The sequence below is a fragment of the Arachis stenosperma genome, chromosome 2 (genome assembly GCF_014773155.1).
Source record: "Arachis stenosperma cultivar V10309 chromosome 2, arast.V10309.gnm1.PFL2, whole genome shotgun sequence".
NCBI classification, from domain to species: Eukaryota; Viridiplantae; Streptophyta; class Magnoliopsida; order Fabales; family Fabaceae; genus Arachis; species Arachis stenosperma.
The window spans coordinates 121,526,703-121,598,791 of NC_080378.1; the positions used below are offsets into that span (position 1 = coordinate 121,526,703).

A 72,089-nucleotide genomic window follows, 5' to 3' on the forward strand; every position below is an offset into this window, starting at 1 on the left:
TGAAGGAAAGTAGTAGTTGGAGTTTTTTTTTTTTTATTTGTGTTTAATAATGTTGAATTAGATGCGATTATAGATTGGATGTTATTGTTATTATAGATTGTATAGTTTTTTTTAAAAGAAAATTTTGTTCTTTCCGATTCAAAAAGTTAATGATTTAATTTGTTTCCTGTACTTCTGTTTGTTCCTTGAATTGGTGGATTTTTCATGTATGCTTTGCACATATTTTTTGTTTTGTAAAGGTGTTTTGGGTGTTCAATGCCAAAATTAGATTAAATTTAGATTAATTTTGGTTTAGTTTAAGTTTGGTCTTAAATATGGTGCAAAAGTTAATTTATTTTTGCATTGTTGGTTTTTAATTATCAAGAACATGAATATGAAATTAAACATATATGTGGATATTTTTAAAATCTAATGGGAATAGTTGTAATTTGTTGACTCTACCTGTACATGTTCATGCTCAACTAGGTTGTATGTTATATATATGGTTTAAAATCTAACTACACAATCACAATTGATTCAGTTATCTAAAGATGTTCGAAAATCTTTTTTGTTCTCTCTGATTTTTAGATGTTTATGTTCACATCAAAAGTGTGTTCGTTTTTCTATGTATGCGGGTGATTCTTTGCTGAGTTTGGAGATGTTGCATTTTACGACAAAATAGTTAAAATTTATTTGACTATTTTTATACATGTTCATCTAGGGTGTGTTCCGTAGGTGATTTAATTTTTCTGAATTGCTGAATCTTGTAATATTAATTAAATTTAGAAGTTTAAGTGTATGGTCTGAATATGCGCATTTAAAGTTGTAGCATGAATAGGGCTTGCACGTAATTAGATATTAGATGTTGCTGTCATTAGATAATGAATAGTTTTGTCTAAAAAATTTAAAATTCTATCCCATTCAAAAAGTGTATGTCACTTATTTTTAATACCATTGTTCCTTACCTGAATTGGTGAATTCCAGTAAATGTTTTGTGGCAACAATGTATGGTATTATATATATTTCTGTAAAATTACATTAAAATTTCTGCTTGTGTGGAGTCTTACCCAAAAATCTTTACAGATTACAAAATCACCTGATTTGTGTTGCTGAGAAGCCTCATTGCCGACCGTCGCGCGCCACCATCAAGATACACCCACATGTGGATTCGGCTATGGAACTTATCTTTCTCTTTCTTTTTTCCTTCTTCGCCATCCATTGCAGAAGACATGGAGAAAAAAATACATAGAAAATTCATGATAATGTATACATGGGATGCCGTCACCATTTGAGACACTTTTAATATATTTTCTTTTTTTTTTTAAATGTTATTCAGCATATTTCTCTGTTTAGATACTTGGTTGTTTTTACAAAGATCTAAGTGGATGTTACTTCTGTTTAGCATCTGGATGTTCCTTTTGCATACTAAATAGATGTTACTTTATACATTTTTTCAAATTTTCCCGTGTTGCAGTTGTTATATCTGTATTTCTTTAAAAATTGCATGACCTTTTTTTTAAATCCTACTCGACATATTTTTTCGTGTAGGTACTTGGTTATTTTTGTATAGATCTAAGTGGATGTTACTTCTGTTAAATATTAGGATGTTCCTTTTTCATACTAAATGAATGTTACTTTATATATTTTTCGAGTTCTCTTATGTTACAATTGTGGATAACTGTATTTCTTTAAGAATTGCATAGCTTTTTTTAAAAAAGTCTTACTCGTCATATTTCTCCGTGTAGATATCTGATTAGTTTTGCAAAGATCTAAGTAGATGTTATTTCTGTCAAGCACTAAGATGTTCCTTTTTCATATTAAATAGATGTTACTTTATATATTTTCTGAGTTTGCTTCTGATACAGTTGTGGATGTCTCTAAATTCCTTCACCACCTTTCCAAACAACATGCCATATTGATTTCACTTTTGAAGCTATCACACTAACAATGTAATATAATCAATCTTGATTTCTATTATGAAATTCTTTTTTATCAATCTTGTATTTTGAAGTTCTCATATACAAATGTCTAATAATTTAAGATACACCATTCCAAATTGCTTCTATAATCTATTTGTATTTGCTTCTTAAATATCCAATAGTTTTGAAGAAAAAATACTTATGTTTATGTACTTGTGTTCATATAAGTAATAGCCATCATTATTTGCATGATAGCTTGATAACTTCCAAAGACAATGAAAAAAAATTCTCTAAACTACTTTAACAACAACAACATAAGAAGAAAAAATTGACATAAATAACAACATAAAAATATTAATTTCATACAAGGATATAAGTTTCATTCGTTTTGCTTCTAAAATTTAAAATACCAACTTCTGAATATAATTAACAAACACAATGAAATTGTCAATTGAATTGACATTGAGACTAAGATAAATTTAATGGGATCAAGGCTATTATTTAGTTAGAAATTCATGCTTAATGATAGTGCCTCTAGCAAGATTTTTATTTTTCACATTTTCTAATACACTAAACATTTTTTATGCTGATGGATCTATCTAACACTTTACTGGCTTGATAGTCATTTGAATTTTTTTTTTTGTATATTGTGTCTCCCTTTTCAGAATCTTCACTCCAAGATCTTTTCCGTCTAGTAGGCCTCCTTTGTAAATAAGGCCAAAGCTACCTTCTTCTAATAACAACCATTCTTTTGTCATTTTCTCCTTTTGCACATAGAAAAATTATTTTGTTGTTTTACGAAAAATGGCATATTAGCGAACGAAAGAAGTAATACTGAAATCACTAAAATATAGTCCTGATTAAAAAGGGGAGGGGAAGGAGGGGAAGGATTGGGCCTTGAACGAGGGTGTTGTTTTCTCCTTTTCAATTTTTTTTATTTGAAAATTTATTTCCATTATTTATATTCTAAAAATGATTAGATTTGTAAATAATATATTATAGTTCCGTAATAATAGTATTGAAAAAAATGTTGTTCGTTTATATTAAAATATGTTGGCAATGTTTTTGGAATAAATAAAGAATTTATCTGCTTATAATTGATATTCGTATATAAGAATGAATGTAATCTTTTTAGCCTGTCACGATCATATACATGCATATATTACTAAATAAAGCATAAGAACAAAAATAAAAGATAGTGAATATTTTGAAGGATAGGTCAAGTAGGAGCGGCTGCTGGACTTATGTAGTCCGTGAGCTTTTGGCCAGCGGCTGGATAATCTACCTCTCTATATGTTAGTTTGTCATCTGTAAATAATTTACTACAAGGGTCCAAGACCAGGGGTATCTAGCTATATATAATTTTGAATAAATACTTACCTGCTCATATATATCCATTAATGTACGATATAATTATATTAGGTGATGATGAAGGAGAAATCACATTCACAGTCCAGCAGCAGCACAAGTTGGATTGTGCTCAACTCTAAGGGTCACTGTTCCATCGTCGATATGGACAAGCATCGCATCATGAATCTAGCTCAGATTCATTATCGTGATTTTCGGATTCTAGACCCCCTACTTTCATACCCATCAGCAATTCTTGGTCGAGAAAAGGCTATTCTGCTTAACTTGGAGGTAATACATCAAGATATTAGGTGATTAATTAGATTTTCACTTTCAATACGAGATTATATTAAAAAATTTATTTTCATATTAAAATTAAGGACTAAAATTAATCATAAAAATTTATTTTTATATTTATGTATAAATATATGTATAGTTTAATTAATTTTTAATATATATTTGTATTTTTATATATATTTTATTAGTGACTAATTTTAATGATTAATTTTAATATAAACTAATATGATTAAATTATATATGTTATTATTAATTTATTTTCTAGCTATCTCATTTATTTTTTTTCATTTGCAGCATATCAAAGCAATAATCACATCTGAAGAGGTCAGTTATCGATTAGTTTAAATTTGAGTTTCTTTGAAGATTTACATCATTCTTAGTTTTTTAAATTTGAATTTTTTTGGATTTATTTAAATTTTTTATAGACTTTTTTTTCTTTTTATTTACCTTATGTTATTTTTATCTCTTTTAGAAATAATAAGATTAAATTATAAATCATTCGGTCATAAAAATTTTGATACCATATTATGAAATTATTTTTTTAAAAAACTTAAACTAATAAAAAATACTTAAATAAATATATCTCTAATAAATATATAGGAAATTAGATGGATAGCTATAAAACCTAAAAAGGCATAAAATAAGAAGATACACAATTTATATATATATATCGTTTTAGTAACTTTTATATTAATTCATCAAAATTAAAATATGAAATCATGTAAGTTTTTTAAAATAATTACATAACTTAATAGTAACCTTTAATCTTAATTATATTATATGAATACACCATAAATTGTTTTTTTTTTTAGTTAAAATAAATGCCATGAAGATTTGCTAATGTTATCTCTTACGTGAAATTTTTTGATAGTTTTTTTTAAGTACTTATTAAAAATATAAAAAAATAAATTTTTAAAAATTAATATTAGTCAATATTTTTTATGATTTTTTTTATTTTTATTAAAATTTAGTTTTTAGAGTTAATATTAATCATTAACTTCTAATAAAGGGATTTTTTCCTTAAATTATATCCAAACACTTCAAAATTTAATAAAAGTAATTTTTTCTAATGAAAACCACCTTCTTAAACGAAAAAGGAGAAATTCAAACGAATAGCATTCTTTTATATAATTGATTATATCGTTTGGAAAAAAACTAGAAGATTAAACTTATGTGAAAATTCATTTATATTTTAATATTTATCTGAAAAATTATTTTATCATAATTTGTTGATTTTAATCTTTTTTTTTTGAAATATCAATACAATTTTGTGACAGAAAAGTATAGGTAGACAATGAAAATATTAAACAATGTGAATAATGGATATGACGGATGTTCAATTCACTAAGTGTTCGGATAGTTATCCTATTATTAAGATTTAGGTAAATAATTTGGAGGTATAATGTATTTTTACTCTATTGAATCAATTTTAGAGTTCATTACTCACATTATTCACAAAAACTACTGTTTTACCTAACAAAGTTGTTATTAAGTTGTGGATAGGTATTTCTCCGAGATCCACGGGATGAAAATGTAGTCCCTGTTGTTGAAGAACTCAAAAGGCGATTGGCTCGTACGTTGTAGATTATTTATCTTTTCTTTTATTTTCTTTTCTTTCTTTCTTCATTTTTCTTTAAAAGAAAAGTTAATTCTTAATGATCTGATTTAGGCCATGTAGACTACTCAACCTTGCAATTTCAAGCATTGGAGGTAGCCCTAGAAGCCATTTGTAGTTATCTCGCTGCACGTACAACGGAACTGGAAATGGTTACATATCTGTCGTTGGAAAAGCTTACGAACAAGGTGCATACATAGAGTATCTTAGCCCTGCTCATTACATTTATGTTGATTATTAGGGGTACATTAGACTGACATTTTCTGAATTGTGGTAAAGTTTCACGTTACCCTTTCTATTTTTCTAAATTACATTGATTTTCTCCGGAAATGTGTTAGTGTTATACAAGAAATTCAAAGTGGACTTCGATTGGATTTTATCAAATATTCAATAACGTGTGTAAGTTATCATTAATTAGTTGTTTTTTTTATTAGAAAAAGCATACTAAATTTCTACAATATTTGTCTAAAACAAACTTTTATTCTTAAAATTTAAAATATTTTAATTTTATTTTTAATGTTTTAAAGGTATTTTAATTTCCTTCTTCCTTTTAAACTTATAACAATTAACTACTAGTTTTTTTTTTATTTGTATTCTTTTACTAACTCCATCTTTCCTTTGGGGTGTTCATGGATCAGATTTGATCTGCATATCTTCGATATTTATTCGAATCCGATATGAAAATTACGAATATTGGTTTGATCCAAAAGCTTTCGCACACTAATGGGATCGGACTGCGGATTTTATACAGGTATCTGCATATCCGCAAATCCAAAAAAATAAATAATTAAATATTAGGTTAAGTACGATTTTGGTCCCTAAGGTATAGGTCAAAAAATTTTTCCGTCCTCAACCTTTTTTTGCCTACAAAATCATTCCTAAGGTTTAACTTAGTTTTAAAATCGTCCTTCGGACCAAAATACCCTTTTCCTTCTTCACTAAAATACTCAATTTCTATTCTTCTTTTCCTTCTTTAGCAACAACAACAATAAAGCAGAAACAATATAATAAACATAAAATAAAAAACAAAAATAAAAATAGAAGCAGCATCAGAAGCATAAGAAACAGAATAGAAACAGAATTGAAAATAAAAGTAGAAACAGAATTGAAAATAGAAATAGCAACACAAATATAAGCAGAATCTGAAGTATAAAAAACAAAAACAGAAAAAACAGAAGTAGAAGAACAATGGATTAACAAAATATAAAACAGAATTAGAATTAGAAACAATGTGATTAACAATGGATTAATAAAATTATAATCAGAATTGAAAATAATAGATTAACAAAATCAGAATAAAAAATAATGTGATTAACTCAGAAACAGAAGTAGAATTGGAACCCTAGAAAGGAGCAGCGGCGCAGAACAATTGCCGTCGAGCACCGTGAGGGAGACGAGAGAGAGCGAGCGAGAAAGGGTAGAGAGAGAGAACTAATCAAAGAAGGAGAATAGGGCCGCTGCGTCATCGCCGAGCTTCTAACGCCGTTGCCAAACCATCGCCATTGAGTTCACCAAGAAGAAGGACGACGAAAATCGTACTTAACCCTTAAATATTATTTTTATATTTTATTTTAATTAATAATTATTATATATGTTATATTATTTTATTTTTATTATTTAAGAAAAAATATTTAATAATATTTTAAGAGTAAATGTGTTTAAAAGAGTGAAAAAGGAATTTTATTAGTATTTTTTTAATAAAAATAAAATTTTAAAATATTTTTATATTTTGCGGATATATCCAAAATCCAATATGCAAATATGTGGATCGAATCCAAATTAAAAAACTGCAGATATTGAATTTGATCATTTTAATATAGATTAAATTAAAATTTTAGTCATATTCAATCCTCTATTTTTTTCCAACCCACTAGGAAGTAACATAATTTGACGGGGGAGTAGGTGGCGATAATTGTAGTGTTTGTGCTGTTGGAAGTGCCAAAGCAGTGGTGGTGGTTTTTGTCATTTGTGTTGGTGGTAGCAGCCACGGTGGGTTCATTGGGTTGTGTAAAATGAAGAGTAAAATGGTAAATTTGAGAAAAAAACTAATTACTAATTAATTGTCAAAAGGTTTTAAAGACAAATCATTTTAAAATATCGTGAAAGTTAATGTGCATTTATTTTCATATGAAATTAATAGTTGAGAATTATTAGACGATGATTCAGTCAAATTTATTAAATTATTTAAGAATAAAGTATTGCTTTTGTCCCCAACGTTTAGAATAAATCTTATTTGCGTCCCTAACGTTTAAATCGTCCTATTTGTATCCCTAACGTTTGTAAAAGTGATTCATTGTTATCCTGCAGTCAATTACACATCATGAGCGCTTTAGTTTGAGTTTTGAAAATCTCTTCTTGGAGTTAGAATACAAATGTCTATGATAGAATCGATGATTCACTCCGAAAAATAGCTCATCAAAAGTTAAAACTAATTCCTACAACATTTACATAATTCACTTTTCTAGGGATATAATTGAATCTAAACACAAATAGTGGGTATATATAATATTAAAATCAAACACATCCAAGTGAGACCTAATTGAGAATGAATACATCCAAATAAGAATAATTGAAAAATATAATCTGATTTGTTAGTATAATTGATAGTAGGATAACATTGAATCACTTTTATAAACGTTAGGGGATACAAATAGTACGATTTAAACGTTAGGGACACAAATAGAACTTACCCCAAACGTTGAGGACAAAAATGACACTTTACTCATTATTTAACAATTCTCAACTATCAACTTAATATAAAGATAATTGTATATAAATTTTCACTTTAAAATATTAACATGAAAACAAAAAGTTTTGCATTGACAAACAGTAAAAGGAATTTAGTATATATGTCTCCTTTTTTTATTGCAACCACAAAATATGGAAAGAGGCTATTGTGACACTACTTACCTTATTTAACACCCCACACCTCCCCTCCCTCCCTCTTTCTACCGATACTTATGTATCTTTCGCATTAAAAATGATCTCAAGATGTTATAGTTTTGAAAATGTATCATCTTTTCTAAAACAAATCTAAATAAACGTCTCTCTTGTTTCTCCCTTTTAGAGGATAAAATAATAAGGACATATCCTAATATAAATATGTATTTCGATTAAACTAATCACGGCACCTTCAAAATACGATTGTCCATACATGAAAGAAATACAAAGATGATAGAAAGTTTAAAAATATTATTCGTGTTCTTATTATATATTGGTGTTACATAATTAACTATTCATTTACTTCTACTTAATCATTTAAATTTTCGTTGGAATAAATGATTTTATGATATAATATTAAATTATTATGATTAAAAATATTAAATTTTAAGTGATAAAAAATAAATTAGATAGAGACTATATTATTTAACGTCAATAAATATTGATGTCTTTTTATATATTTTTAAGTTTGAGAAACTAATTAAATTGTCTAATTTTAAAATTTTTAAAAATTGATTTGGATAATTACTAAAAAAATTTTAAGTGTAAAACAAAAAAAAAGTATATATACTATTTCTATTAAGGTAGCATGTTGGATCTATAATTTTATATACCTCTCTCTAGCTATTTAAGTTTTCAAAACAATATTTGCATAACAATTAGAAAAGGGACAAACATATCCTTACTTTCTTTTATGTTATGTTAGAGAATACTTAAAATCAATTTAGATATGTTAAATAATGCTAATTGATTTAATTGATCTTAATTATATTCTAAGGAAGGAAGCACAGACGGAATTGCTAGAATGAAGCATAGATGGAACTGCCACAAGAAAGCGCAGACGAAACTGTCACAAGGAAGCGCAGACGGAACTACCACAAGGAAATCATCAGAGCGAGTCTTGATCTTGTAAATCCATCTACTACCCACAACTTCCTGATCAGAAAGAGGATCAACCAAGTCCCAAGTGTGAACTTTTTCAAGTGCCTGAATTTTCTCCTGTATTGCTTACTGCCAACTTGGATTTGTAGAGGCTTCTCTGAATGACTTAGGTTCATGGTGATGAAGAATAGTAGAAAAACAATGATAATAAAAAAGATGAGGAGGTGGATTTCTTACCCTAGAAGAACCAGTGGAAGGAGGAGGCATGACAGTAGGAGCAGGATCATCATCCGGTCTGGAATCAGGAGATGGAGAAGGCAGAAGAGCAGGAGACTATAAAGGTTGACTTGAGATAGAACCTGTAGAATCATCATTAGGAAAAAGATCAACATGGGGTTAGTGAAAAATGGTGGCTGAGTAAGAGGAATGGACTCAAATGAGGAGAACTTAGAAAACATGTGATGCTCCCAGAATACAACATGACGAGGTATACGAATACGTCTAGAGAGAGGATCCCAACAACGATAACTCTTGTGTTCAGTGTCATATCCAAGGAAACAACACATGCGAGCCCGATGTTCAAGTTTACTATGTTTATGAGGCTGAAGAAGAACAAAACAGACACAACCAAAAACTCGAAGAGAACTGTAATCTGGAGAGGTATGATAAAGACGCTCAGAGGGAGTAATGTTACCAAGGACAGAAGAAGGAAGTCTATTGATAACATGAACATCAGTGAGAACGGCTTCACCCTAAGTACGCTCAGGACACGAAGAGGAAATAAGCATTGCACGAACAGAGTCAACAATGTGACGGTGTTTGCATTCAGCTCGGCCATTTTGTTGAGACGTGCTAGGGCAAGAAAACTCAGAAAAAGTACCCTGTTCTGCAAGAAAGTTTAAAAGTTTGGAGTCACGATATTCCATAGCATTATCGCGTCGAAAAACTTTAATAACCTTGGAAAACCGAGTTTTAATCATGGTGGGAAAAGTAATATAAATCTGAGGTAGCTCATGGCGATTAGTCATCAAATAAACCCAAGTAAAACGGGAATAATCATCAATGAAAATGACAAAATACCGAGTCCCTTCCATAGAAGTGGTAGGAGCGGGGTCCCAAACATCAGAGTGCATAAGATCAAAAGGGGAGCAAGTAAGAGATGAATTATTGGAAAAAGATAAAGCAGGTTGTTTGGCAGTTTGACAAGAAATGCAATAAAAAAACTCATTATTAACCTAACCCAAAACACCCTGAGACACAAGAGGACGCAATTTTTCTAAGGAGTTGTGGGCAAGATGGTGATGCCACAAGTGAAGTGTAGATTGAGAAGAAGCAGCACGGAGATTTGTCTCAAGAGGAATATGAAGATTCTCAAGTTCAAACAACCTTCCGACCTTACGTCTAGTCCCAATAATTTGTCCCATCCGATGAACCTGTACACGACAACCAGAAATGAAAAAATTAACATCAAAACTGAGATCAACAAGTTAACCAACAGAAAGAAGATTAAAGTTCAATTTGGGAATATAATAAGTATCAAGGAGAGTGAGAGTTGACTGAGAAATAAAACCCTTGTGTGTCGCGTGCAAGAGGGAACTATTAGCAGTATTAACAGAAAGTGCATTTGTAGTGGTAGACAAAGACGAGAAAAGATGACGCAAAGGAGACACGTGATTAAAGCAACCAGAATCAGAATACCATTTAGAATTACTTGGAGGAGTCGAAAAAGTAGCAGGAGTATTACCAGTAAGGGAAAGAAGATGTTGAAGAAGAGACGCAATATCAGATAGAGAAACAGGAGACGGGTTGAGAAGAGCAGAGGTGGTAGATTCAGTAGTAGTAGAAACAACAGAAGCAGGCACAATCTTGGAGAAGTTGGGACAAGAATGATACTTGAGTTGATCAGGACGTGGTGAGCAAGTAGGATAGGTAGTAATCAAATGTCCCGAGAGCTTGCAATAATGGTAGAACAACTGTGAACAATAGTAGCTAATGTGACATTTCTGGTGGCATGTGCGACATTCAATAGAAGGACAGTCTGAGAAGAGGTTCCCGGAACGGTTACAGTTTCGACAGAATTTACCCTTTCTGTCTGTGACAACAAAAGCATTTGACTTTTCCATAATAGTAGATGCAGAGATCAAAGAAAGGAGAGAATACTGCAATTTCAGAGTAGAAAATGAGAAAATGAAGTGTAGAATCAGAAAGAGCTCACAAAAAATTCTTAGAAAGGGTCTCACTGTCTGCTACGTCAATGCCATGTCAGCGCCACGTCAACATCCACGTCAGCAAATGGATGCCACGTGGTGACCTCTGAGTGGAGGGAGAGGACACGTTGGCGAGTAAGTTCGAACGCGGGTCAACAGTCGGACTGGGTCAGGTCCAGATGCAGGCTGCCGGGTTAGTGCGGAGCAAATGGTTGGCGACCCGTGGAGAGCGTTAGGCCATTGATCACGGAGCCCAATCTGACGGCGCATATGACGAGTCTGGATGCGTTGGAATCACGACGATGAGACGAACACGGTGGTAACAGTTGTGACAAACCAAAGCATCGATAAAGGATCGAAAAACGAGGTTAAAGAGCATTGCTGGAGGAGAAGAAACAAATGGGCTATAAACAAATTTAGATAGAAAAAAAGAACCTATACTCTTGATACCATGTTAAAAATAAGAGAGTAATCTGAAAGAGTATATTATTTATGTTGTGTCGAAAAGTACAATGTACAAGAGATGTATATAGGTGCTAGAATAATTAGTGTAATAAAAATATAAAATCTTACAATTAATATATAGATATGTTATATAAATATAAATGATATTAATTGATCTAAATTGATTCTAAATATTCTCTAGCATGTTATATACAAGAAGAGAGAATAAAACATAACGTTAATGGTATTTTATTAAAACAATATTATGAAAAAAAAAATCATTGGCATTAAAAAAAAAAGAAGAGAAAAAAAAAGAGAAGGAGGAGGAAAAGGAGAAAAAAGAGGAAAAAAAAATATTCATGTTAATGTGACTAAACCTGCTACTAACAGTCCTAATTAGGCCTTAAGAAAATGTTCTCTTTTCCTCTTTTTTATTAATTTATGAATTTCTGTAATTTGCAGATCAGTAGCTTGAATTTGGATTGTGTTCGAAAACTGAAGTGCACTACTTCTACGTTAACGGCTAAGGTTCATAAGGTACGTTTTAGTCTCGTCTAAAAGAAAGAAAAATGTACGTTTCAGTCTTTTTTGATGGACAAAAATCATCATTAACGGGAGACTAAACACATTTAAAAAAAAAATGCTCACGAGAACACATAATATTAGTTAATATTGTAAAAAAAAAAAAAAAATTAAATAAGTACAAAAAAACTAATTTTTTAATTAGTTAATATTAACTCATTTTTTTATTATAAATTATTTTTTAAACCCTCACTATTTGAAGAATTATTTAGAATTTAGAATTTTAAAGTTTATAGTTTACAAGTTAAGATAAAAGGATCATTTTTAAAAAGTTGATAGACATTAGTTGAACAATAATAGTTAATTCTCTTATTAAATTTTGATTTCCAAATAACTAATAAATAAAGTACCCTATTTTTTAATAAAAACGATAAATTTAACAAGAAAATACCAAAAATAGTAATTATAGTTTTTTAATAAAGTACCCTATTCTCTTACATGATGTGTTTCACGAATACAATAAAAAAAATTTATTAGATACGAACTAATATTTCGATACAATTAATAAATCATTCTCTTAATGGAACATTATTATTAATTTTGCATTTTCGTGCGAATTACGGGCTCAGTCACTAGTTCTTGTATGTTACACATATTCATATCTTATTGTTAAGAATGAAACATCTATACGATAGGTGATTAGGTGTATCTAACCTAAATATGTTTGAGACATAGTAATATCTTATTGAGAAAGTGAGCAATCTTACATTATTAGATATAATTTCATACCATTAAAAATATTAATGATAATTAAGTAATGGCTATAAATTACAAAACTTGATGGCCAGTTAATATTCCTCGGAACAAAATAAAATGAAAATAAAAATATAACCAATAATTATCAACTGCAAGATGTATTTTGTTATTTATTAGATCTTGTCAAACAGCACAGGTGAGAGATGAGCTTGAACGTCTATTGGACGATGACCAAGATATGGCTGACCTGTGCTTGTCAAGAAAGCTGCTTTCGCCAGTTAGTATATCAGGTGCTGCTAATAAGGCTTCTATCTCCCCAACCTCAGGATCCAAGATCTCAAGTTTATCAACAATTCACGGTGAAGAAAATGATGTGAAGGAGCTTGAAATGTTATTGGAGGTTACATGCATCTTTATTAATTTGCCTTGCAATCTTAAAACTATATAAAATAGTAAATACCGTTATTATATATTAGCTAAAAATAATTTAGTGTCAAAACTACATTTTTTGTTACTTTTATTTGCAGGCTTATTTCGTGCAAATTGACCGGACACTGGAAAAATTAATCAATGTAAGCATAACATACATACACATACATAAGTCACACACTGCTACATGGGATTTGAGTTACTGTACAATTATAAAAATTAATTAAAGAAAAGAAATGTTTCAAATAAAAGAATAGAAACAGATCAAGTTAGGTTAGATTTCGTCCTTAATAGGTTAGATATATGTAGTCAATGGACTTCCTTTTTAGGTTTTTTACATTCAAAATTGGTGCAAATTATTATTCGTGTATACCTGCACAATATTATTTATCTTTACATATACGGGATGTAATATATGATACTATTAATATATGTTACCATTTAAGAATATGATTTTGTTTGTATTTTTATTTTTGTTGTACTTGATAAATTTTAAGCTGCCTTTGGAAGGCAGATAGAGATTCAAAAATTGGGATTGAGAGATAAAGATGAAAAAAAAAAGACTAAATTAAGTTTTTCTGTTATGTTTGATATAAAATACATTAGACTAAGTTATATCTTAATATTATGTTTAGTTTAAGATAAATATAGAGATTAAAGAATAAATTTAAAATTTAAAAAGTTAAATGAGAATATTTTAAAAAAAATATATTATTAAAGTTTTAATTTCTACCCAAAATTAAGTATGTTTTGGTGTCTATTAATGTATTCAGCATATCTCTTTTAATTTATACTAAAAATCAATTCCTAAATCCACCAAGAATTAGGACTTAAATTATACCAAAATTAACAAGGAAAATGAGTATATTGTTTATGGAGGTAGAAGTAGTTAGTCTAGTCAACATGGTGTTAGAAGAATTAGTTATAGTGTGTCATCTCATCAACTAAGTTGTTAGGGGGTTAATTAGACTAGTTAGCATGTGGTTGTAACAGATTCTAAAAAGTTCACTTATCTGATGCATATATGCGTGTATGTGTAACCTTGAGCATCATTAATACAATACATTAATTCTCTACTCTTCTCACATACTCTATTCTCTCTCCTTCATTCTCGAACCCTTTTAAAGCTTCGTCCTCATACTTAATTTAGTCTGGATTAATATAAATTCTATTCTTCACAAATACTCTGTTTTCTCTCTTCAGTGAAAATGGATCAATTATTATTATTTTTGAAGTTTGAATTGTCCTTATACTACAAAACTTTACAGATTTTTCTACTGATTTTTCTTTACGTTTAATTTGCAGATGAAGGAGTACATTGACGGAACAGAAGATTATATTAATATACAGGTAACATTATGCACTAGAGGGAATAATAGCTGCTGGTACGAAGTTCATAATGACAAATGCTATATGTAAAATTGTTGCATCCTGCAGATTGACAGTCGTCGAAATAAGCTGATTAAGGTAAGTCTACATATCCTTCGTATCCAATTACGTAATCTATAATAGATTAAAAGAGTAAATACCTAAATTAATCTTCAAGACATTTTAAGTCAGATATTTTAGTTTCAATAATTTTTTATTTTTTAAACGTCCTCGAAAATTATCTTTATCAAATAAATTAGTCTTTTTGTCGTTTTAAATGAAGATTAATTTGTTTTAGAATATATTTTTTTTGGCCTAATTATCTTATATTAAAAATTTGATTGCAAGTATCAGAAGAACTAATTTGTCCATCCAATAAAATCATAACTTGTGCCGTCAAGAGTGTATCTGCTCTGCTAAGGTTTCACCAAATAAAGTACCTGCGCCATAAGGTCAATGTTACATCTCAACCAAGACAATTGAACCGCAACGTAAAAACAAATAATGTAGAGTTTCAATCAGGATAGTTGACAAAGGAGGAACGATGCTAACAACAAGGAGGGAGACAGAGGAAATCTGGAAGGCATTATATAACTGGAGGAGGAGGACGTAAGACAAGGTACCGATGCTTGCCGAAATAGTTTGATGGCTAGACTCTTCGCAGAGAAACAGTTCTCAGCTGGGACCATGGAGGGCTCATTGAGAGCAATATGGGGAAGACCAGATGGATTCAAAGTAGTGGAGTTTAGGCACAACCAAATTCAATTCTACTTTGATAATGAGTGGAAGATAGTGAGGGCAGAACGAGGCTCACCGTGGTTATTTAAAGACTTCTCCTTTCAAGTACAGCGGTGGAAGGAAGACAGAAGTGTGGAATATCAATTTACAAGGTTGTCATTGTGGCTACAATTTTGGGGACTTTCTGAGAACTTTAAAACATTGGAGGTGGCTAGAAAACTAGTAAATGGTATTGGGAGCGTGCTCAAAGTGGATTTCTTCAGTGTCAAAGAAAGAGAGTCACGGATTGTGAAAGCTAGGTGGAGATGCAAGGTGAAGGTTTGGTCAGAGATACGCTAAAAATAGCAGGTCCAAACAAAATTCCCATAGAAAATTAGGGGGTTCATAGTTCCGGGTTTGATTTGCAAATCTGCGGTATTTATCCACATTCGATCTGCATTTTGTGGATCTGATCCGATTCGCATGATTATTGGATCCGCAATTAAATAGGATTCGATCCCAGATTTTGCATCTGTATCTACAATCTGCAAAATAAATTAAAAAATTATAATTAAAAATATATATAATTATTTTAACATTCAAAACTCTAATCCTCTAGCAACTCTCACCCTCTGTTGTGTTGCTGCGTTTAGGGGTGACAAATGAACTAGTTCGTCGTATTGAAAGCCCGTCATTTAACGGGCTGACCGCTCCACCTCGCCTAGTGAGGTGTTCTGAATTCCACTCCCGTTCCGCCTAACAGCGGGTTGGCGGGTTAAGTTGGCCATCTTTTTTTTTTAATTAATAAACTATTAAATATTAAACAATATATATAATTTCATAACTATTTCAATAAATTTATAATTTCTAAATTCATAAACATTGAAGTCTTTATAATTCTAAATATGTAATAAACATAATTATCAACCAAATTTTTTGAAACAAAATAATAAAATCAACATTGTTCAAAATATATAATTAAATATCTTCAAGTCTCTAATAAATCAAACATAGAATATAATCCAAATTATTACTTAAAACATTTTCAATTACAAAAAAATGCTGGGCCCGCCGGAAAAGCTGCCAAAGCCTGCGGATTAAGTGGTTTCAAATTTTCAGCCTGGCTCACTTTTTTTAGTGAGTTACACGGGCCGGATCGGCGGGTTTCAACCCGTTTGCCACCCCTAGCTATGTCCCTCTCCTCCCTCACCTCTCACTCTTCACCCCGTCCTCATCGCCATCTAGCAGTCTACCACCGCCGCCATTCTTTGCGCTGTCACACTGGAGGTCGGACGACAAACCTCATCTCACCTCACTCCTCTCCATCGCCAGTCCACAACTATTGTCCAGTCCTCTCTTCCTCACTCTATCGACGTTTGCTGCTCTTTGTGGACAATCACTGCTCTCTATTGGCGTTCGCCGCTCACCTCTGTTTTAATGTTCCTCGAGGTTTGTCACAATGGTTTTGCATCTAGTTTCTGCTTCTGGCTTCAGTTCAGTTTCTACTTTTGGCTACACTTTTGCGTTTCGCTTTTTGGTATTCTGGCTTCACTTGGCATCTGTTTTTGGTCTTTTGATCTTCAATAAATTGTTTAAGTTCTGGTCTTATAAAATTCAATTTTTTTCTATATTTTAAATTTTAAATATAGATACTATTAGGGATTAAATTTTTTAATAGTACTATTAGAAAATTCTGATTTTTCTTTGATAATTTTTGTTGTAGATCTGCTTTTTGGTACGGGAAAAAATGATTTTTTTTATTTTAGGAATATTTTTTATGTAACACCCTACCACACAAAATCTTATGCTTAAGTCATTAGACAGAGGTGGGGAGGTATTACAACCTCTAAGAGTAAAATTATATATATAATATAATGAAAAAGTTTATAACTAGGAGCCTTTAAAGAAAAGTTTAAAACAAAAGTCGTAACACTCACGTAAACGAAAATTTGCATACGAAGAAACGTAAGAGATATGTATATGAATAATAAAAAGGGAGTGTCAAAGATATAATTAACAAAGCTTCCAACTCGATTCGCGAAGATAAACCGGTCAAAACATACAAGTATATATATAAGAAGATCCCAAAATGACCCAAAGTAGAAAAACCACAACCTGTTTCTTCCAGTCAACCTCTAATAGGGACAAACATAAAATACAAGGTGGAGATCCTATATACATACATAAATATAAACAAAGAAACGACCCTGAGTCCCAAGAGTCCTTCACTTCATCAGCGTCTCTAGAATACAGAGTGGTGCTTCTCAACTTGCATTTGAAAAACCACAAATATTGTATGGGATGAGAATCGGGGTTTCTCAGTATGGTTAAGGTGCCCACATATATAATAAATAAGGTCTCGAGAAAGTCAAAGGCGATCTTAGAACCCCGACACTCAGATATGATATAATCTTAAAGGAAATAACTAAACTATAAATTTGGTTATAACGCTCTAAGATATCCAAGTCACAATATAACTCTAACCACTTGCTTCCACTTTCCCCTAACATAACATTCTAAGGCATTTTACCGCTTACTAATAAATCATTATTAACCAACCTTTACAACTGGTCCAACTAGTCACGACCTAAGACCCAAATCAAACCAGTTCAGCCTCTGTCCCAAATAAACTCAACCCGGCTTCCGGCCCATTTCAAAAGAATTCATCATTATTATCAGTCCACCACCAAAGTACCCAAAACAGAAAGACAATCACAAACACAAGAAAATACAAGGCAAACATATTTAAAGAACAGTTACAGCAAGTATCACAAGTACCAGTTATATAGAATTTATCAGATAGGCAAACCAAAACAAGTATGAATACCCAAACAAAGCAAACAAATGCAACATGATGCATGCCTGTCCTACTGGCCATGAGCTCACGTGTCGGTTCTGGTAGCTAACCCAGACATTTGTCTCTAGGTTGCGTATCTCCAGGAGGATCATAAACAAAGGAGAGTGCCTTTCCACCTTCTCCTAGAGGATATACGGAGGAGAGTGCCTTTCCACATCGAAGAAGTGTGCCTTTCCACCTTGTAAGTAGAGAAGAATGTGGGGGAAAACAATACGAAGGAGAGTGCCTTTCCACTTTCCTCACACCCTCATCACGACAAGAGAGGGAGCTTCTGTCCTCAAGTTTCCATCCGAATACATTTTCAAGTTAACAAGCAAGTGGAATCGCACCCAAATCTTGCCCTCTCGACCATTCCGGTCACACACACATCTCGACCATTCCGACCACACACACACCTAGACTATTCCAGCCACACACAGTCATCCCCAATCTCATCATTAACATCTCAATTCAGTTACTCTAGACCTTCCTTTACTTCCAAGTAACCTTGCTTTCCAGAGCCTAATCTTAGCGCTACACTTAAAACTAATCTTTAAGGGCTAAAAGAATGAAAATAGAAGTTTAGAGATTCGAATTTGAGCTTTAAAATACAAAATCCATTTTTTGCCGAAACAGGAGCCACACGTACGCGTGGGTACGCGCTTGGGACAAAATGCGTACGCATGCCCATCTCGCGTACGCATGCAAACCAGGCAGTAGCTACCATATGCGAATGGATAGTATGCATACGCGTGGGTGTACATTTTGTCAAAATTTTTACTTAAGTCTGAAAAGCTGCAGATTTATCATTTTAAACCCCAAACTTTCAACGTGCATAATTTTTTCGTTTTAAAATATTTTTCATCCATTCTTCAAACGACATAAACTTTACGGATCCAATTTTCATATGAAATAAGTTTGAAATCATTTGGGAGTCCGGAAGCCAAGTTATGATTCACCAAATTTCGGCCAAAAATTAATTTTTCACAAAGAAATGCAAACCTCATTTTTCTTGGAACCTTAACACTTATTCATAATTCTACACCTAGATTCAGCACAATATTATATCATAGTACATCAACACAACATTAAATTCTTCACATCACAACTCCTCCAACCACACTTCATAACCACACAGTTTCAAACCTCAATTCCTCATTTTGCATCAACAATATAATCAACAACTCATTCAATACACATATAATCATATCATCACATCATCCTTTACCAATTCATCAATCAACATACTAGCATCAACATAAACAACAGCCATCCAACATACACTCAATTCAGATCATCACATTTATCAAAGGTGCTAAGCATTGAACATCTTTTTCATTCTAACCTATCCTATGGTCATCTAACCTAAACTTTCACAAGACATTATATATTAAATACGAGAAACCTAAACCATACCTTGGCCGATTTTCCGATAACCCGAAACACCTCAAGTGTTTTCGAACCACAAACTCCATAACTCCAACCCCCTCACCAACGATACCCAGCCTCCAAAGCTAATCCTCTAGCTTCCAATTTCTCAAATTAACTCCAACCGATAACCAATTTCAATCTAACATCACAATTATCACTATAATCAATATAGAATTCATTAAATCAACATCTCACAAAAAGTTGGATGGTTCTTACCTGACCCACAGCTCAAACAAGCTAAACTCGACAATTCCCGCAGGTTAACTCGAACCTAAACACCGAAATCATGTAAAATTCAACATAATTTCACATTATATTTTGAAATTGGGGAAGAGAAAATTGAAAAGGAAAATATAGATTCCTTACCAAATTGACCACTGGGCTTTGTAAAGCTCGACGCGGTGGTCGCATGGTCGCAAACGGAGCAGCGATCGGAGCTCCGGATAAAAAGTTATGTGAGGTTGAATTATTGAGTGAGGGTTTGGTCTCCTTCCTCCTCCCTCATGCAAGCTTTCTGCGTTGGTTTCATTTTGGAGAAGAGAAGAAGAGCTGAAGCTCTTTTATGTCATTGAATTGGGCTGGGCTTTGGACCTAATATGGGCTCGGTTCGGCCCGTTTGGCTCAATTTTGAGCCAAATTCTTTAAAATTTGTGTCAAAATTCATATTTTAATTAATTCTACCACATTAAACCCTAAAATTTCATTTTCTAATTTTTTGAATTAATAATTATTTTATTGGATAATTATTTACTAATCTCTCAGGTTTTACATTTTACTTTTTGTTTCTTACCGGATATATCCAATCCGATCCTTAAATTTGTGGATCGGATTGAATCCAAACCTAAAAAATACAGATATGAGATCCAATATGATAATTATACTGCAAATTAGATAAAAAATTTAGCCATATTCGATCTGATATGTGAACACTCCTACGGACAATGTGCTACAATATGAGACGCTAGGTACCGTTTGTACCTATTGTGCAAAAATCATGATCACAAGGTTTGCTCAATGTTCATGGCTGATTCCAAGGAGAACAATATAAGGGGGGATAGGGTGGGTGATTGGATAAAAGAATACCAAATTGGCGTGAGAGTGGAGGTGAGAGTGGAGGTGAATGAAGCTTGTTGATCTGTTAATACTACAAAAAAAATGTTGAGTACCGTCGGATTTATTTCGATAATTATTTATCATTAGATTTTATGACAAATTCTTTGCCTAAAAATTATTTGGTTACTGGCAGAATATTTTCGCCGGTAAATCCGACAATAACTTCAATTTTTTATTTTTTTGTTTTTTTAAACATAATTAGTAGTCAAATTCTATTTTTTATTTTTTTAAATTTATTTTGTACACAATCAATAGTCAAATTCTAAATAATAGAAACCAAATAACGATTTTATTAAATATCAAGTGTACAAATAAAATAAAAAGTCAAATAAATAAAATACAATCAAATAGTCTAGAACAAAACCCTAATTACTACGGATTCTGATAGTCATGGTTGTTGTCATCTCCCTGGTCTTGTTGAGGCGGCGAACTAGATAGTGATGTCGGTACCCCTCAAGCAACACCACTGCCATTAACGTGCTTCTACTCCTAGTATACAGTCATCTGTTGCTTCATCTGCTCAAGTTGCTTCAGCTCCTACTTAAGCACCAGCCAAAGGGGATATGTGTCCGACACGTGTGCTAGGATCTCATTATCTCTCCCCTCAGACTATTGTAGCTGCTGACCTTGTTGGTGAAGGCTTTGGGTGAGATTCAACACCTGCTCCCTCAAATTGACGTTGCTGTCCTCAGGATCGACAGCGCGACTGGTGGCAGAGGCAGATGTAGCCTTCAATATGGAGGTGCAGAGGTTGTTGGCAAAGAATGATCCCATTCCGTAGACGCAATTCTTGTACAGCTTAGATGTGGTCTCGCACCAAACCGTGTCAGAATTGATGACTGCATCAGTAGAGTTGTTGTTGTCCTCTTTAGTAGGCTGGAATTGCTGGGTTATGGCCACTAGTCTCTGCGTGGAGAACTCCTGCATAATACATGTTATGATTAGGATGACAGGAGTTAATTGAAATCTTTACATCAAATGATGTTTACTCACAAAATGATCCGCAGACTGCCGATTAGCAAATCTCTCCTTCTTTTCCTTCAAAGTGTGAGTATATTTGAAGGTCTCTACCATCATTGCATCATGATCTAACGACTTAGACTACACATGTTAAAACAATATGTTAAATCAAGTAATAATGACATTAAATGTCAAAGACAAAACAAACTTAATAGCAAAATGAAATAAGTTACATACTAGTCTAATTTTTTTCTTCATAAAAATCAACTTCAGAGAGCATCATATTCTTTGCTTTCTGTAAATTGAGAATTTTTTTACTTGAAGACTTTTCCTTTCTTTTTTTCGGTGATAATGATGATAATGGCGGTGTTGTGGTTGTTGTCATGGCATTAAAATTGATTAAGGTGATGAAGATGGAAGGTTTTTAGAGAAATTGAAGAAGAGAGTGGAAGAGTTAAAATGGTAGTTTAAAATTTTTGGGAGCCACTATAATAAAGTTCCTTAAAACGTCTTTTTTAAAAGATATTTTTAGTAATTAAAATTTAATATATGTAATTAATTAAACTGTATTATTTTTATTAAAATTAGATCAAACAAATAAATTTTGGTCAAAAAATTAATAAATTAAACTTTGAACTAATTTAAATTAATATTTTCTTATAAAAAATAACTATAATAACCCTATTATAGAAAATAACTAAAATATTTCTATTTTATATATATATATATATTTGAAAATCCTAAATCCTAATTTTACAATGGCATAGATAAAAAAAGTTAGAATTTAGGATTCTTAAAATATATATATAATAAGAGTATTTTAATCATTTTTATAATAGAAATATTGTAGTTATTTTTTATAAAAAGATATTAATTTAGACCGGTTCAAAGTATAATTTATCAATTTTTTGACTAAATCAATTTATCTGATCTAATTTTAATAAAAATAACAGTTTAATTAATTATATGTATTGAATTTTAATTACTTAAAAATATCTTTAAAAAAAAAGACATTTTAAACGTCTTTATCTCACTTTTTAATTTGAATATGGAAACAAAAGTGGTATTGGATTCGGATATGGAGAATACAGGTGTTTCACAGCCATGTGGTGTTAGTGGAATAGAATTCGGACCATGTGAGTTCTCCATCAGTAGAAAAATTGAAAACAATAAACAATTTGGAGGATCCGTTTTTTAGCTTTCGAAATTCATATCTGTCCAACCACAAGTCGGACCATGCAATTTCTTAAGCAAAATTTTAAAATCAAACAACTCGCATGGTCCGATTTGTGTACTCTGAGTTTTTTCAATTTTTTAACATAAATCGGACCTTCCGATTTGTATACTCTGAATTTTTTTAACTTTTTAAATACAAATCGAAAGGTTCGATTTGTGTACTCCCACAATTTTAAAAAACACCAAAAATTACTATGTTAAAGTATATTACTCATTTTGCTTCCATATCAAAATTTTTTAGCCTCTTTATCTGAGTGGTCTCAAAATTTTTTAATGCTTTTTTAAAGGATTCAACAAAAATTTATTTTTGGATATTTTTATCAAATAATTTTTTTTATTTGATGGATGTAATTTTAATTTTATTTTTTTTACGAATAATTTTGTTAATATTTTAAATATTTATGTATAAAAATAGTCGTTTTTCCTTTATTTTACTTAATGTCCTTTACATTCCTTTCCAATCCCACGCCAGAAAGTTTTAGTTAAAAACTATTGATTGAAAAGATTTTCATCGATTTCTTTATTATAATTCGGTTCAACAAATTATATATGTGAAGTCATATTTTTGTATATCGTATGCAGTGGGAGCTCGTCCTTAGCTCAGGAAATCTTTGTTTAGCTATCTTTGCATTGATGACCAATGATATATTTGGCTTGAGTTTTCCGTACAATTGGAATAAGAACCATGGTTTCATGTTCAAATGGGTATGCACAGTTTTTATTTTATTTTTAATATTATGTACATATATGTCTGAGATTATTATAAATTTAGTGGTCAAAAAGTTATAACTCAAATAATATAATTTTTATACTCACTTAAAAACCGTAGATTTAAGTCTCTTCATCTTTAAAAAAAAAATTTGGTGGCTATGATGGTTACACATTTTGACTTAGGAACCTAAAATCGACATGCGGCCAAGTTACTGAAGGATAACCGTAGAGATGTTATCGCGTGGTCAAAATCGGTTTTTTATGAAAATCGTAGGGGTACAAGTGGTAATTTCGGTTTGCAATTAAGTGAAGGTGAATTTTATGGTGTAGAAATAAATTTTTTTTTACATATGAGGAAACTAACGTGGCATAGGTTTAGGAATGACACCTATCTCTTGCTATTATTACTTTGATCAAATGTGACAAGACAAATACATCAAAATTCAGATTTTATTTTTTTCAATTAAACATTAATACTAATGAAACTTTAATTACAGGTATATTTTTGTTGTATTGGATCAAAAAAATTGGGCCAAAGAAAAACAATAATTTTTGGACTGTAATAGATTACTATTAAAGAAATATATTTTATTATATTTATTTTATCAATAAAATTCATTAGTTTTTATTAAATATTTAAGTATGCATAAATAATATTAAATACTACAAACAATAAAGTCACCAAAAAATACTACAAACAATAAATATTAAAAAAATAAACATTCAAATTTAAAATTTAATCTCTAAATTATTATGTATAATATTAAATTTTTCTTACATTTTATATAAGAAATTAACAAGTGTTATTTTTATTTTGTGAGAGTACCTTTAAAAAAAATTTGTCAATAATACTAAATTTTTCTTACATTTTTTTTAGTCCATGAATTATTTATTTTTTAAAATTAATTTATAATATTTCGATTTATAATAAGAATGATAATTTATTTAGAATTACAAATATAACAACAAAGTTAAATTTAAAAAGATGAGAAAATATTTATATGCAAAACTTGAACCTAAGTAAATATTCATGCATATAAATAATTTTAAATATTGAACATTTTAAAAAATATTCATATGTACCAAATAATTTGGGTTATGTTTTAGACTCCAATTTTGTTCTTTAAATTTTTTTCACTCATCTTTTTAAATTTAACTTTGTTGTTACATTTGTAATTTTAAATAAATTATCATTCATACTATAAATCAAAATATTATAAATTAATTTAAAAATAAATAATTCATGGATTAAAGAATTTTTTATAGCTAATTCATAAACACTTTTAATTTTGATATTGAATTCATAATAGTATTTTTTCAATAACGTATAAAATTTGGTGTGTTTTTTTATATGGAGATCATAAATCTAACATTTTAATTTGAAAAGTTTAACTTTTTGAAATTTAAAAAACACAAAATGGACCTTCTGATTTGTAAACTTATATAAATCTGATCTTTTAATTTGTGAATTTTAATTTTTAAAATACAAAAAATTGACCCTCCAATTGATGAACTTTATTTATTTTTTAATTTTTAAAATACAAATAAAACTCTCTTAATTGTGATTACATTTATACCAAATTAAAACATATCACTCATCTTTTTAAATTTAACTTTGTTGTTATATTTGTAATTCTAAATAAATTATTATTCTTATTATAAATCGAAATATTATAAATTAATTTTAAAAAATAAAAAATTCATGGACTAAAGAAAAATGTAAGAAAAATTTAGTATTATTGACAAATTTTTTTTTAAAGGTACTCGCACAAAATAAAAATAACACTTGTTAATTTCTTATACAAAATGTAAGAAAAATTTAATATTATACACAATAAAGATTAAATTTTGAATTTGAATGTTTATTTTTTTAATATTTATTGTTTGTAGTATTTTTTGGTGACTTTATTGTTTGTAGTATTTAATATTATTTATGCATACTTAAATATTTAATAAAAACTAATGAATTTTATTGATAAAATAAATATAATAAAATATATTTTTTTAATAGTAATCCATTACAGTCCAAAAATTATTGTTTTTTTTGTCTAATTTTTTTTGATCTAATACAACAAAAATATATCTGTAATTAAAGTTTCATTAGTATTAATGTTTAACTGAAAAAGACAAAATTTAAATTTTAATGTATTTGTCTTGTCATATCTGATCAAAACAATAATAACACGAGATAGGTGTCACTCCTAAACTTATGCCACATTAATTTCCTCATGTGTAGAAAAAAATTTATTTCTACACCATAAAATTCACCGTGAACATAATTTTGTATGCACCGTATATTTTGAGATTAAGTTTTCTATTTTTTTATGTATATAATCTAATAGAAGTTTCCGTGTATCCGTATATGGCAGGTAATAATTGTCACAGCAATGTGCACTGCATCTCTGTTTTTCACAATTATTGCTTATGCTCGCAAGAAGGGGTTACTGTGAGAATTTTAAAAGGTAAAATATATATATAAACTAACATGTAATTAGAAATCTCCTTCCAAGTTTTAACAATTATCAAACAGTGGTTATAATCTCTGAAATTATATTGCGGGCCCTTGCATAGTTTTGTAACAATTAGTGATTTATTCGTAACTACTTCTTTAGGGCTGCGGGCTTTACATGGAGTATAACAACTTTATAAAAGAGCTATTCGAGCTTATATATACTGCACTTTAAGTATATGTGAGCATCTTAAGTATTAGTTGAATATTACTTATATTTTTTAATCGTTAAAAATTTTAGTACAATTATTTTTATATAAAATTTATTATTAAAAATTATCAGATAATTAATTTTATTAATATATTAAATTATATAATAATTTTTAACTATAAACTTTATACGAAAACAGTTGTATATTTTTTAATTTAGATATTATTGTTGCTGTTTAATTAATCTTTTTGTAGTATAATTCATCCGGTCTTTGTTTGAGCTTGATCTCTTTGGAATAGATGAGATATATTTTGCCTGAACACAGAATATAAGTACATGCAAAAGGTCAGGCATTTGACACTTAAATTAGTTTCTAATCTTTTTCAAATTAAATTTAAAAATGAGATTTCGGATATAATTCTTTCATAATCAATATATAACATTATAGCAGTTAAATGGTAATTAATTTACAACTGAATTATAAAGGCCAAAGTAGATATTTAAAAAAGTAAAACTAATTTTAATACTGAAATGGATTATGTTTATCTTAATTTTTATATTTTATATTTATAGTAATTCATATTTTTCATATATGAATTTTGACGATGTTTTGAAGGCTCAAGGATAAATCAATTTCAAGAGAAATTCGAATCGTGAGATGTTTTGACGGCCATGATTTCAGCATATATAACGGAGTTATACTACACATATAAGTTTTTTTAGTTTACAAGTCTTACAAGTTGGACAAAGTCTAACAAAAATTTCAGTAATAACACGTGTATTACTCAACCGTTTCTCATGCGCGCTTTCACTCGCCATTATAAAAGACACTTCTTCTTCTTCTTCACGTTCCTCCTTCTCCTCCTCCTCTTCCTTCTTATTCTCCTTCTCCTTCTTCTTTGTGTTTCTCCTCTTTTTTCTTCGCGTGTTTCATCTTCATCGTTATTTTTTTATTACTGTTGTTGTTGCTGCATTTTTTTCCTCCTTCTCTTTCTATTGATTTTGCAGCATTATGTATTTTTTCTTCTTTGTTTGATTTTTTCTCCCAAAAAGAATTATAAGAAAACAAAATAAAAAGATGAAGAAGAAGAAGTAGTAAAAGATGAAGAGGATGAAGAAAAAGAGTTTTGAATTATGCAGAATTTATCAGAATAAAAATACATCCAAAAATTCTTAAAATACACCTAAATATCTTCGTGTTACAACCAAATTTACTCCAAATATAGAAGAATATTTTTTTAATGCTGCATTTTTTTCTTCTTTTTTTTCCTTATTTCTTTCTTTCTTTTAGTTAAATGAATGTAAGTTCATTCTCTTCCAAGTAATTTTACAGCATTATATGTTTCTTCTTCTTCTTTGTTTGATCTTTTTGTTTTTATTCTTGTTAAGTAAGTAGAGTAAAAAAAAAAGAAAAGATGAATAAGAAAGAAGAAAAAGAAGATGGTGATGATGATAAAAAAAAAAAAAGGAAGAAACAGGAGAAGATCTGAAGATGAGAAGGAGGAAGAGAAAGAAGAGTTTCAAATTATGCAAAATTTATCAGAATAAAAATACATCCAAAAATTTTTAAAATACACCCAAATATCTTCGTGTTACACTCAAATATCTTCGTGTTACATCCAAATTTGCTGCAGAAAAATGTTTCTTCTAATGCTATATTTTTTCTTCTAAATATATTTTCAAAATAATAATCAATTTCGTTCTGGTTCAATTGACAATCTGAACCTGAATTATTTATTATCTTCAACAAGCAACGAGATAACTGATGATGAAGGAGAAAGAGAAAAAGAAAAGAGGAGAAGAAATTTTAATGAAAAAAGAAGGAGGAAGAGGTGGTGTTGATGACGACGATAACGAAAAAAAAAAAATTATGAAGAAGAGGCACGGAAGAAAAATATGAAAGTGCGTTAATATAAATGACTTGTATGACTTGTATGGAAAACGCTTGTATGTGAAGAATAATTCTAATTAGTGGCATTGAAAAGCAAAATAAAAAAAATATAAAAATGAATAATAGAGGGTCATAAAAAATTATTATTAGTTAATTATTAATGTTTAAAATTATAAAGTAAAATATGTTATTGGATTAATAAATAAAAAGAATTGAATTTATAACTAAAAATATTGATAAAAGATAATAAATTCTAATAATTTTTTAGTATTTTCGTATATAAAATTGATCAAATAAAATGAATTCATGAATTTCACATTAAAAAAAAAGGAAAAAAACTAACTTTTTCAGGTAATATTTATTTTTTTAAACTTTTTTTCTTTCTTCGCTTTATTTCATGTTGTACTGCTGATAATTGATTAAAAAAAATTAGCTACTTAACAAACGATAATAATAAAAGAACAATAACCCAAGATTATCTCATTTATCTTCACATCTAAAATTTGATATATATATATATATATATATATATATATAAAATAAAGCTCTACACTACATTTAAGCAAAATATTTAACTAAATTTAATCAAATTGTTATAACTGCTTTTTAAATTATGCGCCTTCTTTTTATTTTTTTTCTTTTTCTTTTTCATTCTCCTTCTCTGGTTCCTTCTTCTTACCCAATGTTACGTCTTCTTCTTCTTTTTCTCTTTTGTTGTCATCATCACTAATAACATGCATCAATATTTTACTAGTATTTTTATTGGTTTTGATTTTTCTGATGCCATCATTAAATAATTTCGGTTCATTTCTTAGTTTATTTGTGAGTTAATTGAGGTTCACTTGATGATGCTGATAAGTATTGACCAAAATTTTCATTCCTTAAGTAATTTCGATTTATTTCTTAGTTTAGTTGAGATTCATTTGGATTCAGAAATGAATTCGATGTGTTTTTGTTAATGATTGAGTCTTTTTTATTGTTTATTCAAATTTGAACTAATTTCGGTTCATTTGTGTGCTAATTGAGATTCACTTGATGTTGCTGATAAGTATTGACCAAATTTTTTAACAAAGAAGAATGAAATTATTTATTATCACTTTATTCTATTGCATTTAGATTCCATTTCATTTCATTCAATTAGTTCAGTTTTGAACAAATAGTCAAAAAGACTCAATCATCAATAAAAATACATCAAATTTATTTCTGAAAGAACCTTAAATAAATTAAGAAATGAACCGAAATTACTTAAGAAATAAAAACTTGGTCAATACTTAACAACAGTATCAAGTGAACCTCAATTAATTCACTAATAAACCGAATTTTAAACAAGCAGTCAAAAAGACTCAATCATCAACAAAAACACATCCAATTCATTTCTGGATCCAAATAAACCTCAATTAAACTAAGAAATGAGTCGAAATTACTTAAGAAATTAAAAATTTGGTCAATACTTATCAGCAGCATTAGGTAAATCTCAATTAACACACAAATAAATAGAAATTAGTTCAGTTTTGAACCAACAGTAAAAAAGACTCAATAATCAATAAAACACATACAATTTATTTATGGATCCAAATGAACCTCAATTAAACTAAGAAATGAACCGAAATTACTTAAGGAATAAAAAATTTGGTCAATACTTATCAGCAGTATAAAGTGAATCTCAATTAATTCACAAATGAATCGAAATTAGTTCAATTTTGAACAAGAAGTAAAAAAGACGCAATCATCAACAAAAACACATCGAATTCATTTTTGGATCCAAATGAATCTCAATTAAAAGGAGGAAAAGAAAAAACGCAGAGCGATAAAAAAATGACGATTGAGAGAAAACACGTGAAGAATAAGAAGGAACGCGAAGAAGAAGAAGGAAGAAGGTGAAAAAGAAGAAGGTAGAACGCAAAGAAAAAGAAAAAATGTGAAGACGAAGAAGAATGAAAAATGCAAAAAAGAAGGAATACAAAAACGAAAAATGATATATTTGCGTTATTCAACCGCATGTGTACGCTAGTATAATGAAAGTAATTTTTGTTGAGTTTAAACTAACTTAATTGGACTTGGTTGCTAAAAACACTTCGTTGGACTGATAAGCTAATCCCTTTGGCTGGCCCGGTTAAAAATCAGCTTTGCAATTAATGTGAGATTAATTAGTCAATCGTTTTTTTATTTACAGTAGTATTTAATACTCAAATAACATACAACTCTTTAATTACTCGGGAGAAAAAAAAAACTCAAATAACGTACTCCTCCGCTTCATCACAGTTGGGTAAGTTGTTACACAAGGAACGAAGGACGACGAGATTCGTGATGATATCCATTACTTGTTGCAATCTTATAAGTATTCTCCTTGTTCTAACCTTTTAGTATTGAATATTCCTTTCTTGAAGCCAGAAGGTCTAATTTTGATTTATCAAAAGCAAAAGCAAAAGGTGCAGGATACATATCTTGTAAAGAATTGTATTTAAAAATAAGTGCGAAAAAAGCTGCAGGAAGTCATCACAAAATGGCAATACTATCCCAGTATCCCCAGCTTATCTCACATGCATGAATGACGGGGGCAAAGAAGTCACGGCAAGATTTGGGTGAATATATGTTTGGCCAATTCTATGGTGTTTATAAATTTTTGCCTAAATTTTATTTAACTTACTTTTTGTAGTAAGTTTTAATTTTTTAAAAATTATTTATTCTTATATTTTTTAAATTAAATAATAACTTTTAACCTCTTTTAATAAATACACACCACCTTAATAAATACACACCACCTTTTAGGCACCATAGCATTCACCTGTATGTTTATTCTTTTTCACTTTAATCGTATGTCTATCACGTATGTACGTACTGTACGTTTATGATCAATCTAGATAGCTCAGTCCACTCCTCATAAATAGGCCAAACAACCACGGCAATTAAGAGCAAGGCAACAATTTCACTACTGAGATAGATATATACTTATCTAAATTTAATTTAAGAGAGTATCACATCTATATCTGATCAGATATGTCGATATCGTCGGTACCAGTTTCGAGTGCGCACCTGCAGCAAGCCAAGGCTTCGCTATCGCTGGTGAACCCATTGGCTTTGACCGATGATCAGATCCTCGAGAGAGTTTACATAACTCACGTCCACACCGCTCAAAGGTATGATGTGGATTCCATTTTCAACGTCACTTCAAGCATTATCAAGCGTTCCACGGTTGCCGCTGACACTGGTGTTGTTAATAAGGTACCTAAATGAAGAAGTTAAAAATATATTTTTTAATATATTTTATATAAAAATATAATTTATTTATTTAGTTATATATATTTTATATAAGAAAAAATTTTACTTTTTTTTTAAAAAAATATTAAAATAATATTTTTTATCTTTTTATTTGTAAAATATATATATATATATATATTTTATAATTTTTTTATGTTAACTAAAGTTAACTTTATTTTTTTAAAAAAAATTATATTTTATAAAAATATCTTTTAATTAAAATTTTATTTTTTTATTAAATTTTGTTTATTAAAATATTTTTTAATAAATTATTTTGTATTGATTAAATTGTATTTTTACCAAATTATTTTTTTTAAGATACTCTTCAATGTTTAATTATTAAATTGTGATTTTAATATATATTAATTGTTATACATATTAACCGTGATAAGATTTTTTTATTTAGTGTTAAATAATATATATTGATATCAGGAAATCAATAATAAAATATAAAAATAATTGTTAACAAAAATTTTGGTAAAATCACAATTTAAAAATAAAAAAATTATTGAAAGGTAGTTTGTTAAAAAAATAATTTAATTATTAATTTTTTTGAAATATTTTGGTAAAAATACAATTTAATCAATAAAAAAATTTATTAAAGGGTATTTAGATAAGTAAATTTTAATTAAAAAAAATAAAATTTTTGTTAAAGAAAATTCTTATAAAAAATAATTTTTAAAAAAAAAAAAATAAAATTAATATTAGTTAATATAAAAAAATTTAAAATGGATTAAAGAGGAAGTATTTTAAAAGTTATAAAAAAAGAGAATGTACATTTTATAAATAAAGGAGAGGGGAGTGCTATTTTAACACCTATTAAAAAAGAAAAATAATTTTTTTTTATATAAAAATAACACTTTTATAATATGTCAAAATCTAATTCTATAATTCATCATTCAAAAACTATAAAAAAAATTTACATAAAAATAATTATAAAATTTTTATTAGAGTCGAATTCATGTTCTCTCCCCCTTCCTTTTCGCGAATTGTAATATACATGAGATTATTATGCACACAAAAATGATATTAGGGTTTCTTCACATTTTTTTATGTCATTTTTTTTATAATATTACAAAATTATTTTATTTTTTATTAATCACTTTAACATAAAAAAATAATACATAAAGCATTAATATATTATATATTATTAAGAAAAGCAGAGCAATTTTTTAATTATTTTATTATTTGTTTTATTGCAGGCTGGTAATCTGATAGAGGACAATATTACCGTGTCAACTTTCAATCCACCGTTCCAAAAGCTGAAGCGTATTGTTTCTAAGGTTACTCTCTGCAGCATATTGATGATATTACATTTGCCACTCCCACTATGGCACTATATGCACGGAAATAATCCATATACATATATAATTTGACCCGATTTTATGCGTTATAATGATTTTGGCCACTCTAAATTAAACCAGTCATTAAAGAAGTGTTAGAACTTAGTATGTCCAGTAGTTTGAGAAAAATAAAAAATAACAAACCGAGTAATTGAATCGCGAAATTAATTAAGGAAATAGGAAACTCACCTTAAATTGAAGAAATAAATAATTAAATCGATCCTACACAAGATTTCTTTTATGCCAAATACAATAATAATAACTTACGGGCGGCTACGTTATAGATGATGAACACACCTCATGGAGAGCATTACGCACACGAAACAACGATGTGGATACTTGAAGAGCTGAAATCCTACAGCTGGGATGGAAAAGCGGTGTTAACACTAGCCGCATTTTCGATGGAATATGGGAACTTTTGGCACCTTGCGCAGGTTCCAACCGGGGACCAGCTCGGAAGGTCATTGGCTCAGATGAACAAAGTTCATAGCATCGAGAGGAACAGACAAGCCCGAGCCGACTATAACATTTTGGTCAAGAGCGTATTGTTAGCCGTTGAGTGTATCACTGAGTTGGAGAGGCTCTCTACCAAAGGTTATGACTCAAAGGATGTGCCCGCCTTGTCCGATGCCTTGCAAGAAATCCCTGTGGTTGTCTACTGGACAATCATCACCATTGTATCTTGTACTAATCATATTGATTTTCTCATGGGTGATTCGTAAGTTCTCTCATATCAGTACAATTTATATCAGGGGCGTTTACTTGATCACACTTCAATTTATATAAATTATATTACTTCAATTGCTTAATTGTTTTCTACAGGGAAGATGGAATTGAAATATCGAATTTCGGTAACAAGCTTTCCTCCATTCTCAGCAAATTAAAGGCGCATCTGACAAGAAGCAGAAAAGAAATAGGTTACGTCGTGCTTAGTGAATAGTTTATTTATTTTATAAACAATAATAAAACGGTGCATATGCATTCATTGTTATCACTATTGGCGTCGACGGATAGATCAATAAGTGATTAACTCTATGCTCTGTTTATTGCAAACAGGTGAACTAGAAGATTACTGGAGGCGTAAGAGGGTCCTTCAAACACCAACAGAAATTGTAGAGGTTTTGAAGGTTCTGATCTTCCACAATGAAATTCAGGACCCCCAAGTGTACGAGGGCTTGAAAAGGGTGAGTATTTAAGTATATATGGTTTCCATGACAAAATATATCGCCTAGCTTGTACCGGAAATTTTTTTTATACAATAATTAGAGGCAGAGCTATTTACTCAATTTAATTTGAATTAGGTTCTTATTTCCTTTTAATTTATTGTTGTGGGGCAAATTAAACAGGTTAGCATCGAAGTGTTTAGGCAGAAGCATGTGTTATTGTTCATTTCAGGCCTAGACAGCATCAGAGATGAGATTCGGCTTCTACAATCTATATATGTTGGATTGCAAGAAGATCCTAAAGATGTCAAGGGATACAGGAAAGAGGATTTTAAGATATTGTGGGTTCCCGTGGTGGATGATTGGAACCGTCTTCGCCAGGCAGAGTTTGAGAACTTGAAACTTGACATGCAATGGTACGTGGTTGAGTACTTCCTGCCCTTGGCGGGAATCAAACTGATAAGAGAGGACTTGAACTACAAGAATAAGCCTATCATCCCTGTGTTGAACCCTCAAGGCAGGGTTGTCAACTACAATGCAATGCACATGATCTTTGTGTGGGGCATCGATGCCTTCCCTTTCAGGCCCTCCGATGATGAGCTACTTACACAGAAATGGAACTGGTTCTGGGCCGAGATGAAGAAAGTGCATCCAAGATTACAAGACCTTGTAAGTTCTACACTACCTGTGCCTGCATGTTGCACATATCACTTCATACGTATACAAGTTACAGAGATGTTTGCATGATCTATTTTCTGTGTACTCAATTAGCTACATAGTCATTACCTGGTTATTATTACCTGTGATGTGACGAATCTTAACTAATTAAGTGCAGAAAATGAGTTAATTTCCTTCTATCAAAACTTTACAAGTTAAATCATTAATATTCTATGTGTCCGCGTGTTGCTGTGTGAATTGAATACTATCGACATCAGATTAAAGGGGACAGTTTCATCTTCATCTACGGAGGTGCCGACGGTAACAGCAAGTGGATGCAAGACTTAACAGTGGCAGTAGAGAAAATGAAAATGCATGAGGTTATCAAGAAGGCAGATGCCATAATAGAGTATTATCCATTTGGAAAAGAAGATCCTCGGATTGTTCCCCGCTTCTGGATTGGGATTGAGAACCTGTTCGCGAGCAAGATTCTGAAGAAGCGCAGAGATCCCACCGCTGAGGAGATAAAGAGCTTGCTCTGCCTTAAACAGGACCAGCTGGGATGGGTTCTACTAAGCAAAGGCTCAAATGTGAAGTTGCTAGGTCCCGGGGAACCCATGCTTGCCACTGCCGCCGAGTTTGAGATATGGAAAGACAAAGTGCTGCAGAAAGCAGGGTTTGACGTGGCTTTCAGAGAATACTACGAGAACAAGCTTCGGGATTCACCTGCCCAATGCGCTCACATGCAATTGGCTAATTATCCTGCCGATATTCTTGATCCCATAAACTGTCCAGACCCTATGTGTGGACGAACCATGGAGATAGAATCTGTTCGGTACAAGTGCTGCCATGGTCATTCTCATAAAGCCGAACCTACAGAGAGTGGTGATGTGATGATTGAGAAGAAGTACACTTCCTGATTAATTCCACTACTAAATTACTGGTTTGTGGAGGAATTCTATAGTTAATTTGGTATTTGTTTGTCCAATATATTCTCCCCTAATTTACTTGTTTTTCTTTTTATGCCTTTTTCTTTTTATTTTCGTGTGTTTGCTCTGCAGTTGTGCTCTAGGTGCCCATCAATAATGTGTTTCGAATATGTTTTCCTTGTAGATTGACTTAAAATATGTTTGTTACTTCAGTGATATGTTATAACTAAATAAATAATATAATTATTATTAGTGCAAATTTCAAATTTTAAACTCTCAATATTAAAAATACTCTAATATAGGTGGTGCAAATAGTATATTATGACGCAAGCAAAGACATTATAAGAGTAATGATGCAAGAGTATGGATGAAAATTGTTCATCATATCCAACTTATATAAATAGACATTTATATGTAAAAAATCATTAGATTAAAGAGAATAGAAGACAGAGACTACTCAGAATTCAAAAGTTTAGAAAGAAAACATAAAGAAAATAATTCATGCGATTCTATAGTTTGATGTAAGAATTCTTCTCAATGAAAAATAATATAGAGATCTATCTCTCCTCTAGAGAAAAAAAAAAATTGAAAACTTTGTAACATAAACTATCACATAAAACAAAAGTTCCGTTACACATTTAAATATTTTTGTTAATTAAGTCTAATCAAGTTGGTATAAGTCTAACAAATATAATAATAAATCTAAAAAATTTAATAATAGAACAAAAATATGTTAAAATAAATTTTGTTCAACAGCAATATATTTATAATTTAAAATTATAATGATGTATCATTATAATTCTTTTTACATATATTTAAAATAATTATGTATAAGAGTTAAAATAAAAAAACTACACTACTAACAGATAAATCAAATTTAACTACATATATAACCGAAAACAGCACCAGCTATAAACATATTAAACTCAATTGCATTTGCATCTCAGGCACTTCTTTCGCAATTAAATGAAAGACTCTATTCTCATCATTTACTTTTAGTTAGGAACTTAGAATTTGATATGACCGTTATGAGTTATAGCTCGGCAAAATCTATTCGTAACCGACGTATTAACGTCACCGATTTTATGGCATTAAACGACTTTGGTCGGTTACGGCAAAATAATCAATTTATGAGAAAACGGTCGGTTATCGTTTCCGAATTATAAAAGGGAACAGTCCGAGTTGAAAAGGTAGATCATTGTTCCAAGTTAAAAAACTCTTTTCGATAATTCTCATTCACTGATTTGAGCGTCGGAGTGCTTTTTGCAGGTGCTCCCCCTCTCGTTTCATTTGGCGAACAAGGTGCATTGTGATTCACTCACTATGTCAGATAGCTCCTTCCTCGGAACGAAGTATAGCTCGGTCGACCCACCCTTTAAGACGAAGAATAGTTCGGTCACGACCAGGCAGGAACATTTGGCGCCCACCGTGGGGCCCGAGCTTACAACACTTTCTTTAACAAGACCCAAATACCCTATCGTCTGTGAATGGCTGATGCACCTCCCCCTACTCCATCCGAACTACTTCGGATGGTAACCGAGCTTCAGCAGGCGAATCAGCGCATGGCAGAGGCAAATCAACGTATGGCCGAAGAAAATCAAAGAATGCAGCAGCAAATTCAGCAAATAGCTAACGCCCGACTCGAGCATAACGACAACCGTCACGGAGGAAACGCCAATGACGAGAATCAATCTCAGCCGACACATGTTTCGGAGACTCCCCAGGATGATGACGGAAGGGATCCTCACAACAATGAAGCCTCACTGAAAGACGAGGAAGAGGAGCCCGACAACTCGGCAGGACCTTTCACAGCTGATATCATGAATTTTCAATTACCTCGGCAATTTACATTGCCAACGACTTTAAATCCGTATGATGGTTTAGGCGACCCAAAACAGCACATCAAAAAGTTCCGATCTATCATGATTGTTAATGGTGCATCCGATCCCATTCTATGTCGTTGTTTTCCCTCCTTTTTGGATGGTCCTGCACTTGACTGGTTTTGCTCTTTGCCTGCAGATTCAATTTCACGTTTCCAGGAGTTAGCAAAGCAGTTTGAAGATCACTTCGCAGCATCAGCAATATATCTGCATGATTCCGACTACCTGACGACTGTGAAGCAAGGTCCTCAGGAAAGTCTGAAGGACTACATCACCCGTTTTACGAAAATAGCAATGCGCATACCCGACCTTCATCCAGAAGTTCATCTTCACGCTATCAAAAGCGGCCTTCGACCAGGAAAGTTCCAAGAAGCCATCGCAGTGGCCAAACCGAAGACTTTAGCCGAGTTTCGCGAAAAAGCAAAAGGGCAAATAGACATCGAAGAGCTTCGTCAAGCTCGCAAAGCGGAAAAGTCGGCAGCTATTAAAGAAGATGATAAGCCTCGGGACAATAAGAAGACTTTCAGACCAACCCCTCGCTATGAAACCTACACTCAGTTTAACACGAAAAGAGATGATATTATTAAGGAAATCCTGAATTCCAAGCTGATTAAACCTCCTCGCAAAGCTGGCAGTTATCCCGAGCCGAAGAATATAGACAAATCCAAATACTGCACATTCCATCAGAAGTATGGTCACACAACCGATGAGTGTGTGATCGCCAAAGACCTTTTAGAACGTTTAGCAAGACAAGGACATCTTGATAAATATATCTCAGGCCACATGCAGAAAAGATCCGTTTCCATTTCAGATCCACCCCCTGTAGGACCAGCATCATCGTCAAAAGATAAGGAAAAGGCGCCGGCTCAGCCTAGGGGCATAATTAATTGCATCTCGGGCGGCTATGCCGGAGGTGGACAAACAAGTTCGGCAAGAAAATGAACATACAGGGCCATGCTAGCACTGGCAGATACCACCAACAATCCCCAGCCAATGTTGGAGATTCCAGAGATGACATTTTGCCCAACCGACTTTAATTGCAAAGATACCAACCTTGATGACCCTGTCGTCATCTCCCTGCAGTTGGGCGACTTAATAGTTCGGAAAGTGCTGCTAGACCCAGGCAGCAGCGCTGATGTGCTATTCTTTACAACATTTGAAAAAATGAAATTAAGTACTAATATTTTGCAGCCATCTGCAGGTGATTTGGTCGGATTTTCCGGGGAACGCGTTCCAGTGATGGGTTCAGTGTGGTTACAAACCACACTCGGTGAGCAGCCTTTATCTAAAACACATGACATCCAGTATCTTGTTGTAGACTGTTTCAGTCCCTATAACCTTATCTAGGGAAGACCTTTTTTAAATAGATTTACTGCAATTGTATCTACTGTTCATCTCTGTGTCAAGTTTCCTGTGCAGGACAATCTTATAGCCACAATCCATGGTGATTTGCAAGAAGCTCGGCATTGCTATAATACAAGTCTAAAGCCCATCAAAAGGGGTTGCGAACGACGTATAAACTCCATCACTTCCGAACAACCAACATTGGCCGAGCTTGACCCTAGAGCCGACTTTCAAGATCGTCCTTTACCAAATGAAGAGCTCACAAAAATTATGCTAACTGATGACCCAACGAAATACACTTTCATAGGAACCTCGGTAAAAGACAAGGAGCGGGAGAAGCTCATCCATTTTTTACAAAAGAACGCCGATCTTTTTGCTTGGACATCTGGAGACATGCCAGGCATTGATCCATCCGTTATTACTCACAAATTGGCAATAAACCCAGCAGCTCGGCCAGTCTCTCAGAAAAAAAGAAATCTCGGAGCCGAGAAAAGAATGGCATCCATGGCTGAAGCCAAGAAGCTCATTGATGCAAATTTCATCCGGGAAATCAGGTTTACAACTTGGCTGGCCAACGTCGTCATGGTAAAGAAAAATAACGGTAAATGGCGCATGTGCGTCGATTTTACTAATTTAAATAAAGCATGTCCTAAAGATGCTTATCCTCTGCCTTCTATCGATACTTTAGTAGACAACTCTTGTGGTTACGGCACCTTGAGTTTCATGGATGCATACTCTGGTTACAACCAGATCCTTATGCACCCATCAGACCAAGAAAAAATGGCCTTTATTACTGAATATGGTAACTATTGTTACAATGTCATGCCTTTTGGTTTAAAGAATGCAGGTGCAACATACCAAAGACTGATGAACAGGGTCTTCGAGCAACAGATAGGTCGAAATATTGAGGTGTATGTCGATGACATGGTCGCCAAAACAAAGGTCGGCCATTCCCATATTGATGACCTTGGGGAAATATTCGGCCAAATCCGAGCTTATAATATGAGGCTCAACCCGGAAAAATGTGCTTTTGGTGTTAGCGGAGGGAAATTCCTCGGCTTCATGCTTACTAGCCGAAGAATTGAAGCCAATCCTGAAAAATGTCAGGCATCCAAGTCTTTTAACTTTTTTCGGTGTTTACGAAAAAACACAAAATTCCAATGGGATGAAAACTGTGAAATGGCATTTCAAAATTTAAAACAATTTCTTTCTAAACCACCTGTTTTGCAAAAACCTGACATTGGTGAACCATTGTATTTATATTTGTCGGTTACTGATATAGCAGTTAGCTCTGTTCTTGTTGCAGAAAAAGAGAAAACACAGCAACCAGTTTATTTTGTAAGCAAATCATTGCAGAACGCCGAGCTTCGCTATCCGAGGTTAGAAAAGCTCGCCTATGCACTTGTTTTTTCTGCAAGACGACTCCGCCCCTACTTTCAGAGTCATACAATTTACGTCAGAACTTCTCAACCCTTGCGCCAAATACTCGCCAAACCCGAGCTTGCCGGGAGATTGATAAGATGGTCTATCGAACTGTCCGAATTTGATATTCAATATCAACCTAGAGGATCTGTCAAATCACAATACCTGGCCGACTTTGTTGTCGAGCTCACGGGAACAAGCACAGACATAGAGGATGCAGGTTGGATGTTATTTGTTGATGGGGCCTCTAACCCTCATGGATCTGGAGCAGGAATACTTTTGGAAAATGCCGAGGGGGTCGTTATTGAACACTCTCTGCGATTTTCATTCAAGGCCAGCAACAATCAAGCCGAGTATGAAGCCCTACTCGCGGGGCTCAGGTTAGCAATAGAACTACATGTTGTTAACTTAAAAGTTTATTGTGATTCTCTATTAGTTGTTCAACAAGTAAATCAGAGTTTCCAGACAAAAGATCCAGTTTTGTCAAAATACCTAATTCTTGTCAAAAATCTCATGGATCGTTTCTCAAAAATTGAAATTTGTCATATAGCACGAGATCAAAATCATAGGGCAGATATATTATCAAAGCTTGCTTCCACTCAATCACACACTGCCTCATTATTACAATCCACTCTCCACGAGCCGAGCATAAACATCCATAGCATTTCTCATATAGAACAGGAAGTCGGTTGGCAAAAGCCATACATCCAATACCTTAAAAGTGGAGAACTCCCACAAGAGATACAAGATGTAAAAAAGTTCAAACGACAGGCATCATTCTTTACATTATTAAATAACCTGTTGTATAGGCGGGGCTACTCCCGACCATTATTGAAATGCTTAGACAGGACAGAGGCCGACCTAGCCCTAGCCGAGGTCCATGAAGGCATTTGTGGAATACACTCAGGAGCCAGGAGTCTAGCACAAAAGATTCTTCGTGCTGGTTTTTATTGGCCGACCATATGGGAGGACAGTCGGAAAAAGGTCCGAACTTGCGACCGCTGCCAAAAACATGCCCCTAGCATAAACATCCCCGCCGAAGATTTACATCAATCAACGGTAAGCTGGCCCTTTAATCATTGGGGAATAGATATCCTGGGACCTTTTCCCACAGCTCCGAGACAGGTAAAATATTTGGTTGTGGCAATTGATTACTTTTCTAAATGGATTGAGGCTCAACCTCTAGCTAAAATTACATCAGTTCAAATGATTTCTTTTGTCTGGCAAAAGATAATTTGCAGATTTGGTATACCTCGTCACATTGTAACCGATAATGGTCGGCAGTTTACCGACCATAATTTTAAGAACTTTTTACAGAACTTAAAGATTAAGCAGCATTTTTCCTCGGTGGAGCATCCTCAATCTAACGGCTTAGCTGAAGCTGCAAACAAGGTCGTCCTCCAGGCTTTAAGGAAGAAACTCGATGACGCCAAAGGATTATGGGCTGAACTTGTTCCAGAGATTTTATGGGGTTATAATACCTCACCACACTCGACGACTAAAGAAACACCATTTCGTCTGGTTTACGGATCAGAAGCAATGATACCAGTTGAAGTATCACAAAGCTCCTTCAGAACACAGGCAGAAGATCATGAGTATGCTCGGCGAGCCGAGCTTGACTTGGTGGAGGAGGTGCGGACCATAGCGGCCGTTCGTCACAAAGCCTTACAGCAAAGATTAGGCAAATGCCATAATAAAAGGGTGAAACCAAGATCCTTTAACTTCGGAGACCTGGTATTAAGAAAAACTGAAGAAGCGCGGAAACCACCCACTCATGGCAAACTTGCAGCCACATGGGAAGGCCCATACCGAATTCATCAGGTACTCGGCAAAGGAGCATACCGGTTGGAGCAATTAGATGGTACAGTATTGCCTAGCACTTGGAATATTAATTCCTTGAAACAATATTATAGTTAACACTTCAAAATGCTGGCACTCTTTTTCCTACCTTGAGATTTTTCCTAAAGTTAGGTTTTGCTCAAGGAGGTTTTAACGAGGCCAGCGACCTTAGTTCAATTTGTAAAGGTCATGCATACAAATGAAAGTTATTTTTTGCCAATATATTCTATATTAACATAAACTTCTTAAAGCTTACTGCTTACTACAATAAACAACTCCTGTTCAAACTCAAAACCACACCAATAATAGGTGTGCAAACCGAACTGATGATTCTTTATCAGTAATCAGACCCTAAGCACAGGGATATGCAAAAGATAAGACAAATATATCACAAACTTATCAGAAATGCATCAGTTACCAAACAAATTTTAACAGATCTCAAAAGGGGACTCATACTGCCCCACTCAAAATAAAAAGGGAAGTTGTTCATACAGCCAAGTCATTACACAAAAAAAAAAAAAGAAGAAAGGTAAAAGCATCAAATGCGCAGTCACACATCATCAATCCGCCAAGTTATCACCCTTTTCTTCTGGAACCTCTTCATCATCGACCAAGTTCCCATCCCGAACTATTTTGCTCGGGTCCATAGCCGCAAAATCTCCATCAGGGCAAAGAAACTTTGCTTGGATAACGGCACGTTCGAAACCTTCGGCAAAAGCATCAAGAATCTCAGCTTCACGGTTAGTTTTCATCTGTGACAACTTTAACTCCATTTCAACAAACTGCTTGCCCAAATTGGCAATTTCGTCTTCCTTCTTTTTCAATAACTCTCCAGTTTTCTCACACTTTTCCTTTTCAAGCTTTAATTTTTCTCTGGCATCAGCAGCTTCTTTTTCCAATTTTGTCAAAGCAGCCTTTTTGGACTCTAACTGCTCTTTCAATTCGGCACTTACCACAGAACTCTGCAACATTTTTCTATGTCTTTTTTCCTGACTTCGACCTATGCTGGCCAAACGAAAGCCCATAACCTGCATGTTTCAAACATAATATTAGCCTTGCTAGTAATTATGACAACAGCAGTAAAAAAAAATAAAAAAAATAAAAAAAAACCACGACTAACCTGCATGAATTGATCTACACCCACATCCCCAACCTCCTCAATACGAGAAATGTCCGAGGCAGATTGAACAACCTCATCAGCAACTACATTGAAGGGATACTTTTTGTCCCAAACTGACGAACCATCACCCTCCTCTCCAAAAAAATGCAATTTCTCTTGCTTGACCATAAAATTCGCCAACTCACTAAGCTGAATCATGTTGTCCCCTTCATCTACCTTCCTCTTCTTGAAAACAATGCCCTTTTTCTTTGGCATGGGCTGATTCACTTCGGCCTCGCCATCCGCTTTGTCTAGGTTCGATGAGGACCCTTCAAAATTCTTCATCTTAAACCGCGCCCTTAGGGTTGAAGCCGAAACTCCAGGAAACTTACCAGCTGAAAGATTATAGGATAAAAAGTTAGATAGGTATAACTTTAGAACACCAAACAACATACAATAGTTCTATCTCACCAAAATAGTTTAAAACAGACGTCCTATCTTCCTCCCATGGAAGCAAGTCTGATACAGATAGTAGGCCACCCTGATTAACCATTTCCATCAGAAAACTTAGTATACACTCATTCCGAGGAGTTATAAACTCAGGACCCAGTATATGATTGGGTTGACAGCACCAGTAAAGGGGAAATTTTTCCCCAAGATTTTCATCCAAATAAAACGGAAATTCCTCTTCTGCAGATTTTACCTTAACAAACATCTCCTTAAAGTCTTTAAAAGAGGATTTGTAAAGTTTAAAAACAGAAAATCCCGGGGTACTGTTCAAGTTAACCCAAAGGCCTTTCCAAACACCTTTAGCTTGAAAAAGTGAGAAAAACAATTCCAATTCCGGAACAATCCCCAGAAATTCCATCAGAATTTGAAAACATTTCAAAAACGCCCACCCATTAGGGTGAACTTGGGACGGTGCACAGTTCATTTGCTTTAAAACGGCACATTCGAACTGAGTAAACGGCAACTTAACAGATAATTCTTCAAGAACGCAGCTATACATAAAAAAATCTTCAAAATCCTTTTTCCTATGGAATACACGATCCATGCGACTGCATGGCATTAGTTTGATATGAAAACCAGGCCTCACTATCCTTGACAGATTAACACCCTCCACACTTTCCTTGTCAACAAAAAGGGAAGCTCTAATCTTCACATCGGCATCAACCCAACCATACGACCCATCATCCTCAACCTTAGATAAAGCTTTCGCCTTTTTCTCACCCATTTTTCTTTCTCTCACAAATCAGAAAATGGAAAGCAAAAGAGAGAAAAGGATAGTGTAACTAACCTCTTGCGCTCATCCTAAAAGACTTTTCGAACGGCAACAGTTAAAACACCAAGCCTTTGTTTCGCAAAGCAGTAGATTGAATAAATGTTTGATTAATAAAAACCTTTCAAGTCCCAGATTAAAGTCACAGCCATCCGTTTAGAAGCCCACTTCGAACGGTTCAAAGTCTGCTTAGGAACTCGAACCCACTTTGGGAAACGGTACCATCATTAATATCTGTCATCAAACTTTTCCCTTTCATTTTACTCTAATTAAAACTTACACTTCCCGTAAAAAAAAAAAAAAAAAAACAAACAAACAACAAAAACAAAACCAAGCAGAGTATTATTTGTAATGAGTCAAGTTGACCTGGGGGCCCCTCATACCGAACTATAACTCGGTCTAAATGAAAGCTCAACCTACCTCATTCAAAGCTCAGGTTAAGCTTGGGGGCTGTGATATGACCGTTATGAGTTATAGCTCGGCAAAATCTATTCGTAACCGACGTATTAACGTCACCGATTTTATGGCATTAAACGACTTTGGTCGGTTACGGCAAAATAATCAATTTATGAGAAAACGGTCGGTTATCGTTTCCGAGTTATAAAAGGGAACAGTCCGAGTTGAAAAGGTAGATCATTGTTCCAAGCTAAAAAACTCTTTTCGATAATTCTCATTCACTGACTTGAGCGTCGGAGTGCTTTTTGCAGGTGCTCCCCCTCTCGTTTCATTTGGCGAACAAGGTGCATTGTGATTCACTCACTAGGTCAGATAGCTCCTTCCTCGGAACGAAGTATAGCTCGGTCGACCCACCCTTCAAGACGAAGAATAGTTCGGTCACGACCAAGCAGGAACAGAATTGCTTTAAGTTCTTAGTGTTGACGTCTCTAAGTGGAACTAGACTTAATAGACAAAAGATAAAGAATTTTCTTAGGTGTATCAAAGTATTCTTATTTATAACAATTTATCAAGTATCACCATCAAAATTTGGTGTATAGTGAAACATTTTTGATACTTTATTGGGGATGACTAGTCGTAGATAAAAATATTATACTTAATCAAAATAAAATTTAAATTTGCAATCTCTTTTTTTATTATCTTTATATTTTATTGTTATTTATATTTTAAATAAATGATGTGAAAATTTTAATTCCTTGCAAAATTATAAGAAAAAGTATTGTTTTTTGAAGATATATTTTTTTTTTCAGTTCTTGTCGTTTCTGAAATTCTTCTAACAGGTAAACACACAAAGTTTCACAGTATCTAATTCTAAAGCCTAAAACCTAAAAACCCTAAAATTCTAAATCTAAACCCTAAAAATCATAAAATCCCTAAAAAAATTCTAAAATTCTAAACCCCTAAACCATAAGCCCTAACCCTAAATCATAAACCATAAACCTTAAAAACCCTAAAGTCCTAAATCCATAAACCTTAAACCCTAAATTTTAAACCCTAAACACTAAAAAATCCTAAAAATCCTAAAACCTTACGAACTCTAAAAATCCTAAAAAACCATCAAACCATAAACCCCTAAACCCTAAATCCCTAACTAATAAACCGTAAACCCTAAACCTAACTCATAACCCTAAAAATTCTAAAACCCTAAACCATAAACACTAAACACTAACCATAACCCTAGTCCTAAACCTTAAACCCTAAAATCCTGAAAAATCCTAAACCCTAAAACCATAAACCCTAAATTTAATCCCAATCCTAAAAATTCTAAAACCATAAACCTCTAAAACCCTAAACCATAAACCTTAAAAATCCTAAAAAATCCTAAAATCATAAGCCCATAAACCGTAAACCTAACCCCTAACCCTCAACCTTAAACCTTAGAAATCCTAAAAATAAAAAAACTCTAAAATCATAAAATCCTAAAAACCATAAAATTCTAAACTCTAAACCCTATACTCTAACCCTAAACCCTATTTCTAAACTTTAAAAATCCTAAAAACCTCAAAAATACCTAAAAATCCTAAAAAATCCTAAAACCCTAAACCCTAACCATAAACCTTAATCCTAAACCCTAAAATCCCTAAAAATCCTAAAAATTCTAACAACATAAAACTCTAAACCGTATACCCTAAAGTTTAAACCTAACTCCTAACCCTAAATCATAAACCATAAACCCTAAAAATCCAAAAATTTTAAATCCTAAACCATAAAATCATAAAAACCCTAAAAACCATAAACTGCTAAACCCTAAACCCTAAGCCTTCAGCCCCCGAGCCCCTAACCCTTAAACCCCTAACCTCAAACTCCTAAACCCCTAAATCCCTAAACCCCAACCTAAATCCCAAACCCCAAATTCAAACCCCCAAATCCCAAACCCCAACACCAACCCCGAAACCCCAAATTCCAAACCCCAAACCCTAAACACATAAATCCCAAACCCCAACCCCAAATTCTACACCCTAAACCCTAAACTCTATACCCTACACTTTAAATCCTACACCCTAAGCCATAAACAGTTTGTGTGGTTCAGGTAAGATTAAAACTGGCACTAAAGTCAATTTCTCCTTTAAGGTTTGAAAAATTTTCTCACACTCTGATTTTCACACAAACGGTGTATCTTTCCGACTTAGCTTTATCATTGGCAATGTGATTTGTGAAAACTCATGAATGAACCTTCGGCAGTATCCAGCTAATCCCAAGAAACTCCTAATCTCTATCACTGATGTCGGTCTTCTCCATTACATCACCGCTTTAATCTTCGAAGGATCTACTGTTATTCCTCCTTTACTCACAACATGACCTAAGAACTTCACCTCCTCTTTTCAAAACTCACACTTCGACAGCTTTGCATAAAGCTTCCTCTCTTTCAGAATTTGCAATATTATCCTCAGATGCTCCTTCCTCTCTTAATACTTCCGGATCACAACATATGGTCAAAAGAAGAATATGGTGAATAGTGACAATGAGGGTTCTTCTTTTCTTCTCTCAATATGAGTTTCTCTCTCTCTCTCTTTCATGAAAATGAGCTGAATAGTTAATGGGTGAGAGGTATTGGGTGTTAGTTAATGGGTTTTGGGCCTAATTGTGGTCTAAGTCCGATTTTTGGTGTGTTTGGCCCAACTTTAAACCAAAATCTTTAAGATTAGTGTTTTAATTTGTGTTCTAAATATTTTTACTTCCTCAAATTATAAATTTTAGTTTTCTTAAATTTATTCACTCAAATAAATTTTTCTCACTCACAATACCAGACAAATTTAAGTCAGTACTCAATTTTTCTTAAAAAAACTATATCTTCGCGTTCCAAATGATTTTCCTAACTCCATTTGCTCTTTTAATTTTTCTAATTTATATTTTTATCATTTTCAACCTATTTCGAACAATTTAAATTATTATTATTTTATTTATTTTATTTATTACACTAATTAAATGGTTAATTAATTTTTTGGTTCTTACAATAACTATATCTTTTTCACCACATCACGATCCTCACTACTACTGTCTTATTATTTTTGTGGTTGTTCATGATGACTATGATGATGTTGATAATTTAGGTGGAGTTTGAGTTGGGTGTGTGATGGTAGAGGCATGGGTTTGTGGAGGTGATAGAAGAAAGGGAAAAAAGATGGTTACGATGGTGGTAGGGATAAGGTAAAGGAGGCAATGGCACACATGTGCATAGAGAGAGGGGGGAGGGAGGGAGAGAAAGAGAGAGAGAGCGAGAACGAGCATATTGAAGGATTTGAAATAGAAAATGGTAGAAAAAATAATGTAGTAGGGTGGGTTGGGGGAATAAAGAAATAGTTGGTGGTTAGTTGCTATTGTTGATGTTGACGATGATAGAGGTGAGTTGAGATGCGGTGGTTAAGGGTGATGCGATGAATTCAATAATGAGTTGAAGTGTTAGGATAGGGTGGTATATTAGTGAAATGTGGTTAAATGGGTGGGGTAAGAAAAAGTGAACAAGGAGCTTGATGATGATGTATATAAAAGAGAGATAAAATTAAAAAAGAGTAATCACTTGTTGACCGTGGAAAAATTAACAAAAAAAAAATAAAATTGAAACTTTTTAAAAATATTAATAATAAAATTAAATTAAATTAAACGTTAAAAATATTTTTAAAAAATTTTAAAAATATTAAAGACAAAAATAGACTTCACTTTTTTCCAGAACTTATATTATAATTTTTCTCTTAGCATTGATTTCTTGATTAAAAAAAAAAATAGGTAGCTTTCCTTCTTTTAGTGAACAAGAGCTTTCCTTCTTTTGAAAAACAAAAAAAACTTAGATTTGGTTTTAAGTTTGGGCCTAGAGGGTCATAGTAAGAGGCCCAATAGAAGCTGAGTGGTTTTTTTTCCTAACTTCACAGCTCTTTTTTTTTCTTCTTAAAAAAACAAAAAACGAATGAAAAAGTTCTTCGTAGGGAAGGACCCGCTGTTTTTTTTTTTGACGACTCAGAAGTAGAATAGCAGGAGTTAGCAGCACCTAGCAAGGTTTTGCATCTTCAATAACATCTTGTAAGCATTAACAGTAAAACATAGAAAAAAAGTAATAATATCTTCTGTTTCTTGTTGTTTCGTCTCTTTTATTTTGTTGTTGGAGTTGGGAAAGCAAAACCCGACAATTTAAAGAAGCGAAGGTTGATAAAGAGAAAGTGATGGCAAGATGAGGATTATGATAGAGGGCTGTTATGATATATGGCAAGAACAAATGGGCTCGAATCTCTTCCCTTTTCGCTGGTACGAATGGCTCGATCCTTCCATCAGGAAGGTAACCCTAACCACCACCTTATAACCTTAGGAACTCTATTTGTCTATTTATTTATTTTACTTTTGCTGTCTTTTGTATGCTGTTTACTTTTTTTTAATTTGTAAGTGAGTGGTTGTGTATCAAGTTTATGTATAATTGTTTAATTGGGTTTTTGATTATGAAGGACAAAAAAGTTTAGATTTTTTCAGTTTGATTGAAAGTTTATGCTTTTTGACATGAGTCTCTGAGAATGCTCGTACAATTTATAGGTTCATCATATACTAACAAGCTTTAACTGGTGATCATTTCAACCCCGTCTATCTTTTGGATCAGATATCTTCACTTTCCATGGAATTTATTCAGTTCAAGACCCTTGATTGAGAGATTTGCTTCGAGAAATCCCCAGCATTAATTACCCTCACTGACGCCCCCCCCCCCCCCCCAAAAAAAAAACTACAATATCAGAACTGGCTTGAGCATTTCTTGGTTTAATTGCCATCAGAAACTTGCATCTCATCCCCTTCATCAGAAGCAGTGGTTTTTTCTGGTATGCTATCACCTATCATGTGAATTCTCAGCACCCATACCTAAATCTTTCTCCACCTCATTTCCTACTGTAGCACCCTAGTCTAATGCTGCCTTACCGTTATCAATGTGACCATCAGTGATGGTACCTTCCACTTTTCCGGCGTCATCCTTGGCAGCAAGTGCAGCATCTGGCGGTATTGCATTAGGGTCATCTGTTTGCTTTATATCATCAGAATCCACATCCACGTCATTTTTCTGGCTAGCGGTAGTCTGGTCTCGCACAGTGCCCGCTTCACTTTCATCATGAGACAGAGCAGTTGCTATAGCAGTTTCATTTTCTTCAGTGAGAGGGGCAGCTTTAAAACTCTCTGAATCCTGTGCACCAGTTTTGTCAGCAACAGTCTCTGTTGACTCGTGAGCTCGATTGTTTGCTTCGATTTCTTCTTGCTTTTGTGCTTGTATCCTGTACTGTTCCATGACATTTTGTATCCTTTCCACTTCTTCCATAAGATTCCCATACTTGTATTGCAAAGTTCTCTCAAGTTCCTTTTGCTTCTGTACTTCCTCCCATAGATTGTTTATCCTGTGGGATGCTGCTAACTTCTCCTGCTTTTGCAAAGCTTCAAAGCATTCTAATTCGGTTGCAGCTATGTCCATTTGCTTGGAAGTGGCCTCAATTTGTGGCCAAAGACTGTTTTTGGCTCTCATCTGAAAAATGCAATAGCCGAAGTATATTATTCACCATTGTGTATAGGCACAAAGGACTCTTTACAAACAGCAAAATCAAACAAAAGGAATTTTCTTTTCCATGTGTTCCTTATCAATTTTGATTCATGAAGGTCACTGCTTCAAACTCATGGGTTGAATTCCAACTATTTTCAGTTACAATTTTCAATTTTAGGTAACAAAAATTGTGTCAATAGATGCATAGAACATAATAGAAATGCAGAAGAAATACCTCTAGGATTTTATCTACACCGATGGGGTGCAAATATCCTACTCCAAAGAATGTATTAATACTGGTTTTATAACATTAAATTGTTGAGTATTCAAGAGACTCAACCTCTGTCCTAGCATGAATTCTATGTCCAAATTGTTTGATATAGTCCCATCACTACTCCACCGACCATTGTATACCTCTCACCTCTCGCATAACAGAATGCATTCCTGACTGCAGAACCCACTCTAGCAACAATTCACTCAATCCACTCTATACTCTATTTACAATTGACTAGGTGAGTAGGTTCCTATCAGTTTATCTCTAAGGCAAAAATAGCATTGCTCAATTACAAAACTAACTCAACCAAGGTGATTCTAAGTACAAAGCCAGCTTTTAAGCAATAAAACATAATCAGAACTGACTGAGTTAAAGCCATTTGGCATGGAGAATGTTAGTAACATGCCTCATAGCCTTGAGTGAGGAGTATTGCCTTCTTCTCAAGCTTTACAACTTTCTCCTTGCCATCGTCGAACTTTTTCCTCACATTCTCAAACTCGTTCTGCAAAGCTGCCAGCTTTTCCATGTTTCCAGCAACACTCGAGAGACCATAGGCATTACGGGTTGGAAAGAACATGAGATCATTCAGGCCAGTCCTGTGTGCTTCAATGAATTCCTCAAGGGGTTCACTTTCATGTCCCAGTGCTACCCGAAGATAATGGGCCTCATCCTTTATCAACTTATCAGCCTAATAGAAACAAAAAAAAAATGCAAAATCAGTATCCTTAACCCGCTTACAAGGGAAAGTTTGGATGACAACGTCATAAATTATAATAAGCGAGGTAATTAGCCAGCTAATTCAAAACTCAGAAGTTTGTTATATTTTAGTGCCATTTATGATATGAACAAAAAGACATACATTGAAATATAGTCAACATTAACGTTCCGCTCTATTTCTTTTTCTCTTTCTTTTTTTGTTATGTTTGTAAGAGGGCGTGGTAGAACTTGACAATCAAACAAGTAAGGAAGTGCCCTTGAGAAACATCACCAGCAAACACAACCGAACATAATTAATTAATTGCAGGATTATAACCGAAAAGTGAGACTATCAGATCAAACTAGCATAGCATGAAGTCATAATTCATAAACAGAAAATATGTGTTGATGTCACAATACATGACCTAAAAGGAACCTTGAAAAGAGTTGCAGGGCTATTTTTACAACATTCACTGAAAGAACAAAAATAAACAAAGACCTACTCATCAGATTAAATCCATACCTACAGAGTATATTAATAAAGGACAGATATAGAATAGGTGTATAACAAAATCTCCTCAGTGAGAAGAAAACCACCAAAAATAATTTGGGAAAAAAAAGAGTGATATATGAGTATTAAATGTCTAGGATAGGTATAGACAGTGTAGTCAAGCAATGTTGTCAATATAGATTCTACCCAAGATTGAGATTAGAAACATATGTACAACATGTGACGGTAACATGGATCACAAGATCCTGCCTAAACTGAACACATTTAAACAAATAGTTAAACATAAGGCATAAACAAGCAAAATAGACATACAATCACATTTAACAAAATTAAACTTTGATTTGACATGTATGAAGTTATAATATGAAATAATCAGCATTAACACATTAATTCTAATGACACGTGAAATTAGGATGTTAAAAAGAAAAACACCTATCAGAATGCTTTATAATCAGAGTCACAAAGAAACCCAAAAGGCAAAAAAATAGAAGGAAAACAAGTCCCAGTAAATAATCAGAGTTAAAGGAGAAATAGGGAGAGGAGCAAAGAACTCAAAGGATGGATGTGTGTTTGTTTTTGGTTGGGGGATGGGGGATGGGGGCAAAAGAGAAAGGGGGTTTGGGGGGGGGGGGGGGGGGGGTGGGTTGCCACAGCTGAACAGAGGATGGTAGACGCAAGTGTAGGCAGATGAGGTAATAAAATGAGGGTTTACGGTGTCTACGATTGGATGGGCTTGGACAGTTTACAAAAAACTGGGCTCCTGAACAGATAGACGGTGGCAGGCCCAGCATGCTTAGGTAGCATAATTCCTAATATCTTGCATGTTTGCCAATCAATCATAAAGCCTACTCAGTACTCACCAAAATGAGTACCCTTGTCTGTTTTAGCATTGCCCGACAGCTAGTTTCTTATGGAACAATTTGTTTAGCATCTTTGATGAATGTTGGGTGTGCCCTGCAACTCTAGATATATTTTTATTGACTAGATTTGTTGGGTTTGGTAATAGAAAAGAGGCAAAAATTAAGTGGACCAGTGCAATTTTCGCCACTATCTGGACTCTCTGCTTGGAGGTAATGTACGCACCTTTAGTGACAGATTCTCTGATAAACATATCTTATGGGATAGGATTAGACGCTTAGCATCCTGGTGTAAAGCTCAAGATCTTTTTAGAGGTCTTTCCCTCTCATACATGTTGAGAGATTGGAGAGCTTTACATTTTTGACAGGCCTTTGTTTGTGTTTTGCTTTTGTATGTGGGAACCCTGGTCCCCTCCCCGCTTTTTGGTATTTCTTTTTCCTAATCATATTTGAATTTTTATTATACAAAAAAAAAAGGAATAAAACTAAAAGATAAAAAATAAGACTAAGATTTCAATTTTGATAACCACATTATGAACAATGATATCTTACCCAGTAAAATAATAAAGGGAGGACAGCTGCATACAATGTGAGGCCATAACACAACTACAATCATACATAGAATAGAAGATTATATAATAAACATGTAATCATAAGAAACATTTAACTTCCTATTAGAAAAACAGGAAAATCTTTTATAAAACAGAAAACATTAAAGACGTTATGACATAGTAATGGTTACCTGCAAATCACAAACACATATCACACCAACAAACAAAGCACAATCACATTAACACAGGCCACAGAAAATCAGAGCCTACCCACTTTCAGGATGAACTACACAAGCACCTACAACTTAGACATGGAGAGCAACTGACACGAGCATCTCAGGTGCAACGCCACTGCACTTATGCGGATCAAACAAGACACCATCAACCATCCCTAAACCACACAAGAAAAAAAAAATCCTAATCCAATTCAGCCCTTAGATACAGTGGCATAACTGGCACATTGCAGTTGTGTGATCCAACTGCTTCTAAGCAAACAAATCAACCCTAGCACAATCTCATCAAATAAAACGGGTGGCTCAGTGTCAGGATCTACAGACTACAAACCTAGCAGAATTTTAGAATTGTTCAATCTTATTAGTACCCAACCTTAACAATGGTTAGACTTATAGTCTTCAGGTTAGTGCAAAACAAGAGGTGTATCCTCCACAACAGAAAGCAGCTTTTTAGCGACGGGTGAGAATTGATCATGCTACTTACTATCTATCAACGCATAAGCCACGAACATGTGATGTCATCACAAAAGAAGCTAAAGAAAGAAACTAAGAAGTAGATTAGTAAATACATACATCTTTCATCTCCTCTTCATGAAATTCTTCTATAACAGGAACAACAGGCTCATTTACCACACGCTTAGCTCCTTTCTTTTTCTCCTTATTTACTTTCTCATCAAGCGGATACTTAGCATTGTCATGCTCCAGCAAAGCAAGAAGCTCCCTTCTTATCATCTCATCAGCTTGCTCAATTGAGGTTGGTGGAACAAAGGAACTCTTGTCCCCATCAGCTCTGATCACAGAATTTCTTATAAGCTCCAACGATGCAGCTGGAGGCCGAGGAAGCTCCCTTTGAAGGACTTTTGATCGTTTCCTAAGTAACGCCTGTTGCCTTGCCTCTTCTTCTGCCATTTCTCTAGCTATTCTATCTGACATATCCTCTTCAATCTTCTCCTCAGGTTCTTCAGCGTCTTCTGGAATGGGCTGCATGACAATCTGGTACTCATTTTTGGGCTGTGGAAGGCTTCCTAAACCAGAGCGCAGACTTCGTCTTATTTCAGCTCTTTGTAGCTCAAGTTTAGCGCGCTCATGCATATCCACATCCTCATTAATATGAAGCTCATCCCTGAGAGGAGTTCCCTTAGGTGTCATGCTAGCGTAACCATCTCTTGCAGTTGTCATGCCAATTCTGGGAGTGAGACCTGCAACTCCAGGAGTTGCAGAGGGAGTCAACATTGGATTTGGGGTCTGAACCTCTTTTCTCTTGGGAGTGACCCCAGTAAAATCCGAAGGATGCAACTCTGGGTTTTCTCCCCCTAATAATGGTGTCTGGGACTCCCTCAACCTCGCCAGGTTTTCAGCTTCCATCATGACAGCGTCTCCTTTACTAGCCGGTGATCGCTGAGGGGTTCGTAAAGGAGTCATTCCCCGGCCAGGTGTTTGTGCATAATTCGCTAGAAGAGCACGTGTTGCAGCACTACCTTCTCCAAATTCATCACTCCCAGCTAGGTCATTGGCATAACCCATCCTTGCAATTTCATCCAGTTCCTGGTCAGAAATCTGGGGGGGCGGAAGCATCAGTTTGGTTTGTTTCCGTACTGTTTCCGGATCATTCAACTTATTGGCATGAAGTATAGCAGATGGGGCATCTTGCCTCTGTGCAATTTTATTTTTTGCAATGTCTTGCTTTCTTAACTGTGTCTCAACATCAATCCTTCTTTTACCCTCAAGTTCTTCTATTGTAGTAGGGAACTGGGGCTGTTCCACGGGTCTGTCTTCATCAGCAACGTCAAAAAAACCAGGAGGAGGCCTTTTCTCAAAAGGGATTTCTGCATTATAGTCAATGCCTTTCCTTTTTCTCCTTCGATGCCTGACATCAATTCCCGCAGCCTTCAATTCTCTCTTCTTCTGTAAAGAAGCAAGTCTTCTGGCTTCCTCAAGCTGTTTCTCCCTTGCTTTCCTTTTCGCCTTCTTTCCTTTTGTGTTCGCTAACCGGGCTCGTGCTTCGGAAAGCATCTCCTTTTCATCTTCATCCATATCAACAGGATCTGGGCGTGCAGGTTTTGACTCTGGATTTGGATCAATCTCCCCAGGACGCAACTTCCGAGGATCATCGCCGGGTTCATAGTTCTCATCCTTAACACATGCTGCGTCAAGGAGCTTCTCGTAGCGCTCAAGACACTGAGAAGGAGTACGTCCTACAATAGGAGCAATTGTTCTCCACTGCGTGGGCATAAGCTTAGCAAGATGAAGCAGCTTCTCATCCTCTTCTCTAGTCCACTCAGTCTGCACAGAAAAAACGGCATTATAATAAAAGACTAGATTGTAGAAAAACACATGTCGACACAAAAATGCCGAAAAAGGGTTAAAATGCAGGGGCATCCAGACACATTAAAAAGCAAGCCAGAACTATAATTAATTACTTATTAGAGAAAAGGACAAATAGGTCCCTGACCTTTTGTCCTGCGGACATTTTCGTCCCTGACTATTGAAAAATACTTTTAAGTCCCTGACCTTCACAAAATTTGGACAGATCTGTCCAAATGCCTCCGTCAGGGACTGATCCGTCCAAGTTTTGTGAAGGTCAGGGACTTAAAAGTATTTTTTAATGGTCAGGGACGAAAATGTCTGCGGGGCAAAAGGTCAGGGACCTATTTGTCCTTTTCTCTTAATAATTAAATAATGGCATTAGGGCAGTCTTACAATTACTTACATTAAACCTTAACTGAGTAAAACCTAATAATCAAAGCTCTATCAAGGATCATTATTGGCAGCACAACCATCCATTCTCAGAGACTCATGTCAAAAAGAATAAACTTTCAATCAAACTGAAAAAAATCAAAACTTTTTTGTCCTTCATATTCAAAAACCCTATTATACATAAACTTGATACACAACCACTCACTTACAAATTTAAAAAAAGTAAACAGCATACAAATGACAGCAAAAGTAAAATAAATAAATAGACAAATAGAGTTATTAAGGTTATAAGGTGGTTAGCGTTACCTTCTTGATGGAAGGATCGAGCCATTCGTACCAGCGAGCCTTGCATTGCTTAGCGGATTTACGAACCAAAAGGGAAGAGATTCGAGCCCATTGGTTCTTGCCATATTTCATAACAGCTGCTTTCAGGATCTCATCTTCGGTGTTCTTCCAAACACCGCCCTTTATCATAATCCTCATCTTGCCACCACTTTCTCTTTATCAAGGTTGTGAAAATCAGACCGGTCAATGAACTGGTAAGGCGACTGGTTCACTGGTTCAATAGTTCGACCAGGGTTCAACCTTTTTAATTAAATACTAAATAAAATTATTAAAAATTCAATATATAATTTCAAATATTTAAATTTAATAATTTTTAACTAAATAAAATTTAAAATTTTACAATTTCATATAATAAATTGTCCATAATTTATCAATAAAAGCTCATAAACAACTTCAAACATCAAAGTTTATAACCAAAGTAGATCAAAATACAGGTAGATGACAAACACACAATGTTCTACTGCCAAAAGAAACAACATTGACAAACAAGTTTTCAACTAAACAAAGGCACTAATCATCAAAAATCATAATCATTAAAATCAACTCACAAAATTAGAAAATCAGAGAACCAGCAACAATATTATTATTTATCAACAACAAATCAACAACAAATTAGCAACTCAGAATAATAAGAAATTAATAAAATCTCAGCAACTTAGAATTAGTAAACTCTAAACCCAGCAACTCAATCAGTATTAATATTATTAACAACAGATTAACAGTACAAAACAAGCATAAAGCCAAAAACAAATTCGAGAAGTAGGCTTAATGCTTACCGGAGGAGAAGAAACAGACAGCGAGCTCTACAGCGACAGAGAGACAGAGAGCGAGATCGACGGCGACGGTGAGGAGAAGAAAGAGATAGACGGCGACGGCAAGGAGAAAAGAGAGCTCGACGGCGACGGCGAGGAGAAGAGAGAGCTCGACGGAGACGGCGAGGAGAAGAGAGAGATCGACGGCGAGGGCGAGGAGAAGAGGAGAAGAGGAACGATGGTTACAGGTCGGTCAGTTCCACACCTCCACCCGAGGAGAAGGGTGTCGGCGGCGACAGCACCCTCAACCAGAGAAGGGTATCGGCGATGGTGGCTGGGAAATCGGGATATCGAAGAGGATTAGGGTTTTTTCAGACTTGAGAGAGAGAGAGAGAAAGGGGGTTGGGGAGGGGTTTTGTTCGTTGGGTTCTCTGGGTCTTTTTTTAAATAAAGCTATAAAACGACGCCATTTCTGGGCGTTGAACCCAAACCGAAAAGCTTCAAAAAACCGGACCGATTTTACCGGTTCATCGATTAACCGTCGCTTTGGCCGGTTTTTAAATTGATTTTTTTTCAGGCAGTTTTTAACCTTAATCAGACCGGCCAGGGGATTAGTTTCTGATTAACCTGGTCGAACTAGTCGATTCTGTTCGATTTTCAGAACCATGCTCATTATCAACCTTCGCTTCTTCAAATTGTAGGTTTTGCTTCCCCAACTCCAACCACAAAACAAAAAATAACGGAATAACAAGAAGCAGAAGATATTATTACTTTCTTCTATGTTTCACTGTTAATGCCTACAAGATGTTATTGAAGACACAAAACCTTGCTAGGTGCTGCTAACTCTTGCTATTCTACTCCTGTGTTGTCAACAAAAAAGAAAAAACAACTCCTTTTTTACGAAGAACTTTTTCATTTCCTTTCTTGTTTTTTTAAGAGGAAGAAAAAATAAGAGCTGTGAGAAAAAAACACTCCGCTTCTATTGGGCCTCTTACTATGACCCTCTAGCCCAAACTTAAAACAAGATCTAAGTATTTTTGTTTTTTAAAAGAAGGAAAGCTCTAGTTCACCAAAAGAAGGAAAGCTACCTAGGTTTTTTTTTTGTTTTTAATCAAGAAATCAATGCTAAGAGAAGCCAATGAGCTTTGGCTCTAGTGGCATTTCTCCTCCCTCCCCACCTCAAGGTCTAGGGTTCAAATTTTAGAGGATGCAATTGAAGAAAAAATGTGATAAATATATGAGGAGTGTGTGGGTGTATTGTGTACCTAGGATTGGGAGTTGTCCAATCCATTTGGGTACCTAGGATTGGGGGTTGTCCAATCTACCGACCAAAAAAAAAATGCTAAGAGAAAAAGTATAATATTTGAAGCAAAAAAAAGAAAAATTATAAATTATGAAAAAAAGTGAAGTCTATTTTTGTTTCTAATATTTAAAAAAATAAAAATATTTCTAATGTTAATTTAATTTAATTTTATTATTAACGTTTTTAAGAAGTTTCAATTTTACTCATTTTTAATTTTATCTCTTCTTTATACACATTATCATCATCACGCTCCTTATTCACTTTTTTTTCTCCACTCATTTAACCACATTCCACTAATATGCCATCCTATCCTAACACCTCAACTCATTATTGAATCCATCGCACCACCCTTAACCACCGTACCTCAACTAACCTCTATCACCGTCAACATCAGCAATAGCAACCAACTACCAACTATTTCTTTATTCCCCCAACCCACCCTACTATATTATATTTTTCTACCATTTTCTATTTCAAATCCTTTAATATGCTCACTCTCTTTCTCTCCCTCCCTTCCCCTCTCTCTCTGTCTTTGTGCACGTGTGCGCCATTGCCTCTTTTACCTTATCCCTACTACCATCGTAACCATCGCCTTTGTCTTTCTTCTATCACCTCCACAACTCATGCCTCTACCATCACACACCCAACTCAAACTCCACCTAAATTATCATCATCATCATCATGACAACCACAATAATAACCAAGACAAATAAATTGAAGAGATTGAAGGAAGAAGAAATCTAAAATAATAAGACAGTAGTAGTGAAGATCGTGATGTAGTGGAAAAGATATAGTTATTATAAAAATCAAAAAATTAATTAGTCATTTAATTAATGTAATAAATAAAATAAATAAACTAATAATAATTTAAATTGTTCGAAATAGGTTAGAAATGATAAAAATTTTAAATTAAAAAAATTAACGGAGAAAATAGAGTTAGAAAAATCATTTGGAACACGAAGATATATCTATTTTAAGAAAAATCGAGTATCGGCTTAAATTTGTCTATTACTATGAGTGAGAAAAATTTATTTATGAGTGAATAAATTTAAGAAAACTAAAATTTATAATTTAGGAAAGTAAAAATATTTAGAACACAAATTAAAACACTAATCTTAAAGGTTATGATCTAAAGTTGGGTCTAACGCACCAAAAATTAGATTTGGACTACAATTAGGCCCAAGGTCCATTAACTAACCCCTAATACCCCTCACTCATGAGCCATTTATCTCATTTTTATGTGTGTGTGTGTAGATATCTTGTGTGTGTGGGTGTGGTGTGTGTGAGTATGTGTAATGCCTAAAATTGGGAGTTGTCCAATCCATCAACCAAAAAAAAAAGACCGTTTATGGTCACGCGTTCATCTTGCTGAGCTCTTAGATTCTAACTAAACAAAATGCTAAGAAACTCGTTCCTTGCTCCAGTTCTCAGTTCTAACACAAACTCGAGTTTTGGTTTTGAGAAATTAAGAATTTCATGATTTTGGTTGTTTAGGTGTAATCTAGCTTGGGTGATTGTTGGGTTTCACCCCAAGTTTCAGTGGGTAAGGTAAGAAATCACTAAACCTTGTGGTTTGTTGAATTTGTGAACCCTGGTATTGATTTATTGTAAATTGTATGAAACTAGACTAAAATTCATGTTGATTGGAGCTAAATTGGTGAATTGGATTACTTAGAATTAGGCTTTAGTGGCTGGGACTTGTTGAATTGGTTTGGAGGCTTGGAAGCTTCTGAGGAAAAGGCTTTGTGGTGGTTTTGAGCTTGGAAAAAATCGGACAAGGTATGGTTTTGGTTTTCTTTAGATAATTCCTTTATCATCAGCTTTCATTTCTCAATTTATCATCAATATAACACTCCACCAATCCACTCTAATTATTCCATCACAGTACTTTCCAAACCTAAGACACCGTTTCTAGACTCATAACAGAATTATTATTTTAAATTGACTCAATACATTCCCGATCGTCCCAAAGCCTAAACACTAGCTAGGGAATCATAAGTAAGTGTTACAGAAGTTAATGAATCATTCACCTGTGTACGCGTGCATACTAAAAAGGGCATTGTCACGTACACAAGAGCACTGGTGGGCAAAACCATATGCTCGTGTTGTGTGGCACCTCCGTGTACGCACAAATGCTAATTTTTCCAAAAATTTGTTAAGTGCAGAAATTCAACTTTTTACACAAAACTTCAAACGCGCATAACTTTTTCGTTAAAAATTATTTTCTGTCAATTCTTCAAACGTTATAAGCTACTTGGACCCAACTCTTATTTAAAATAAGTTTAACAAAATTTAAAGGTTCGGAAACCAAGTTATAGCCCGTCAAAATTGGTTAAAAATAAGTCTTTGCCAAAATTCTATAGTTTCAAAACTCTCAATTCCTAACCAAAATCAACCATACCCAATTCAATACTAAACCCTCCTACACATTATCAATTAATCCTCAATCATTCCAACACCTAAATAATTCAATTTCCAATTTATCAAAACCATTCAATCCAAGCCTAATCACTCATTCCAAACTATTTCAATCCACAATTCAAAATCTACAACCACATTATCATCAATCGTCATAAAAACTAGAATTTATCATTTATTCCTTTTGTCGCCAATTCTCAACCACTTTTCAACTCAAACACCCTTCACATTTTTACACATCAATCATCATGAACATCAATAATTATCATCATTCCATAGTATCACAACAAAATTCAATCATATACATCAATTTCATTCATATGCTCATATCCAATCCCCATTCAATTAATCACATACATTCCATCAGTGGAGGCCAGACCAGGTAGCATAATAGTGTGTGATGTGGCCATTTTGGATGACACAATGGAAAATAGAATTATTACATTATAAAATTTGTTGAAATAAATATAAGAAAAAGGACATAATGGAACCACTGTTCATCCTCTTCCTTCTCCAATTTCTTCGAACCCTAAGAACCCTATCACAGTAATAATGTAACAATTCTATTTTTCATTGTGTCACCTAAAATGGTCACATCACACAATGCTGTGCCACCTGTCCTCCACCATTACTGGAAAAATTACTCAAACCACATATGGGTAGCATTGACAAGAAAATTTTATATTGCTATATGCAAATGACTCATTAAAAAATTGAGGAGTACATCTATCTATCGTGTAAAAATTCAGATGTACTTTTGTCTATTTTTTCTATTTTTAATATGAGTAAAAGTATATTTTCCTTTGGTATTTTAGTTTGGATTCTTCGAAACATTGCTATAACCACATGACATTTTTATTTTCCAAAATAAAATAAATTAGTAAAGTTAGCATGTAATTAGCAACATATATAACACTGAATACCCATGATTATGAGTTCAATTTCTGTTGTTCCTACCTTATTATACCTCCTAAAGCAATATATAACTGAATATTTTAATAAGAATCTAATCTTTTAGCAGATTAAAATAAAATAAAGGAAAAAAAAAGAAAAAACTTGGTTGCCATAAGCATCTCCAAGGACAATACTAATCTGATCTGTAGTAAACTTTGGTGAAGAACAACTTGTATTTATTGTTCAAGTAAGAACAATTCTTTGCACTTCTCATCTATCCACACAAATAAACAACATTTAATTAATACATAGGAAATAACAAAAAAGAAGTCTTTTTTGTTAATAAAACTTATATTTTTTATTTTTTTATCTTTTTTTATTATTTTATTGGATTCCATGAAAATCCAATTACCTGAATATAGCCAACACTGTAAAAATCATCAGCAACATGAGGAATAGTTTTGGACTCAGAGATTGAGAGTGCCAATCCAAAGACAAAAAAGAGAAACAAAACAAGAAGAAGAACAACAACTTCTTTCATATTTATCTGTTTTTCTTTAAAGTGAAAGAAAAAAGAATTCCCCTCTTAAAAGAAACCTTGGACAAAGAAAAATTATGAATAGGGTTGTTGTTGAGAGAAATTATGAAAGAAAATGGGATATGGGTTTGCATGCACAAAACTCAATGCATCTCCTTTAATTTAATAATGCAAATACAAAAGCTGAAACATTTCCAATGAATAAAAGGCAAATGTGACATTATTATTCTTCTACATCTTGTCAATTACTCGCTCTTATGGTCACGGTTTTTTAAAAGAAAAGTATAATGAGACAATAGTTTTATTGTACAATGCATATAATGGAGATTTAATTAAAATTAAAATTAAATTATGGGTACAAGCATTACTTATAAAAATTTGATAATTTGAATTTTTTAAAAAATTAGGATTCAGTTATATGAAACCCAAAACCACGAACATCTCTCTCTGAAAGGGCAAGGACAGACCAAAAACGCAGCCCCTCCTGCCGACGGTGATAACGCATCTTCTCCTTGGCTCATGTCTTGTCACCGGAAGTCCGCATCGGTGAACTCCCAGCAGCGCATTTTGGTTGTCCGTCGCATTCTGACGGCACCGCATCAAGTCCACTTGCGAGAAATCTCAGTGCAACCCAGCAGCGGCTGAGCTTTGTGCCGCGCTGCAACACCGCCTCTGCTACTCATCTGTTTTCATTCTTCCCCCTTTACCAACGTGGGTTCCATGCTTCCTCCTTCCCGTGTTCTTTTGTTTATTTATGTTAACTAATTTTTAATTCTGCTTTTAGTGTTTAGATTAGGTTTAGATTAATGGATTGATACTTTTTGGATTCCAAAATGTTTGATGGCTGATTTTTCTGGATTGATTACTGCTTAAATTGAGTGTAAAATTCCTGTTTACATATTGTGCACACCATATACTCGATGAAATGCCTGAGTGAAACTTTTTATTTAATTCCTATGTTTGGCCAGCATTTGTCTTAAATTTTGTTATCTTTAGGCATTCCGTCGCAGCCGGCTTGCGTCTTCCTTACGACGTCAGCATTCGCAAGTTAGAGGGATTACAAGTGGAGTCAGGCTTGAGACGTCCATCACACCTCGGAAGAGCATAAATGGTGTTGAATTTCATTTAACTGCTATGTGGTGTTTTATTGGCCGTCAGTAACGGAAATTCATCAAATTCACATAACAATGATCCCAACCATTGAGTAGAAGAGGATGAGGAATCCAACAAGGTAAGCAATTTATGTGGAGGCATGCATATCGGATAGTTATTTGTTTATGATTTTTATTCATTCTACTTAGTGAAAGTAGGGGGCTCTTTTTTATGTTAAATGCTTCAGTAGATGCAACAGAAGCACTCCACATGCAACCACTTCTATGATTTTATTAAATTCTTTTTATGATTATATGGACGAATAATTCGCATGTGATAATTCAATGTCATGTATATTTGATATGTGCAGAATTTGCGTGTAATAATGATTCCAAAGCTCCACTGGAATCGTATTAGTGAAGTATATAATATAAAATATAGCTAATGGAGATGTGGTTATTTAAACTCTTTGTAAAAATAATTTTTAAATATTCAGGAGATATGAATTCATGGTTGACTAAATATTTATCTTGCATATTTAGATTAACTATATTTATATGATGAATAAACTAGATAGAGAATAAATTAAATGTCGCTCCGGTACATGATTAAATTAATCCGACCTTGCACGATTATTTAGTACATTACTATGCAAGTAGTTAATTGTTGTCATATTTTTGTGTTGTTTAGCAGGTAGTTCCTCTGGAGGCCTCTCAAAATATGGAATTTGGTGCTCCGGTTTGCCGGCATGAGCGCCAACAAGCTGGTAGCTGCATGTCTTTGTTAAGCTCATTCGGCAGCAGTTAGAATCTGTTGGAAATGGTTTCGAATACCTTTAATATTTTTCTTCATGGATATAGGATTTCAATAGTTATTCAATTGTCAGCAATTGTAGATGAAGATGATATTTTTCAAAGACGCAAATGCCAAGTGTGATGCTTTTGTTGTTAGAAACTGGTGGCTTTATTCTCTAAAGATATAGGTATTTGGTGTGTTCGTAATTGTTGCAAGAAACTAGACTTGATTAATTTCAATGAACCAATTTAATCTAGATAAGTTCCGATGCTTTGTTTTATAAGGATCTTGATTAATTTCATTCGGTGTGCAGCTAGTCGCTTTAGATAGTAGTTACATGTTAATCTTTACTTAGATGTGTTGGATGTTCATTTATGTATGAAATCGGATGTTTACTGTAATTATATACGTGGATGGTTGTTTTCGGATATTCAACCCTTGTAAACTGTAGCAGGTACTCAAAACAAATTATAGTATATTGGTTCAAGAACAGTGATAATGAAGTCAACACTTATCAGATTTAAGTAATGTCAGCTTGAAATACAAAAGAGATATCCCTGTACTAAGAAATAATATACTGGATGTTCGGTTCACCATGTATCTAGATGGTTACTTTCATAAGAAAAATAGATGGTCATTTTCGACTCACTCGTCAGTGTCATGCTTGAATTCTTTTACACCAACAGATTCACATAAGTTCTAAAAAAAAGGGATCCACCACAAAAATGTCATCCCAATGTGTCATAAAAAAAGGGATTCACATAAGTTTTTCTTCCTTTGAACTTTCTCCCTTTTCGCAATCCTTCTGTACGTTATTTCAACGTCCTCGTGCTCGGAGCCGTAAATGGTGATCTCACTTCCTTTTTATCCATCTGATTTATAGCTTGGACTGTAGGAGAATGTACGATTGGATCATCGTGAATAAATACTCACTCAATAGGTTCTCTGCAATCCAAGTGAATATTCTTTTCAGTTTATAATCAAGTAAGAAAAATTAAAACAACATGAGACATAAAAATTGTATTCATTTCAGCTGCTAATAAAAAAAATAGCAGCCCCATGTAGAGAAAGGAAATCTTCAGCAAGAATTTAACTGGATTTAGAGAACAAATCAACTAATTATAAACACAACAATGAGCAAGGTAAATAAAAACCACACAGCACAACAACATATTATCACCAAACAACAATGGCTACAGCAAAAAATAACCACCACAAAATGAATTAAAGTAACCATCCGTTTCAGTAAACGTCAGGACTGAATATCTAAGACTAGAATCTGCTTTTCAGCACCATATATACATTAGTTTACGTAAAAAACAAAGACTATTTTAGCATTACCTTTTAAAAAGGTGCCGTCACTACAATCAAATCAAAATAGCAATTCCCATTATGAAAAATGACCATCCAATTGCCTGAAAAACAAACCATCCGACATGTAATTGATCTCATCATGTGTACATCAAGTTAGTAGCAAATACAAAAAAAAACATACATCTAATACCAATGCAACAACGATATATGCAAGTACTAATTAATTAAGGGAAAAGAAATAAAATAAAATCCCCTCGTTTCTAACACTCAACTCTCATTCTACCCTCAATTTCAGCAACAATCTAAGATACTCTCAAAATCAATTCCAGGAGCATTTAACAATAAAAAATGATCTCATAATATATATAGTGACATAAAAAATTCAAAGACAATAACTCAATTATTTTATGGACTAATTGATCTTAAACATTCAACCTGTTTTATAAAAAAAAAGGTCGACAATTGATAGAAATCCATTAGAAAAAATTATAACAAAGTCGTCATGTAATAAGATCACACATGAATGTTCATCGAAAGTGAGTTAGAAGGTGAGCCATATTAATTTTAATTTAATGTCAATGGTGTAAGAAAATTAAAATTTTGTAAATGGCATTCCCAATTGCTAAAACCAAGTTAACATAAAAAATGAATAAAAAAAATCTGCATCAAACACTCTTATCCCTTTTTAGTTTCTATGCTGAAGATGAAAAATAATGCAAAGACTTTAGTGAACTTGCAAAAAGATCCAATACATAATTCTCTATATCATTTACAGTTGTACTTTTTCCACTTTTCATCAATGCTTGATCAATTTTTTCAAGTGAATTGCCGGTAAACATGAACAACTTTTTGAAAAACTGAATTTTAACACTATCACACTAATTCTAAAAGTAATAAGTTAAGAATTTACTTGTACTCTAGTATGGAATTAATAAAAAATTTCACACATTAACATTCATTTATAAAGCCAATGACATAAGCAATACCATCTAATCAGTAGAAACAATTTGTATCATTCATCACAAATATTTTTTCCCTAAATGCAACTCTGCGGTCCGAGTTTAAAAATTCTAACGGTCCAAGCCTGAGATGAAAATTATTTTAAATTTATTACAAACCAATAACAACAAGTTTAGGTAAGTCTTTGGCTGCAGTGACAAGAGCAACATAGCAGGAATTAGAAATTGTTCAGACTTGAGAAAATTCACAAAACTAACCATCCAATATCTTACTAAAGTAACCATCCAATAAATATCAACCAATTTTCAATGATGGTTAGCCAGTATACGGCACATTGCATGCACATGGTCCACACAAAAATAGACAAAAAATTTTTAAATTCAACTCATATATAAACACGATCCCAAACTTTTTCGGCCTTTCCCGCACTAAAATAAAATCATCATGAACTGCAACAACCTAAACTAACTACAAAAATGGCTCCTGCTGCTATTTCACTATGGTTAATCACGCATTTCATCAACAAAATCTATCTACAATCAAACATGCAACAGCGATTACTGATCGAAAAATGAACAACTTCACCCACTTACTTTGGATGGTTAGGAATCTTCCGATGATGATGTTCGTTGTGTTTCCAGTGAACCGTTGACTAGCAGGCGGCTATTTCTTCAAGGTCGGCTGCTCCGCTGCTCGGAGACAACGGGGCCTGCGCGCCGAGTACTCTGCAGATGCTCGGTTCGGCGTTGAGATCTCCCTGGCGACAGTTCTGGTCGGCGGCGTCTCGCCCAGCGGCTCGGTTGCAGCGACGGCCCGAATGATCAGCGACGGCGCCATACTTGAGGGCAACGAAGAAGTTGCTTGCTTTCAGATGTGACCTTCCTCAGTTGCAGGTTGCAGGGTTCAGGGTTCTATCGCCGTCACGGTTCTATGCAACAAATTGGGAGGGTTTTTTGGGGGGGAGGAGAAACGTCAAAATAAAAGGGATTGGGAATTTGGGAAAAAAGTGGAAATAGCAGAAATTTAGTGGTGTATTAAAGTAAACAACCATAATAGAATTAGGGTTAATTTTATCCTTTAATTCCAATTGGGCCTAAGAAAGAGCCCATTGTAGGTATTGTATACATATTTCATTGTCTCCCTAATGAAAGAAGAGAAAGAAAAAAGAAAAACAGAACAAGATAAAGAACAACAACAACTTCTTTCATATTTATCTTTTTTTCTTTAAAGAGAAAGAAAAAATAATTTCCCTCTTAAAGAAACCTTGGGCAAAGAAAAATTATGAATAGGGTTGTTGTTGAGAGGAATTATGAAAGAAAATGGGATATGAGTTTGCATACACAAAACTCAATGCATCTCCTTTAATTTAATAATGCAAATACAAAAGCTGAAACATTTCCAATGAATAAAGGGCAAATGTGACATTATCATTCTTCTACATCTTGTCAATTATTCGCTTTTATGGTCATAGTCTTTTAAAAAAAAGGTGGCCTAAAAGAGTTTATGATCACGGTTTTAGGTGGTGATCTCAAGGGGTTATGGTCACGATTTTTTTCCGTGACAAAAAAAACTGTGGCCATAAACCCAAAATGTTGTAGTGATTAAACATGAACCATATGATACACTATTAATCTTTACAAGCTTCTTGTTTATACTGAACCTTGTTTCTTTTTTCAGGTATAGCATATCTACATGCATACAAGGCAAACAAATCGGCTCTTGTTCACCAAAACATCTCTGCGGAGAAAGTACTCGTCAATCAGCGATACAACCCGCCGCTTTCAGATTCTGGCCTGTACAAGCTTCTCACTAATGATATTGTTTTCTCTGCATTAAAGGCCAGTGCTGCCAAGGGTTATTTGGCTCCCGAGTACACAACTACAGGCAAATTCACAGAGAAAAGTAATGTGTATGCTTTCGGGGTGCTTCTTTTCCAGATCCTCACAGGGAAGCAGAAGATAACTAGCTCGAATACGCCTTGCCGTGGAATCCTTCAAGTTCGAAGAATTCATTGACCCGAATCTGCATGGCAGATTCTTTGAATACGAGGCTGCTAAACTCGCAAAGATGGCACTACTTTGCTCCCACGAGTCTCCCTTCGAGAGGCCAACAATGGAAGCCATTGTTCAAGAACTCAGCAACTGTAGTAGCTGTCTCTGATCAGAGTAACCAAGCTATTTTGATTATCATACGATCAAGAGATAGCTACTCATGGTAGTGACATTGATTATGTGTCCTTAACTAAGGACTACCTTGTTCTGTGAATGTCTAGGACAGTAGGTTGTAGTTTGTAGCCTGTTATTAAGAATTTCTTGAATTTCTTTTCTCTAATCATATGCTATTTTGTCCAATTGTTTTTGCTTTGTTTATTTTATGTGTTTATGTTTATGGTGAAATGATGAATGGCTCTATTCTAAAATGTCCTTTTTACAGAGATAAAGCATATAACCAAAAGGAAAAACCAGATATATCTCCATCAATGGTGGAAGTGTGCACATAACATCATCATGATTCATTGAATGAACCTATCTGCACGTTTCTTGGTAGTCCCCTCCTTTTTAAGTTGTGGCTGAATCAGGTTATATGCTTGAGCCTTTTCTTTTGTTTTCTACTTCTGTGGCATGGCATTAAAAATAATATAATAAAACTAGAAAAATATGCAGATAGTAAGAAATGACTGTTAATATATACTTGTATTTTCTTTGGGTATGAATTTAGATCTATGTATCTAAATATACAGTTAAAGAAATATGCCAAAAAATTTCAGACAATGACAACACAAAAAATGCACCGAAGGAGTATAGTAGTGCAACTTTAACAAATTTTATTGTAAATCACTTAACAGTTTCTCTATGTAAATCACTAGATAGTAGTTTAGTTTTTATTTAAGAATAATTTATATATTATATTCATTTATATTTAGTATTATTTAAAATATTTTTATTGTAAAAAATTTAAACAGAAAAAATTTATTAAGAGATTATAATTTCAATTATTCGGTTCCAATTGATTAGGTTTCAATTATTGATATTTTAAGGAGTTTAATTATTAGATATTAATAATTTGAAAGTGTCATATAGTTTGTGAAAATACAATCCATATTTGATTTTTTTTCTCATGTATTTATTACAATAATAAATCTAATGATCAGTTTAATTGGTATTAAATTAGGATATTAAGAATCTCATAATTATATATTAATTATGCTTCTACTTACACTAATTTTTTCATTAAGTATAATAATTTAATAATATATGTTATATTTAATGATTATTTTATCTTATATTCTATTAATTGTAGTCATTGTGAGAAGTTATTCTATGTATGATTTTGTATAAAATATATCTTAAAAATATTTCTTTTTCTTAATAGTTATACATTCTTAGAATGCCCATGGGTAAATAGAGAAAAAATAAAGAATATTAAAATAAAATCATACTTAATATACCAGAAAATAAAATCTCAAAATATTTGCGTAAAACAGATTAATCACAAGATTTTCAATAGAAAAAACTTAAAATATTATTTTGATTTTGTATTTTATGAATGTTTCAGCACGTTTTCTGTTTATGGTTATGAAAATCAGTTCGGACCAGCCAGTTAAATCGGTTAAACCGTGAACCGTTGAGAAAAGCGACTCAGGTAAATGCTAAAAAGTAAAATCGTAGATTTCAAAAATCGGAATTGAACCAGTGAACTGGTCGAGAACCGGTCAGTCGAACGGAACTATGATCCGGCCGGTTTTTTGAATGGAGAATGAAACGTCGCCGTTTCAGCTACTGCACTTAGCCCTAACCCCATCCTCGATGCCCATATCCAGATTCCACTCCGGAACGCCTCTGCCTCTCTCACACTCAATCTCCTTCCTCTGCACTTAGCCCTAGCTCCTGGCCGTCCCTTACCTCCGTCCAGCCACTGCCTCGTGATGCCGTCGTCGTTCCTTCCAACAGCCACTGTCTGCTTGCTCACCTTCTCTCCATCGCGCAGCAGCCATCGATATCAGCCTTCCCTTCCATCGCGCAGCCATCGCAACCTTCCTCCGTTGCGCAGCCACATCGCCGCCGGCATCGGCTCTGTTCTCCGCAACCACTGTCCCAGTTCGAAGCCCGTTCGAAGGTACTCCACCACTGTTCCTTATCTTGGTCACTCGGTGTCTCTATCTCCCTCTAGCATGCTCTGTTGAAGGCTTCTTCTAGCTTCTAGGTAAATTTTTTATTAACTATGATTGAACCATTGTTAATGTTTGATTCTACGAAGCTCTGTGAACTGTGAAGTCACTGATGTGTGAACTGAATTACTGATTTACTAAAGCTTCTAGCTTTGTGAAGTCTCTGATTTATTGATTTATTGAATAATTATTTGATTTTTCTAGCTTCTAGTTCTAGGTAATTTTTTTTATTAACTATGTGATTTATTGATTTTTTTATTGCTCTATGAAGTGTGAAATGTGAAGCGTGAACTGATTCAACTGAAGTTACTGATCTGAACTGTGAACTTTGTTGAATAATTGTGAATAATTATTGTTAATTAAGCTATGAAGTGTGAACTACTGAAGTCACTAAAGTGTGAATTGATTTACTGATTTATTGAATAATTGTTTGATTCTTCTAGCTTCTAGTTCTAGGTAATTTTTTATTAACTTTGTGATTTACTGATTTTTATTGCTCTATTAAGTGTGAACTAATTGAACTGAATATATTTCTATTTCTTGTTAAATATACTCACAAATTGAGTATCTAATATATCGCATTTATTAGTATTCTAGATTTAGAATACTATACATAATAATATTATACCTTGGATTTTGAAATATAAAAGAATCTCTCATAGAATAGGTTATGTTAATATTAGATAGAATAATGAAAAATTTCAAAATTAACTGAACTGTGAACTTTGTTGAATAATTGTGAATAATTATTGTTAGTTAAGCTGTGAAGTGTGAACTACTGAAGTCACTGAAGTGTGAACTGATTTTCTGATTTACTGAAGCTTCTAACACTGTAAAGTCTCTGATTTACTGATTTATTGAATAATTGTTTGATGCTTCTAACTTCTAGCTTTAGGTATTTTTTTTATTAACTATGTGATTTACTGATTTTTTATTGCTCTGTGAAGTGTGAACTAATTCAACTGAAGTTATTGAACTGAACTGTGAACTTTGTTGAATAATTGTGAATAATTATTGTTAGTTAAGCTGTAAAGTGTAAACTACTGAATTTTGTTGTTTATTGAATAATTGTGAACAATTTTGAATAATTGCAGAAATTTTAGAATAATTGGATCTTAGTAAGCAAGGTTCTGAGAACTAGACTGATTGGTTCAACCGAATTATCCAGGAATTGGTCTTCTATCCGGTTCGGTTGGCCTTAAAGCCGACCAGCAAAAAACCGACGAGAAAACCGTCCGAATCGGTGGTTAATTAGTGAACCGACT

At 33.4% G+C, this 72,089-nt stretch overlaps 5 protein-coding genes across 11 annotated transcripts; 4 read left to right on the top strand and 1 right to left on the bottom strand.

Moving 5' to 3' along the window:
* The first annotated feature begins 3,252 nt into the window (after window positions 1–3,252).
* Window positions 3,253–26,304, top strand: LOC130963040 (magnesium transporter MRS2-I-like). Of its 4 annotated transcripts, none has more exons than XM_057889189.1 (11): window positions 3,253–3,536; window positions 3,837–3,866; window positions 5,046–5,115; window positions 5,212–5,345; window positions 12,093–12,167; window positions 13,105–13,308; window positions 13,436–13,480; window positions 14,643–14,687; window positions 14,775–14,804; window positions 23,581–23,703; window positions 26,079–26,304. In XM_057889189.1, exons 1-11 carry the CDS (start codon window positions 3,324–3,326, stop codon window positions 26,157–26,159), a joined length of 1,050 nt encoding a protein of 349 aa, XP_057745172.1. In that variant the 5' UTR covers window positions 3,253–3,323; the 3' UTR covers window positions 26,160–26,304. The 4 variants fall into 4 exon arrangements, with proteins under 4 accessions (XP_057745172.1, XP_057745173.1, XP_057745174.1 ...); XM_057889190.1 differs by having other exon boundaries at window positions 5,221–5,345; XM_057889191.1 differs by lacking the exon at window positions 26,079–26,304 and adding an exon at window positions 23,893–24,159.
* Window positions 26,305–30,670: 4,366 nt separating this feature from the next.
* On the top strand, window positions 30,671–35,820 carry LOC130961499 (protein SIEVE ELEMENT OCCLUSION B-like). The gene is made up of 8 exons (XM_057887430.1): window positions 30,671–30,842; window positions 31,256–31,482; window positions 32,721–32,801; window positions 33,146–33,579; window positions 33,684–33,778; window positions 33,918–34,045; window positions 34,208–34,693; window positions 34,960–35,820. Exons 1-8 carry the CDS (start codon window positions 30,809–30,811, stop codon window positions 35,599–35,601), a joined length of 2,127 nt encoding a protein of 708 aa, XP_057743413.1. The 5' UTR covers window positions 30,671–30,808; the 3' UTR covers window positions 35,602–35,820.
* Window positions 35,821–37,097: 1,277 nt separating this feature from the next.
* On the top strand, window positions 37,098–38,432 carry LOC130963659 (uncharacterized). The gene has a single exon (XM_057889761.1). It carries the CDS (start codon window positions 37,098–37,100, stop codon window positions 38,430–38,432), a length of 1,335 nt encoding a protein of 444 aa, XP_057745744.1.
* Window positions 38,433–38,444: 12 nt separating this feature from the next.
* LOC130963660 (uncharacterized) lies at window positions 38,445–42,173 on the top strand. Its single transcript, XM_057889762.1, has 3 exons — window positions 38,445–38,804; window positions 38,910–39,435; window positions 39,526–42,173. The coding sequence occupies exons 1-3, from the start codon at window positions 38,445–38,447 to the stop codon at window positions 42,171–42,173; spliced, it is 3,534 nt and encodes a 1,177-aa protein (XP_057745745.1).
* A 7,272-nt stretch (window positions 42,174–49,445) lies between these two features.
* LOC130959522 (cell division cycle 5-like protein) lies at window positions 49,446–57,755 on the bottom strand. Of its 4 annotated transcripts, none has more exons than XM_057885301.1 (5): window positions 57,367–57,755; window positions 56,552–56,801; window positions 54,122–55,831; window positions 51,107–51,388; window positions 49,446–50,411 (listed from the first exon to the last, which is right to left on the bottom strand). In XM_057885301.1, the coding sequence occupies exons 2-5, from the start codon at window positions 56,726–56,728 to the stop codon at window positions 49,800–49,802; spliced, it is 2,781 nt and encodes a 926-aa protein (XP_057741284.1). In that variant the 5' UTR covers window positions 56,729–56,801; window positions 57,367–57,755; the 3' UTR covers window positions 49,446–49,799. The 4 variants fall into 4 exon arrangements, with proteins under 4 accessions (XP_057741284.1, XP_057741285.1, XP_057741282.1 ...); XM_057885302.1 differs by having other exon boundaries at window positions 51,134–51,388; window positions 56,552–56,830; XM_057885299.1 differs by having other exon boundaries at window positions 56,552–56,830.
* Between the last annotated feature and the right edge of the window lie 14,334 nt (window positions 57,756–72,089).

Excerpts from the sequence above, each read along its gene's own strand:
- LOC130963659 (XM_057889761.1), top strand. The coding sequence starts at position 37,098 with ATGGCTGATGCACCTCCCCCTACTCCATCCGAACTACTTCGGATGGTA.
- LOC130959522 (XM_057885301.1), bottom strand. The coding sequence starts at position 56,728 with ATGAGGATTATGATAAAGGGCGGTGTTTGGAAGAACACCGAAGATGAG. Across the intron at positions 51,389-54,121 it reads ATGAAGAGGAGATGAAAGAT|GCTGATAAGTTGATAAAGGA; the intron begins GTATGTATTTAC and ends TGTTTCTATTAG. Across the intron at positions 50,412-51,106 it reads TCCTCACTCAAGGCTATGAG|ATGAGAGCCAAAAACAGTCT; the intron begins GCATGTTACTAA and ends TGCATTTTTCAG.
- LOC130963040 (XM_057889189.1), top strand. The coding sequence starts at position 3,324 with ATGATGAAGGAGAAATCACATTCACAGTCCAGCAGCAGCACAAGTTGG. Across the intron at positions 5,346-12,092 it reads TGGAAAAGCTTACGAACAAG|ATCAGTAGCTTGAATTTGGA; the intron begins GTGCATACATAG and ends TGTAATTTGCAG. Across the intron at positions 14,805-23,580 it reads GTCGAAATAAGCTGATTAAG|TGGGAGCTCGTCCTTAGCTC; the intron begins GTAAGTCTACAT and ends TATCGTATGCAG.
- LOC130963660 (XM_057889762.1), top strand. The coding sequence starts at position 38,445 with ATGCTAGCACTGGCAGATACCACCAACAATCCCCAGCCAATGTTGGAG. Across the intron at positions 38,805-38,909 it reads ATGACATCCAGTATCTTGTT|GACAATCTTATAGCCACAAT; the intron begins GTAGACTGTTTC and ends TTTCCTGTGCAG. Across the intron at positions 39,436-39,525 it reads CATGGTAAAGAAAAATAACG|ACAACTCTTGTGGTTACGGC; the intron begins GTAAATGGCGCA and ends ATACTTTAGTAG.
- LOC130961499 (XM_057887430.1), top strand. The coding sequence starts at position 30,809 with ATGACGGGGGCAAAGAAGTCACGGCAAGATTTGG. Across the intron at positions 32,802-33,145 it reads TGAAGCGTATTGTTTCTAAG|ATGATGAACACACCTCATGG; the intron begins GTTACTCTCTGC and ends GCTACGTTATAG. Across the intron at positions 33,580-33,683 it reads GATTTTCTCATGGGTGATTC|GGAAGATGGAATTGAAATAT; the intron begins GTAAGTTCTCTC and ends TGTTTTCTACAG.